This window comes from Cucumis melo, chromosome 9, assembly GCF_025177605.1.
Source record: "Cucumis melo cultivar AY chromosome 9, USDA_Cmelo_AY_1.0, whole genome shotgun sequence".
Classification (NCBI taxonomy): Eukaryota; Viridiplantae; Streptophyta; class Magnoliopsida; order Cucurbitales; family Cucurbitaceae; genus Cucumis; species Cucumis melo.
In genome coordinates this window covers 16,555,677-16,614,896 of record NC_066865.1, presented here as the reverse complement: position 1 = coordinate 16,614,896, position 59,220 = coordinate 16,555,677, and the positions used below count along the sequence as shown (strand labels likewise).

The window sequence follows — 59,220 nt, the reverse complement described above, 5'->3', positions numbered from 1 at the left end:
TTCGACGTTGAAGGTGCATTTTCAGGGCCACGCCATTCTTGTAAGTGATAAAGTTGGCCTCTGTATGGTGCCAGGAAACCCTCCGCATTTGGGTACCCGGCATCAACTAAGTAGTAATAGCCTGTAAGCACAATGCACGATTAAAATGTCGCAGTTGTTACTTCTAAAATTCCATTCATAGGTACAATGCCCTTGTTACTTACCCTTGGGCACCTTAAGCCTATTAGGTCTTGAAAGGGCATCACTGAGGATGCGTGAGTTCGCAGCTGATCCTTCCCAACCGGCAAGTACGTAAACAAAATCTCCTTTCGTGTCACACACGCCAAGTACATTTGTGGCCACCTCCCCCTTGCGTGTTCTATACCTAGCCCGGTCACTTGCTGGAACGTTGACTTTTATGTACGTGCCATCTAATGCACCTAGGCAATTCTGCACCGCATAACTAAAAATTATTGAGAAGAACTAACGTCGTTGTGTTGGAAGTACGTAGTTCGAGACAAATGTGTACCTCAAACCACCTCCATCTTTGATCTGTGCATTCATTAGGCACTGGTTGTGGTTTTTTCAACAGCTCCTCATGAAGTCGAATGACAGCCAACAAGACCATGTTGAAATGGCGGGAAATTGTCTCACCCGACCGCATGAACTCTCGTTGAATGACACGATTTTTCACATCGTGCGCAAGAATGTGGAGGAACATTGCTACCATCTCCTCAACATCGACGACTTCCGTCGACGTTAGTCCAGCAATGGTCCTCAGTAGGTGACACAGAATGGCGAAACATCTTCGGTCCATTCTCGTACTTTGGCGACAGACAAGGTCTGACCCATGAATCATGCGAAAGTAAGCTAACTGTCTAATCCTATGCCTAGTTTCATACGGGATGTGCGTTATCCTCTTCGTATCATTCTTCAAGAGCTCCAACATTAGTAACAACTGTCGTTGGGATGCTATGAACGCATTTACAATAGACGCCAACTCGTGTTCGTCCATTCTAAATTATAGATTGACACCCTGTTGTTAACCTAATCACATAATACCAATGTTGGTTTTGAAATGTTGGAAATATCTTCAAAGGTAAACTAAGTTAATATGTTTACAAATTAAGTAATTGACTTCTACTACTTTTTTGAAAATACGTTTTTGTGCAAACTTCATTTATGTTTATGTTTTGATTTATGTATATATGGAAGTATACGTATTTAAATTTCCGAAATAAAACATATTGCTAATTATCAATTGAAATCTATCGTGATAATTAGTTTACGAAATAAAACATATTGCTAAATAGTATCATCCATATAATTTTTCTTACGTGACATTTATATAAAAAAATTTCCACCTAATATAAATTATATTGCTCGTAGGAAACAGACTTCTAAAATTAATATAAATAGTAGCATTCAAGAAATCAATTCTTTTTTCTTTTTATACTTTCCCTTATTCTCGTTATTATGCATCATCCACTCATATGTCTCCAATTTGACCACTCAATTTGTATTTTATAGCGTCTCATTGTTGGAACGTTTCTATATTCTTTAATGTACTCTAAATAATTCAAAATTACAAAAGTAATTAAATAACATTTTTTTTATAAAAATTCACAAAATTGAAAACTAGTCAAATTAAGCAACTTTTAATCTACCTCAAAATTAGATGTGACTACAACTAGTACAAATAATAGTTTTTTTCTTTGCAAAAGTAAACTAATATTTTATTTCGAAAATAATAAAGTTTCAAGTTATGGTTGGAAAAAAACAAACAGATTACAAAGAAATGGAAATTACTTAGGTGGTTGGTTTCTTATTTTTTTTAGAAGAATTGTTAATGGTCGAAACATACCCTAAATAAAATGAATTTGTTACCTATTGCTTCATCATTTATGAAGAAGAGGCACGTTCATTGTGATTTAAAAAATTTTTAAAAAGACTCGAGCAATGCTTTTTAATTAGTTAAAAACAATTTTATTTATAGTATTTAAAATGTATTTTATTTGTAGTACAAATTTCAAAAGTATTGATTTTGAAGACATGAGAAATGATTTTAAACTTCCAAACATGCAGTGGTTGGAAGACATACATGATCACTCACCAACACAACAAAAAAGGAAATAGAGGACTATTTGAAAATCTAGAAATGACACATTCCGTATGATGGTTTATTGGAGATATATATATAGACAGCGAGAGAGAGATAGAGAGAGAGTTAAACAAATGTAAACGTCTGAGGATTTATAATTGAAACAAAAATGTAATAAAACAACTAAGTACAGGAATATATAGATGGACTTCGTCAAAGAAGGAGTTTTATAACCGTAGTACCTCGTTTACGAATGCTTCAACCTTTACAACCTGAAGATATAGACAAAAAAATAGTTTGTTATTACATATGCGTGCCGGTAAGAATAACGTATTGTAAAAAAATGAATGACAAAACGAAAATGAAACATACCTTAACCGAAACGAAACTTCACAAATCCATGGAACGGGTCAAAAAATCAAACAAGGTGTGAGTACATAATGTATGTAAAAGAACATAGCCTTAGAGTTAATTTGATTACCGCAAAGACGTTCAAGAAGAACGCAGTTACGGTACCATTTTTTGCGGTGGAGTTCATAACATCATATGTAAAACAGAAGCAACCAAATACAGACATAAAATACAGCAACCATTACTTGTGACAGTGCAGAAGGAAACAAAGCATTACTTGTCACAGTGCAGCAGGAAACAAATTTACAAAAACACTCTTTTGTAAAATACAGACAAAGGCAAAGAAGGCGAAACACAGAGTTAATTTGATTACCGCAAAGACGTTCAAGAAGAACGCAGTTACGGTACCATTTTTTGCGGTCGAGTTCATAACATCATATGTAAAACAGAAGCAACCAAATACAGACATAAAATACAGCAACCATTACTTGTGACAGTGCAGAAGGAAACAAAGCATTACTTGTCACAGTGCAGCAGGAAACAAATTTACAAAAGCACTCTTTTGTAAAATACAGACAAAGGCAAAGAAGGTGAAACACAGGGGCTGAATTGAAAAAAAAAATTAGCATAGTTGAAAAAATATCAATTGTCGTTGGAAACATGATAAACATACCATATAACAAAGAATGGAATGCAAGTATAACAATGGAATTTGAATAACATACCAAATACAAATGCAAGTATACCAAAAAGGATAGTTAGTTGAATATGGAATGGAAGGAGGAAGGGTCCATTATATAGTAAAGGGAGTATAAACCAGCAGTAAAGAAACCCAACAAGAATCCCATAAAAAAGGGGATTTCACAAATTCAGTCAAACTTGAAGGAAGTAGGTAATCTTTTTCAACAGAAGCACACAGTATCCATGACATTATGACATTTTTTTGAACAGTAGGCAAAACAAATAAAAACATGTTCAACAGCATGGATATTACCACAAAATTTAGCTCATTAGGAGGCAGAAGAACATATGAATTACAACATATGAAATACATGTGAATAACAGAGAGTGCGGATGATAGAAGAAATTCGGAATTCATATGAAAAACAGAGAGCGCGGATGATTAATGAACTTCACAGACGAGGCAGTAAACAAAATTTCAACATAAGGCCTAAATTAAACTCAGCACCGCGAAGAGGAATAAATATTAGACTGATAATAAGAAAAAAAATTGCATAATGTAATCAGATTGACCACCACAATGCTCATCATCGGCTGACCATACCTTTGGTGCACACCGAAGACCCCTGCCGTGCTCCGCCATGCCCGTACTCGAATTCCTTTCACGATTTAGTGTAGCATCTACCATAAATGGTTGTTCGGTATGAAAAAAGTGTAGTAAACTCGTTCTAGGACTGGCAAGAGTGGGGAGCGGCAAGGGTTTGTTCGGCATACGAAGGGTATGGAAATATGGAGAGAGGATGAGAAATGTTTCGGAGGTCACACACGTTGGTGGCAACCGATCAACGAAACAGAGAGATTAAGAAGGGTTTCGGGAAGAGTAGGGCAAAAAATGGAGGACGAAGAACACGAACATCTCCTTCGAATTCAACGAAGGAGATGTAAATTAATTTCAAGACGGAAAGAGAAGAGATCGGTAAAAGGGAAGTAATCAGAGAAAAAAAGGGAAGATAATGAAGGGAAAACGTTAGGAAAATCGCGAGAAGATGTACGGCATCAGATCGGAAAATGGTAGGGTTAGGAGACGCGTACGACGGCTAAGGAAGTAGAGAAGATAGGTTAAAAGGGGGATTAGGATAACCATAATCCCCTTTCAACAAAATACTTGGGCCAAACAAGGTTTGGCCCAAAATCTTTTTCCTTTTCCCTCTAAACCCGAGGCCCAAACACACCCTAAATATATTCGGAGCAACTCAGAGCCTTCAAGGAACAGACTGACATGGAAGTCAATCTCCTTCACGACAGCCTTAACAACATTCGCACAGCCACTTCTCGCCTCGACATTGCCTCCGCTGCACTCCACGATCTCTCGCTCCGTCCTCAAGGTTGGTTCCTTTCTCTTTTTTTCATTTCTTCTTCATAATTTAATCTTTTTTTTTATGTGGCTATTTGGTGATTTTTTTTTCTGTTTTCTTAGGCAAGAGGATGTTTGTGCCTCTTACTGCGTCGCTTTATGTTCCTGGGACGCTTGATGAGGCCGATAAGGTCTTGGTGGATGTAGGCACTGGATACTTCATTGAGGTCAGTTTTGTTGGAATTTTGTACTTGATTCTTGATTCACTTTTTTTTCTCACAAAAAAAGCTTGAAATTCTATTCGGTGTTTATTTGTTTTTATTTACTAAACGAGCTTGATTTTCACAATTTATTGTAGCGCCCTTTGTCGAGTGATGCCGATACCCCATTTGATAACCATTTAGTTTTTGAAAATAGATCTTTTTTCTCACCATTTCTTTAAAATTGTCTTCAATTTTCTCAATATAAGATTTCAATCTTACCCAAATATAAAAACCGAAAACAACTTTTTAAAATTTGAGATTTTAGTTTTCAGAACTTGACTTCAGTTTTGTTAGACAGTAGATAATAAAGCAAAGAAACCTATAGGTAGAAGTAATGTTTATAAGCTTAATATTCAGGAAACAAAATTTAAAAATAGAATACAAATGGTTTTCAAACAGGATCCAAATGACTTACTTAAAGATTTACCTTCTAAATAGAGCACTTTATCTAGATAAATCTTTCCTACCTATCAGAATTTGTTCTGATTAATTAGCATTGGTTGATGCTGGTTGTTATTATCGATTAGGAACTTACTACTCAATGAGTAAGAGTTATGATCCATCTTTGTCAAAATAATATCAGTTTATCATGTATTGATGTTGGTAATGTGTTCTCATGATCGGATGGTTGAATCAGAAAACAATGGCTGATGGAAAAGATTACTGTGAGCGAAAGATCAAATTGCTGAGGTCGAATTTTGACCAACTAATCGAGGTATTTTTACTACTTTGGAGTTGAATTTGGAACAAAAAGTTCTCATGTTAGCATGATAGCAAAAGAAGTGTTGATATCTGAACGACTGAACCATGTATTGTAGTTGCATGATGTTAATTCTGCAACTTTATTTGTGAATGAAATATAGCATAAAAACGTTGGTAGTTGCTATGATCATAACAAATTTTTCAAACCAAAAAATGAGAAGTTTATTTCAAAACGTTTTAAAACATGAAAAACTAAATTGATTGAACGCGCATAGTATTTTTTAAAACAGGAAAGAACAGATGAAATTGCTGTTAAATGAGGTCTTAAATATTTGAGTTTTCGTATAAAATTGTCTTTATTTCTAATGTTTTTTTTTTTTTTTACGTTTATCCAATATTCTTCTTTAGAGATGCAAAAATACCCTATGATATTCCATGTGGGAAGTCAGGTTCTAATATGTTGACTTTGTGCTATGTCTATGATTGGAGGTGAATGTTCTTCTGTCATTTAATTTTGAAGCAGTCCTCACTAGCACTTTAGGTACTGGACATGATCGTCGGTAAGGAATCTAGAGCTAGGGAAGACTAACCCATGAGTAGGTTTATTTCTGAGTCATTTGATTTTTGGTAGACTTTATTTAGCAAAGTAAAGTTTAGTTGTCTGAGGAGTGTGACTTGTGAGGCCTTCAGAGATCCCAAAAATAGTACGTCATATCACATCTACTTAGCTCTTTGAAAGAGACGCTGTGAGACGAGAGCTCTTCCCAGAAGCTCATGATATAACCTTAAAGATTCTCTTGAAATATCCTTATTAATAATTTTCTGAGTTTCTCACAATAGTATTCACAATGTTATTTTTGAGAAAATTAACGACTTTCATTGAAAAAAAATGAAAGATTACAAGGTCATCCAAAAGAACCAAGCCCACAAAAACACCCCACCCAATATAAGGGGTTCCAACTAAGTAAAATGTTACTAAAGGAATAGTTGCAAAAGGTCTTCGATACCAAAGCCCAAAGTGACACATGAAATCTCACTAAAGACTAGACCTCATGAGGATTCCTTTCCCTACCTCTAAACACCCGATCATTCCTCTCATCCCAAATATCCCAAATTACAATACCCACCCTTGCAAACCACAGAAAACGGCCTTTCTCTTTGAAAGGCAGATGGGGGAGAAACTCCTCGATTGTTGTCCGAACACTTCTTTGGCCAGCAAAATTGAACTCCCGCAAGAAAAAGCTTCACATAAACCGCTCATACTGACACTCTGAAAAGAGGTGATCAAGGTTTTCCTTTGCCTTCCGACAAAGAATATAACAGAAAGGCCCAACAAGCAAGGTTCTCCTACTAACAAGCCTATCAATAGTGTTCACACATCCAAGCTAAACTTGCCAGAGAAAGAGGCTCAGTTTCTTCGGAACCTTATTGTTAGACCTCCAACATTGTTTCAATATAGCAGAAAAAATAAAAGAAAGAATTAGAAACAGAGGGGCATCAGGGTAATAAGATGATCACCGTTAAGAAAGTTGTTAGAATTAGTTGAAGTTGTTAGTTAGTTGAGCAGTTAGAAGAAGAAGAGTCTATATAAAGGGTCTTAGGCATAAGAGAAAGGCAGACTTTGAGTGTAGAAGTTAGGCTTGCATTTCTTGAGAGAAGAAAGCAAGAGAGATTGTAGCATTGTAATTGAATTGAGACCTCCTCAATTCAATCCTTTCATCAAATCAATTAGTAAAAGGTTACTGGAATTTCACTTTGAATTTCGGCTCCTATCAAATTGGTATCCGAGCCAAAACGATCCATAAAACAGAGGAAGAATGGTGCAGACCAGAATTGAAGAAAGAATGGAATCCTTCGAACAAGAAATAGTCGGAATCAAGAAAGAATTGATGAAGATGCCGGTGATCGAATCGACGCTGATCGAAATAACGAAAAACATGGAGATGATGCGTTTACAGTCCGAAAAACAACAGCAAGCAATTCTGTCATACATGGAAGCGAATGCGAAAGAGAGGGCGATGGCCGGAGAACGAATGAACGAATCGGATATTCAGAACTCGCCGGCGACGAAATCGAAGGATGGCAAGGCGTCTTCCAGTCACGATATCAGGGAGACCAGTGCGGAAAGAAAAGCCGATTCGGACGTAAACACTAGTGATCGAAGTAAATTCAAGAAAGTAGAGATGCCGGTATTCACCGGAGAAGATCCGGAGTCGTGGTTATTCCGAGCAGAGAGATGACCTGGTAGGTTGGGATTTTGTTGGTGCTTTGTTCTTGAATTTCTTTAGAAGTTTTGAAGTTTCTATCAGCATTGGTTTTCAGTATTTGTTGGGTTTTCAGTGTTTGATGGAGGCCTTTATATTGGTTTCAGCTTTTGCTCGCAAAAGCCACAAGTCATCCAGGCATTGATCATAGGAATGTTCTATGTTTTTCAATCGTTTCTTTATGTTTATGACTACTCCCTGGGGGAGTTTGTATACCTTGAACATCTATTCCTTTCCAGTATATCGCGATATGTGGTTTCTTGTTAAGAAAAAATATCCATGATAGAAAACCCCATCTTCAAGAATCTAGGCAGGTCAAATCGTCAAAGTTTGTTTGGCCAACAAAGAGAAGACAACCAGTTCTTACATTAATAATTTATTGATGAGTTGATTAGATTTGGGTGGGTATGGATAAAAGGATTGGAAGCACCGGTGCATTTAGTATAGGCCTAGGAGGAGCTCAAGCTCTCCCTCAAGTTTATGCTTTTTATATAATATACATAAGAAAACTGAAATAATACAAATATTAGTAGCTAGCCTAATGGTAAAACTGTCCTCCAGTCTCCTCTAGACCCAAGTCCAAACCCCACTTTTTACATTTTTTCCATATTATTTTTACTGAATTATAAATTACGGTTAATAAAATTTATGGATCCACCACTGATTGGAAGGGTGGAGAGTCGTTGTTTGTTTGTCTCAATAATTTGTAATTTGTTTGCACCTCCCACTTTGTTGCCTTTTTTAAAAACCTTTTTTTTTGACTCTGTGTACTATCATTCGTCTTAATGTAACCATTAAAGCAGATAATATTGATAATTTATCAAAACAAAGAAAATCTTGAGACTTCCTCTATTAGTTTGTCTGAAGATCTCCAGATTTGTTTAAAAAATTGGACAAGGTCTTTTGAGCCCTGGGGTCCAGAAAGAATTGAGGGGGAATCCCACTGAAATTTTTTTGACCACAAACCTTTTGTTGCCATCTGTCTAGTAAATAATTTGTAGAAAATGTTCATCACATGACCTTCAGTTTTAGATTGTCTTCAGGAATTTGTACCATTGTCATCAATCAGAGATCTCTAGTTTTTCTTTTGTCCTCAAGGACATCCTAAGTGTGGAAAAAATTGGTGTTCCCTTCCCCCTCTTTGAATTGAGAAGCCATGAATCTTTGAGCCACATCCTTTGTCCATTAGTAAATAAAGCCGTGATCCTTCCTAGTCCCATAAATAGCTTAATCTTTTTGCTAGCAGGCAAGCAAGGAATATGAATCTTCTAAGCTGGATCTCCCTCTTTCTCTCTCCTTTTTTTTGCGATTTTTTTCTAATACTTTGGCCTTTAGGTCTGTAATTGTTTCCATAGCCTTTTTGTATTTTGGTTAACAGAAACTTTTCACTACAACAAATCTGGCCTTTAATGTCGGGTGGAAAAAATGAAAAATGGGCTTTAATGTCGGTTTTCAAAAAGCGGATGTTTAATGTCGGTTTTAAACCGACATTAAAGCTTTATCTTTAATGTCGGTTTAAAACCGACATTAAACATCATGTTTTTTAGAACCGACATTAAAAGTCTTTTTTATTTTTCTAATTTTGTAAAAAGTTGAATTTTTCTCTCTCTTACTTTACTCTTTTCTCCTTTCTTCTCTACCAAACCCTCTCTTTTCTCTTTTCTTCTCTACCAAACCCTACGAAAGAAAGGTTTTCTCTCAACTTTCTTCCCTTTCTTCCTTTCTCAATCTCATCACTTTCTTCTCTGATCAATCTCATCACTTTCTCATCACTTTCTTCCTTTCTCAAGCTTCTTCCGTTACCGCATCGCGCTCGTGCCTCACGTGGAACACTCACCCTCCTCACCACCGGTACGTTACCGGCTCGGGATGTCCGTTGTTGAGCGATTTTGGTTGCAATATCCCGGCACCGGAGGCTCATCCAGCAAGTCAGTTTTTAGCGAAATGGTTCGAGGCACGTGGGGGGTCGCCCGGGAATGGGCTTAGGCTGTGTTCGCACGTGGGGTGTGGACATCAACACAGTATTGTTGATGACGATGATCAGCTGGCCGCCTCCTCCTCCTCGGTGTTGCAGAGGACAGTGAAGAGCCTTCACTTCGGCGACGGAGATGAGAAAGAGAGAGTCGCGAAGGAAATTGAGAGGTTGATTAAAAAAGAGAGCGGTAACTCGAAGGTTAGAAAGCTAATTGTGGATCTTGGAGTTATTCCTGCTTTGGTCGCCATGGCGGACTCCGATCACTTCGCGGTGAAGGCCTTGATTCAACTTGCTAATCATACTTTCTTGTAAGTTCTAATTAACAATATAACTATTTTGATCCAGTAGGCTATAATTCTAATGAATTTTCAAAGGTAATTAATACTAACTTAAAAGTCCAAATAAGTTAGTTTATAAAAAATTAGAAGTTTAGTTTGTAGCGTTAGCTTTTCAGTCAATGGAGTTCTTTAATGTTTTGCCCAATGTTCTTGTGCAATAAATAGCTTAAACTCCATTTGATGATGATTTGGTTTTTAGTTTTCTGAATTTGAAATTCATGCTTGTTTCCTCTCATGTTCCAAGCTGGACTATCAACTTTATTAAAGAAACACTTGAATTCTTAATCAAATTCTAAAAATGAAGTTATCTAGGGGGATTTAAATAAATATTTACCTTTTTTTCTTCTTCTTTTTTTCCTATCTCTCGTGCTCACTTTTTTTACTTTTTCCTCTTCTGTCACTTTCTTAGGTCGGATGTTCTGGGTCAATTCATGCCCTTTGTTGGAATGGATTGGTCACAAACAGGTGTCACAAATTTATTTTCTGCTATTAAGGTATGTTTTCATCTCGTCCTCATCAGTTGGACGATCGAATGTAATGAACTATGATGCAATGAACTCTCCCAGTTTAATTTAATTTAATTTAGTTTACTTTATTTTATATATTTTTAGGAAAATGGGTACCAATTGCTTTTTCTCAGTGCACGATCAATTTCTCAGGCGTATCACACCCGCCAATTTCTTTTCAACCTTAAGCAAGTAATGTATTCACTATTTAGAGCTTAAATTCTTGACTTAGTATCCACGATTGATCTTTCCTGGTTTTTACCAATGCAGGATGGGAAGGCTTTACCAGAGGGGCCTGTGGTTAATGGAAGTGCTGTAGTTGCGATGGTGGGGAAGAATTGCTTTGCCATTGCCAGTGATCGTAGACTTGGTGTTTAGTTGCAGACTATTGCCACAGATTTCCAGAAAATTTACAGGATTCATGATAAGCTATTTCTTGGCCTTTCGGGGCTTGGTACCGATGCTCAGACACTGTATGTTTCTGTTGGTGGATTTGTTTGTTTTGGTCTAATTTGTCATTGCTTACCTCCTGCCCTTGAAATGAAGGTATCAACGGCTTGTTTATCAGCACAAACTGTACCAACTTCGTGAAGAGAGGGACATGAAGCCTGAGACTTTTGCTAGCCTTGTCTCAACTCGTCTTTATGAGAAAAGGTTGGACAACTACTTAGTTATTACTTTCCTCTTTTTCATCACCCATATTCTCTATTTCTCGTTATCAATGAAAAAATATGGATGGGATTTCTATAGGATTTCCGCGGCTTCCTTTGTGTGTCTATTGATTCTTCTACCAATGTAATTCTTGTCCGTTGGTGTGAGAGTTTAAGCTAACTTGAGAGTTTATTGCTTGTGAACCTTTCAATGCCATACAGTACATGCATGTAGACAGACCATGTTATGGAATTGGTATATGTTTGTCTGAATAATAAGATATTCTATACTTAGTTTAAAATAGGATTGCAAGTTGAATTTCTGGATAGTTGAAATGTGAATAAAGTTAGGAACTGTATTGGATCAAGTGTCCATCTCAAGATTGTTCCTAGTATCTAGCCTAACATTGGGAGGCAACAAGAATGAACCTTTACTCTCAGTAGGATGCTAGTTAGTTTTTCACATATGCCATGAATATACCAAAAGGTTAGTGATAGGAATGCAATTAGAGATATTATAAGTGTATATTAATAATTAGGTAGGCGGTGGTTATGGGGTTTGGTTATAAATAGAGGGATTGTGGAAGGAGGAAGTTAGCATTGGGTGAGTGAATAGGTTGTTTTCCCTGGAAAAATCTTAAAATTAAGCTTTCTGGTAAAAAAAAAACCCATCTCCTAATTCTAGCTTTGGGGTGCTGAAGTTTTCCTAGCTAATTGTGGAGAATGGGTTGTAAGCATAATTTGAAGAATACTGCGATAAACATATAAATAGGCTAGGCATGCTTGGATTTGTGAATAATACCTTTGAGCTCAATTCCTCCTTCACAGTTATTCGGCGGGCTCCTCATGAGTTCAAGATTGCCTACTTGGAGGTTAGTTTTCCTTCTATCTTTGTTGATATTTTTCTTTGATATTGAAATTTATACAAATTTTACATTCTTCATTCTCACAAGTATACTTTGATGAGTTGCAGTTTCGATGCATGACTGTTAAAAATGTATTTTTACTTGGATATTAAGCATTTTTCAGGATACAATTCCTCAACTTAGAAATTTTGAATATCATACGTTTACATGTGTTCTGACTTCTGAATAAGATGGCTCATAGTCTGCTTTTGTAACTTCTAGAGGATTCGAGAACTATTTCCTCCAGATTACAATCCATTTTATGCTGGGTTTGGAAACAGGGACACGGATGAATTTAGCTACCTTAAAGTTGGAATTCCAAAAGGAAAAATCTTCATTATTAATCCCAAGGTATTTGGGGGGGTTGTTGTAAACCGCCGTGTCGACACGAAATCTTATACTTCTCTTCAAAGGTCAGTATTGTTTGTGTTCTTTTCTCTAATTCTCATTAAACAGAAAAATGATTTATGACGTTCTTTATCAGTAATGAACTTTGAGCTTAGAAGTTTGTTAGTTTCCTTTGCTTCAAATACTATTTTATTAACTCTTGAGTGAAAATTTGGCAAATATTCTCTAGAAGAAAATAATATATCTATAATGCTTGGGTCCTTAAAAGCCATTTCAAGTTGTTTCATGCTTACAGTCTCATTGATCGCTTTACTTTTCAACTTATTGTGTTGATGTTGCTTATTTCTTTATAGATTGATATTGGTTTTCATAATAATGTTATGTAAAAAAATGTTGATTATTCATTTGGCGGGCAATATTATGAGCTAATCAATTACAAGACTTCATAGGTTGCCACATAAAATGTTTTTTTTTATTTGGGAAAAGGATTGTATATGATTGCATCTATGGAATATTTCTAATAATAGATTGAAGAGATTTAGGAAAGCCTGATGGCTGAGGTAGACTAAAGAGAGTTATGTGGATTGGGGTGGATATAAAATCTTAAAAACTTTTCATCCTTCTCTGCAATTTTAGTACTTCAAACAACTTTGTTATTCTATATAAATGGTTTATTTGGATATTGTTTATAGATAATTGAAGTCATATCGGGTTGAAAGCTAAGCGATTGTGCAGAGATTGCCAAACGACCGTTGAAAATTGAAGACTGAGAAGGCATTTAGGATTTTTAATTATTTAATTCTTGTATTAGAATATTTTTTCATGTACTATTGTAGAAGGTAAAGAACTCTACAATATATAGAATATATTAAATAACACCGAAAAAATACATAATATTAAGATTTTATTTTGTGTATAAAAGACAAATATTATAGTTTCTAACATAATATGAATTTCATTGATTTGTTGGCGTGTGAAAAACATATTTATCTACATTGATCCAATGTCGGTCTATAGGACAATAATGTGACAATTAAATAAAAATAAATTTGTAAAAATGAATCCAAAAACTAGGCTTTAATGTCGGTTTTAAACCGACATCAAAGTTCAACCGACATTAAAGGGCTTCAATAACACTATCAAAGATGTCGGTTGAAAACTGACAAACCGACATTAAAGAGGCCTTTAATGTCGTTTTTAAACTGACATTAAAGCCCAACCGACATTAAAGGGCATCAATAACACCATCAAAGATGTCGGTTGAAAACTGACATTAAAGGCCTTTAATGTCGTTTTTAACCCGACATTAAAGAGGCCTTTAATGTCGTTTTTAAACCGACATTAAAGCCCACCCGACATTAAAGGCCTTTAATAACGCTCACAAAGATGTCGGTTGCCAAGTGACATTAAAGGCCTTTAATGTCGGTTTTAAACCGACATTAAAGGCCAAAATTCTTCTAGTGTTTGGTCTTGATATTTTCACTGAAACAGTTAAAATTGTTGGTATTTGGACTGTCATAATCCTTTAGAACAAAGTGGAAAGTTTAAATATCTGAAAATTTTCTAGCATGAAACTGTTAGACCCGCGATACGTATTAAGTTTTCCCTTCCCCAGGTGTTTAGGTGTTGAGGCCAAGCAAGAAGGGTAAAATGAGTTGCTTCGCGTGAAAGCTAAGCGAGCAAGCAATGCTCCTTTTGTGTTTCCTTATAGTGAGGGAGAGATTATACTTCTAAATACCTTGAAAGTCGAGGACTGCATCAAAGTTATATGAAGGATAAGATAGACATTCAAGATTTAAGATTTACCTCTGTACTAGGTCAAAGAGAACTGTAATGTAAAGCATTGGTTTAAGTAATAAAAGACGTGTTAATTTATTTCCGCTGCGTTGTTATGTATATTTTTGGTTAAAGAAAAGTTAAGCGAGTTTCTAAGCTAATTGCTTAAGTTTTTTAATTTCGCTGCACTAAGTTGAGAAGGTCTCTAAAGTTCAAAAGTTGGAGCTCTGTGTTGAGACCGAAAGAGAAGTTATTTTGCGGTGTGATAGTCGCTAAGTGTCTAGGCGATACGCCTTCATCTGGTCGCATGAAGTGATCTTTGGGGCGGGACATAACACCTAAGATACTTGAGAACAATTTTAACTATCGTCCAGTGGTCTAACCCTGGGTTGGACTGATACCTACTAAGTATTCTCACTACATAACAAATGTCTGACCTAGTGCAAAACATAACATACATTAAGCTGCCCACAACTGAGGCATAGGGAATACGTCTCATATCCTCAACTTCTTGAGGTGTCTTAGGACACTGTTCCTTAGACAAGTTAACCTCGTGCCTAAAAGATTATAAACCTTTCTTAGAGTTTAGCATCGAATATCAAACTAACATTTTGTCGATATAGGATGCTTGAGACAATGCTATCGTTTTGTTCTTACGATCCTTTATGATTTGGATCCCTAGAACATATTGTGCCTCTCCTGAATCAAGTATCCAAACATTTTGGTCATTTTCCACTAAACAAGTAAATCTTATTTATCTTCCTTTTCTTTCTTCTTCTCAGCAAGGTACTTAGGGCAACTTCTCTTCTAATGTCCATCCACATTGCAGTGGAAGCATTTATCCTTGTCGGCTACCTTAGCCTTCCTTTTGCCCTTGGCAGTAGCAACAACAGAACCCTTTCCCTTCCCTAATTTCTTCTTTTGGATTTTCTTAGTCCTAGAAGATAAAGTTGTAAGGCCCTGATCCGAAAAAGACGTATCGATAAGAAAAACCTTGTTGAAAAGTTGTTCAAGTTAGTATTGAGACATCTCGTAGGGAAGGATGTAAAACACTACAAGAAGAAGGGGTTATGCTAACGCAAGGATGTGTCGGCAGATGTTAGATCCATATCGGGAAAGGCTACGCCTACGTAGAAATTTTCGTCGACAAGAGTGCCGTGAGAGATGCATCGTTAAAGGCACTCTCGACACATAAACGGGACGACTCGACAAAGGGTTATTACCGGCGCACTGTTGGCCGACATGGTCAACACATCGGCAGTAGGGAACTATCGACTTTTGTTAACGGCGTCGTAAATACCTTACTACCAACATCATCAAGTACGTTGGTGTCGTCTAGTACGCGATGTCGGTAGTGTTATCTGATTTAAATTCATTCTAAAAACACAATTAACGTAAAATTAGTAAAAAATTATTAAAGTTTCAAATTGAATTATAATTAACGTAAAATTAAAAAGAAATTATTAAAATACCAAATAGAATTTATATTAATATTAATTCAAATATTAAAAAAGTTCACGTTCGTAAGTTATGAAATCACATGAATAATAAAAAGTAAAAATGAAAACTTGAAACATAGTTTTAAGCATCGACGACAATTTCTCAACTTCTGTGCATTGCCTCAGCATGACTGTAGCTAGTATGATCATAGGGACATGTGCAGAATGTGCAAAGAGGAAAGTTGAACATTATTATGAGATGTGTCGAGAGAAATACGAGGTTGCTTCAAACAGAAACAACACTTACTCTGGTTGTTCCAGAAAATTGATTGGGAAGAGAGGAGCAGTAAATGACAAGATCGATAAAAGAACAGTAATCCATAGAAAGTTTCCTACTTTCATATTAAGTAAATATGATTGATAGCTTTTTTTAACAATCAATCATATTTAATCAATATGAAAGTGAGGAACTTTCTATGGCTTACCTGTTTGGTTCTCGATATTGTCATTTTCTGCTCCTCTCTTTCGAATCAATTTTTTGAACCATTAGAGTAGGGTTGTTTTTGTTTGAAGCAAGCTTGTATTTTTCTCGACGCAACTCGTAATAATGGTCAACTTTCCTCTTTGCACATTTTGCTCATGTCTCTATGATCATACTACGTCAAGTTCATGTTGAACTCTTGACTGCTACTATTTGAATTTTTTTAAGCTCCTCCATTGCACGTAAGCTCCTTTATAGACTTCTTACACTATTTCTTTTATTTCTTTGCTGCTTCAATATAGCAGATTGTAATTCTAAAATACGCAATGAATTTGATATCAAACATACATACAATATACATTCATCCATCAGCAAAAGTATATCACACTGCAAAGGTAATTTTTTCTTCTTTACAATCAGTAACTTTATCGTTATCACCTAAGCATACAATCATATTAGTATTATGTATGTGGCTTTCACTTTATCACTATTAGATGTAAAGCTAAATCAAAATCTAAATATATGACTGGCAGAATGTGGTATTGGCAACTTCAATCTTACATCCTAACAACACTAAATTCGAATGCAATACTAAAACCTACAACTAAGTCAAAATCTAAAACCTAAAACTAATTTAAAAGCTAAAACCTAAAACTACTTTGAAATCTGAATACTAAAACTATTTAACTAAAATAAAAGTAAAACAAAGTAAACCACTTACTGGAATGAAGAGCGACGACGGCAGATGACGACGAACGGAATGGAGCGCGTGACAGTGATTGCTCTCATTCTCGGCCTTTCTCAACTCTTCTCGGCCTTCTCCTTCTCATTTTTTGTGAATTGCAGAATGTGAAGTTAGTCTTTTTATATAGAGGAACTCCCGACGTTTCACTTATGATGTCGACATAAGATCCCCAACTCGCGACGTAGTCACCTATGTGATAGAAAAACAGAACTCATGAACAACGGAAAACAGAATCAAATATTACTCTATATGCATCTAAATAGATTTAAAATTTAACATGCTTTAAACTAATTTAAACCATGCGATAAAGGTAGATGATAAGCTTACCTTTGTAGTTCCAGATCTTCTTCTCTTCTGAAGATCACGAGCACAGGACAACCACTAATATTGACCTACTAATCTCAAGACTTAGAATCGAGTTGTGAAACTCGTTCAATGAAGGAGAATTGAGAGATTGAGGGAGGTATATCGTTGAAAGCTTTTTCGAAAAAGTTGCAAAAGCTCCTCTTCTTCTGTAAATTGAAGCTTAAAAAAGAGAATTACATGCAAAATGCATGTAATTAGTTTTATGAAATCTCAACACCTAATTAATCCATTAACTATTAATGGAATTAGTGGCTAAGTTATTTCATCATATGTTGCCACCTTTCCCACTAACATTTAGTGAATTTACTTAAAATTAGTCCAAGGGAAATTTGGTCATTTGACCAAATAAGTCAAAATCAAACTTTGAATTTTCCTAGTCAAAAGTAAACTTTTTGACTTTTTACTATTTTTTCCATCTTGACTAATTACAACCTTCCGCGCATGAATCTACATCCACTTTTCTAAAATTAAAATCATATTTGAATATAAATCTGGTCAAAGTTTAGTATTTCAAAGTCAAAAGTAACATGTTGACTTTTACAACTTTGACCGTTTCAAATCATTCCAAGCTTCTAAATATGAATCCATATTCATATTTTTAGTATTTAAATCATATTTAAACATAAAGCTCAAAGTTTATAATTACTGACTTATATCATATATACTTATCGGTTTCTCTCTCTTTACGTATACCTAATTCGAACAATTTGAATTATTCCAACATGTTGTTCTAAGTTAATCCCTTATGAGCTAGTAGGGGCCATATTAACTGGCTAAACCCTTTTAGACCGAGCTAATCAACATTTATTAACTAATGGGTGATTCCACTAAAGTCTCGTTGTTGCACTCATCTCACTATTGATATATTTTTGTCCATCTGATATAACCATGATAAGTAAGTTGACACTTCACAGGTTGTAAGTAATCTTGGCTGGTTCAAAATACCGTTTTAACCCCGAGATTACATCTTGTTCCTTAAAATCTGTACATGAACGATTTAGGATTACATCGTTCATATTAACTACGGAGAGGGCCACATCCATAATGTTTCTCTAGAATAAGGTGCCCAGCCTTATTCATACACAATAAACTATTTGGGCTATTAACTCGAAATTAATCCATGTTTATGTCTCTACATAAAGTTCAAGTATACTGACAAACTTACTAAAATAGCCTCGAGACCTTTGTTTATTGGTTTTAAGATTATAGCATTCAACAACAAACTTATTTAAAAAGTAATTACAAAGTGCGAGTTTTAGGACATAAATTCTAACATTATGGTGTCGGGAGAATCCTATTAAAAGCCGAAATGTCACACATCTCACGATGTTATCTATCCTACTTAGGCAGAGTTTCAATCTCTCACGATGCCATGTAATTTGACGTCATGATATGGTTGTCATAATTTTTTAAATGTTCAACCTTTACCGAAGTAGTCAAAGAAATGTCGACAAAAAGGTCGACCTCTTGCGACGTCTTGCATGTAACATTGGCAGTAATTAGGACAACGACGACGCGTACATGCATGATGTCATGAAAGTCTATATTATTATTTAAATTAAATGTTTTCACGATGTCTCCTCGTGCAACGTCGTGGAAGCCTCACCCTTTGTCAACGTTATTTGTGCGACGTCGCCAGAGCTCCATATTGCCAAGGCTTTCTTCATGATGTCGCAAAAAGATTCTTCTTACAACATCCCTTTTCCCGATGCCTTTTTTTCGCATTGGTAGACTTCTTATTTTTGTAGTGAAAGAAAGTATGTGACGTGAAGAGAAAAGCGTTAGACTAAGGACTCTATCGCATGAAGGTGAGTAACGTGATAGGAATAAATGGCAAGAAAGGCAATGCACTGAGTGAGGCATTGGAAGAATACCGCGAGAAGTATCGGTACCCGAGAGATTGAGGCGAGGAAGTAAACGTCTTGTTAAGCGACATAACAACTCGCTATGGGAAAATAAATGACAGCTTCTTTGGAAGAGAACAGGAATAATCAGACAATTAAAAGTTTGGCTTCCCAATGAGATAAGGTGTGCATCACAAGGAAAAGTCAAATCACCACTGACAGAAAAGCAACGTGTCAAGTCCAGATTGATAGCATAACGCAGTGCATGCTAAGACGATACATGTAAGGCACATAAGTGACCCTTGGATGTGAAAGGTCTCTATAAATAGGCCACAAAGCCAAAGAAAAGGATGGTTTTTCCAAAGAGAAAAATGTAGATTTTCCTGATGAGGGAGAAAGGAGACGGTTTCGAATGTTGAACGGACGGATCCTTCAGGTGTCAGACTAAAAGGGAAAGCTAGAAGATGGGAAGGAAGAAGCCAAGGCTAAGTATTTTGCGTGAGTGAGACCTTGTCTTTAAAAGCTGTTATTTAAGTGACAAGGCTAAGTATTTTGTGTGAGGAGACACTGTTGGATATCCTAGGTAACTTGCATGATAATCGTGGAAGCAAATCCTAGGTTAGCGAGGGGAGAATTTTAGGTCTCAGAATGACCTTGCTATTTTAAACGTTGTATAGTTGGTAACTCGTAGTGTGGTAATTGAATGGTTGTGGTTATGCAAGATATGTTAATTGTTCGCTACGACGAACTTCATCTGTTACGACTTACTTCTTATTTTGTTATGGATTCCTTGTGATTTTCCCAAAAATGTTTTCTTAAAACCTGTCGCTCACTAAGTCCGTCTAACTTACGTTTTTAGTGTTTCCCTCCCCAGATTTTTAGGCGTTGAGGCGTACGAAGGTAGTTTTGAAGCTGCATAACCAAACTAAGGAGGGAAGGCAGAGTGTTTCCGTAGTCTTACATGACGCGTTAGCCATGAAAATTTCTATTATGCCTAAGGGGTCAATTGGTAAGCGAATTGCTCTTTAGTGCAATACCTCATTTGGTGAAGGCCTAACCCGGTGAGCTAGAGAGTCAAGGAGCTGAGTTAGGGGAAGAGTAGCCCTAACACAGTTTGTTAAGAGAGGTAGTTGGGCAACCTAGGTGGAGTAGGAAGTGCCATCTTTACACCTCTAGGTACCCTCTACAAGGAGCAGTGATAGTGGCAAAAAGCAAGAAAGAAAACTCTGGAGGATGCCCTTGGGGTGAATTGTTGAGGACTAGAGGACAAAGGGTTGAGATTAGAAGTCTTATACTCATGAACATCTTGGCACAAAAGAGGCACCTTGGTGGAAGAATAAGGACTCGAAAAGACTAGAGGGCTTAGTTTGTGCAGGTAAATGGTAATTTGTATATGTAATTTATAAGTCTTAAGTTAATAAAGAAAGGAGTTCAAGTTTTTCGCCGTGTTACATATGTGTATTGTTTTCTTTAAGTTGTTTCCACTTTAAAAGAAGTGAAAGTCTCATGGCTGAAGGAGAAGAGCTTCATTAAGAGACAAGAGAAAAAGAGTTATTCCGCTTACTAGGCATTCAACGCGTTACCTCATGAGAAGTTTGCAATGAATGTCTAGGAAACACACCATCCATTTGGTTGGGATGCAGTATTTAGGGCGGGGAGTGACAGAAGGTGCAAACTTGATTTCAAAGGATGAACACTTCTGAAACCTCCTGCAATCGTCATCCTCTTGAATCGATAATGTTTGTCTTTCTGTCCCTTATTTTTCATAAGTGACTAAAAAGTCTGAAACTCTTTTAGGAGGGTAGCATGTTGTACTCTATCTTGTTCACGACCGCATTGCTGCAGAATTGAAGGAAGCTATTAGTAAGACATTCCAAGATAAAGGACACCTAGTTCTACTCGTCAACGACCGTTTAGTTCATTTCTGTCACATTGAAGTGGACCATCATGTCGCAAACATGTTCTTTAACAGATTGGTTCTCTTTCTTACGGGCATGTGAACGATTTAATTGCCTCGTATCGGATCTGAATGGACGGTTGCCTAAACATCTCCTGGAGGGAGTCCATAATTTGTTTTACAATGACCATGGACTCATGCTTCTTGCTCAATATGTCAGACATACTGGGCAAGATGTAGATGTGGGACTTGTCATTGGCCTTTGTCCAGTGGTCATATATGTCCCTGACAGTCTGAGATGCATTTCGAGTAGAGGAAGGAAAACATTCATCTATTAAGATAAAGAGTAGATCATCGATTACCAGAATCATATTCAAGTTCAATTTTCACGTCGCATAATTTTCACCGGTTAATATTTCATTTTTAAGAAGTAGCTGAAATAAAGGGGCGTTTGCAAAAATAGCAAAAAAAAAAAAAAAAAGAAAAGAAAAATTATGATAATGGGGCTCATGTCACTACATTTTCTAAATTGCAAAAGTAGCAAATTTTAAAACGGATAATCCTCTGATAGCCCTCTGATAACCCTATAATATATCGAATTGCTTATTATATTTATCATATTTGCTTTTTTCTAAATTTCATTGTCATCTGATTCAATTTTCCTAAAATAAATAACAAACAATTGACCATATTAGTTATCTTTGTCTTAGCCCATTACAAAAAAAAAAAAAATCCAATCAATTCATAAAAAACAAACAATCAAGGAACTCTAATCAAACAAAAGATTTAGTTATTGCAACGATACTTCAAAAGTTTAGAGCAACAGTCACCGAAGGGTGATCAACTACTTCTCTTCTAAATTGACACAATCTCAACTAATTAATAATCTTAGAATCATCATCATCCTCTTCTCATTCTGAAATGAGAAATTTATATAGAAAAATTACATGCAAAATGCATGCAATCTATTTCATATAAACTCAACACCTAATTAATCCATTAACTATTAATGGAATTAATGGCTTCTAATTCATTATAATCTGCCACATTTCCTACTAACATTTAGTTAATAAGGAAATTAATCAAAGGAGTAATTTGGTCATTTGACCAATTAAGTCAAAGTCAAACTTTGACTTTTCTTAGTCAAAAGTCAACATTTTGATTTTTTGCTATTTTACCCGTCCTGACTAATTGTAACCTCTCGAGTATGAATCCGCATTCATTTTTCTAAAATTCAAATCATATTTGAATATAAATCCACTCAAAGTTTTTATTTTTCAAAGTCAAAAGTCAACAAGTTGACTTTTACAACTTTAACCGTTGCAAAAACTTTCCAAGCTTCTAAATATGAATTTATATTCATATTTATTTAAATCATATTTAAATACAAAGCTTAAAATTTATATCTAACGACTTATATCATATATACTTGTCGGTTTCTCTCTCTTTTCCTAATTCGAACAATTCGAGTTACTTCAACATATTGTTCTTAATTGAATCCATATGAGTTAGTAGAGGAACCTAATGGACCTATAGATCATGGGCCCCAAAGATTCAAGATTAACTGGCTAAACTTTTAAACCAAGCTTAATCAACATTCGTTAACTAATGAGTCATTTCACTAAAGACTCATGTTGCACTCCCCTCACTATATATATATTTCTGTCCACCTGATATAACCATGATGAGTAAGTCAATCCTTCACAGGTTGTTCATAATCTTGGCTGGGTTAAAATACCATTTTACCCTCGAGATTACATCTTGCTCCTTAAGACCCACTGATCCACTATTAAACAATTGGTTTAAGGTTCAACCTATAAACCTGAATCCTTCTCGGGCCAATGAGAAGGTGGGGTCCCTTGTTCAAGACTTGGATTCAGTCCTTAAGGGAACAACTTATCTACTATCCCAGAAGTGGGTAGGAGTGAATTCCATCTTGCACCCTGTGTTCTTAGCTATCCACTTGGTCTTATCCCTGAAATGGGAGGCTTATTGGGCCAGCGATGATGAGCTGCCCTCACCTATGCAGATCTAAAGATACTATCGAATGAATAGAAGTTCATAGTTAGCTCAGGATTAAGATCAAGTTACTTAGGTCATCATAATTGAAATAGTCAATTTATAGTTTACGGTGTTATAACTAAAAGTGACTTTTTCGTGGTTCTAGTCTTATGCAAACCATTTACATAGGATGCCCCCACTCCCATGTCTTTACATGAATGATTTAGGATTACATCGTTTGTACTAATTACGGAGCGGACCGCATCCATGGTGTTTTTCCAGAATAAGGCGCCCAACCTTATTTATACACTATAGACTATTTGGGCTATTAACTCGAACTTAATTCATGTTTATGTCTCTACATAAAGTTCAAGTATATTGACAAACTCAGTAAAATAGCCTTGGGACCTTAATACTTATTGGTTTTAAGATTATAACATTCAATAATAAACTTTATTGAATCAAATAACAAAATACAAGTTTTAGAACATAAATTCCAACAATTACGACATTCGTCAACAGATTTAGGTTCATAATCCTCATTTTTTTTATTGATATTATGTGCAACATTATACGCAAAAATGTTGTCCACAACTACATCAGTTCTATTTCACATTTTTCCTGTCATGGTATAGTTTATCGAGATCTCATTGTTATCTTCATATACTTGAGTCTCTTCAATATTTTTACCATTAGTCGTGTCTAGGACTTTTTCTTGAATGGTTCTATTGTCAATCAAGTCATTTCGACTATTGATGACTTTTATTTTTTGAGGATTTTTATCCTTTGAACCTGTTGGTCTACCACGCTTTTGGCGCAACGCTGATTCATTAATTGTATCAACTTGTTAAGTTGGGATTTCAATTCTAGATGGAGCATTTGCAGCTGGAATATATGACTTGATCACTTTCTTAGTATCTGTAAATGCATCTGGCATTTGGTTTGCTACACTTTGTAAATGAATTATCTTTTGAACTTCTAGTTCACATTGCTTTGTACGAAGATCTAAATGAGACAATAACTATATATTCCAGGCAATTTTATTTTCCAACTTCTTAATTCCTCCCTCTAATGTTGGAAAGATTCAAATCCGACATATATTCCTAACCTTCTTTGAGGTCTTATTTTAGTACATTGTAGTGGAGCAATTGGAACATATACTGCATAGCCAAAAATTTGCAAATGAGAAATATTTGGCTCATGGCCATAAGCTAATTGTACCGGGGAATATTTATGATAAGTGACGCTGCATGCAGAATAGCATGACCCTATATAGATAATGGAAGTTTTGCTCTTATAAGTAATGGTCTGGCAATCAATTGTAAACGCTTGATGAATGATTCTGCCAAACCATTTTAAGTATGAACATGGGCTACAGAATGTTCAATATTTATCTCAATTGACATGAAATAATTATTAAATGTTTGAGATGTAAATTCACCAACATTATCAAGTCGAATGTTTTTTATTGTATAATCAGGAAACTGTGCTCTTAATTTGACTATTTAAGCATGTAATCTTGCAAATGCAAGGTTTCGACTTGATAATAAACAAAAATGTGACCATCAACTTGATGTGTCAATTAAAACCATGAAGTATCTAAATGGTCCACTTGGTGGATTAATTGGTCCACATATGTCATCATGAATCTGTTCCAAAAATGTACGTGACTCAACTCCCACTTTGGCTGGTGATTGCCTAATAATCAATTTTCCTTGAGAGCAAGCAATACATGATAATTCATTGGATTGAAGAATCTTCTGATTCTTTAGTAGATGTCCATGAGAGTTTTCAATAATTATTCTCATAATTATTGACCCAAGATAATCCAATCGATCGTGCCAAACAGTAAATATATTTATGTTCATGAACTTTGTGTTCATAGTTGCATATGTTTCAATTACTCATATATGAGTATAATATAATCCAGAAGAAAAGTACGAGTGCTTGGATGTACGATAAGTACGAGTCAAATGACCATTTATACTACAATGGAAGCATTGATTTTCACCACTTTTAAGTTTCTTATTTTGTAGAGTCTTCCTTCTATGACCATCTTTTGTAGTTTTCCTGAAATCTGAATGATTATTACCACAGTTACGACCTCGAATTATTATTTGAAAATACAGCATTCGCTTTAAGGAATGGTGTTGCTCCAGTTGGTCGAGATTCATGGTTTTTCATTAATAACTCATTATTTTGTTCAGCCACAAGAAGGCATGATATGAGTTCAGAATATTTTTTTAAAACCTCTTTCTCGATATTGCTGCGCAGGAGCATATTTGAGACATGAAATGTTGAAAAAGTTTTCTCTAACATATCTTCATCAGTAACTTTTTCTCCGCATAACAATGATTTTGAACAAATTTTAAATAATGCGGAATTATAAGTACTTACTAATTTAAAATCTTGCAACCTTAAGTGCATCCAATCATATAGAGCTTTAGGAAGAATCACACTTTTTTTTTTTTTTTATGATCATACCTTTCTTATAAACTTTGCCATAGTTTGTAAGGATCTTTTACCGTAAGATATTCAATCTTTAGTCCCTCATGAAGATGATGTCGAAGGAAAATCATGGCTTTTGCCTTTTCTTGACTTGAAGTCGTGCTTCCTTCTTTAATCGTTTCTCCAAAATTCGTAGCATCCAAATGAATTTCAGCATCAAGCACCCATGATAGATAATTATCACCATTGATATCAAGAGCTAGAAATTCTAATTTGGTAAGACTTAGACATGCTAAAACTATAAGAAAGAAATTTACTTATATTAGAAATTTAATAAACATATCAAACATGCACTCTAAGACAACTTAGATAATTAAATATCATACTATGCAAATGATACAAAAATCAATGGGACCAAGATATAATAATTCAAAACAAGCATGTTAATGTACAATTACAAATAAAAATTACATATTATGAAAATTAACAACAATCACACCAAAAACATTAATTTTACAACATACTTATACATAACATGTTAAAACAACATACTTAGGTAAATTGATAAAAGCATTTAAATCATAAAAACAATTGCAAAACTTATACTAATAGAAAGTAAATAACTAAATTATAGACACAAATCATAAAGAACCCATAAACTATACATAAATTTTCAAATAATTGAATTACGAATCAAACATAAAAAAATCACATAAACCATAAACATATCTATGAACTAAACCATAATCTTATCATGAACTAAAAATATTTTTTAACAAACAATTAGTCATGTAAACATAATATGTAAAATTACAACATGCAATAAGTATAATTACATTCTCAAACATTTAAACTATGCATGATATATACATGGATTATTTCATGCTATGTTTACAAATACCAAAAAGAAAAAAAAAACTAACTAATATTATAGCCTACCTTTGCAAATGAAAAATTATAGACTTGTGCTGATAACATATTATAAAATAAAGAATCAAAAAACTAAATAAGAACAATGCAACAACACAAAGAAGAAGAAAGGAATAAGAGAAGACAATTGAACTCAATTGTGGTGTGATTTACAAATACGCACCTCTATTTATAGGAGTATATGTTATATTATGGAATTCAATGGGATGGATGTTACAACATGAAATTGAATGAGAGTTATATGAAAATTGTAACATATGTAGGTTATGAATATTCTACATTTATAATATATAATTATATTTACAATATACACCACAATTGTTGCATAAAAGTCATGAATAATTTTATAAATGGCACATGTCTTCCAACTTTTAACATATTAGTTGTGCATTAAATTTATCTTTTAACAAATTATTTTATATAGGAAAATATTTACTAACAAAATATTACAATCTATTCGTTATGACCACGATAAACTAGAATGGATTACTATATGTTTCTATCATCTTATAATTAATATATAAAAGGGTAAGATATTGAAAAAATATTTTAGGACAACTTTATCCTTTAATTTTTTTTCAAAATTCCATCTACACTCTTTACAAATGGAATGTAATTACTTCAATTTAATTAAAATTCTTTTTACTTATTATCAATAAATTAAATAATGGTTGTTACAAATTTATTTACTACCCAAAATTCAATGCAATTAATTAAATAATAGTGGTTGTAAATTTACTTATTACTCATTAATATTAAAATGAAACTTACATACTCAATTTTTGAAATTCTATCCAAATATATTTGTATATATATTTGAAGGTTTAACATGCTTTCCAAGTATGCAAACTTTTAAATTAATTGAGGAAATGGAAATACAAGTAGGTTTTCGTCGTTTGAAAGATATTTATATTTATATTTATTTTTTTATATATAATTTGAAGGTTGATTTTTTATAGCAAGATGAACTTTGGTAGAGCCCTCATCTCTTACCAAATGATGAATTTGTACAACTAATTAGGCAAAATCAGTTATCGAAGTCTCGCGTTTGAGTAACATTTCTCTTGATTTTAGAGCTGAATTAATATTATCTTTTTGTGGTTTGTGAAATATATATTGATTAATTGTGAATCCTAATTTTGTTTCTTTCTATAATTTTGTGAGTTTTTTTTAATGAAAAATAATGAAGATGAGGGAGAGAAAATGTTATGAATATGTTGATGTATATATTGTATGACAAAGAAGAGAGGTAGAAGTGAAATTTTTTTGGAGAATATCGTATCATAAAACTTTTTAAAACATATTAGTTTCATTTACAAAATTTTCCTCAAATGTTAAACTTTATCAAAATCAACTTTATCCGAACTTTGATAATTAAATTTGTTTATATATATTTCGTAATTATTATGATATAATAAATAGTTTTTTTTTAATTAAAATACTATAATTTTGAGTTAGTTCAATTAAAATTATTTTATTATGATTTAGCAAATGACGATAAAAAAATCTTATTAAAGTTATTATTGTCGCTAAATAATTTCATCCAATATTTACGATACGTGAGTATATATATATTTCTAATTAATCGTACAAAGGATAATTGATAATTTGTTCAGTAATAACTTTCGATAAAAGTTTAAGATTTATTAAAATTACATAAATTAAAATTAGAAAAATGAAAACCACAACCTCACTTTTTACATGTTCTAAAATACTAAAATAGTTTTTAGAATTTCTATGAAAAAATTAGAAAAAGAAATATCAATCCAAAGTAATCTTTTTGGCTTTTAACATGTTTTCACAATTGTTTTTTTTATAGAAAACAAGGAGATGAATTAAACCCTAAAAAAATTATAAAAGACAATGTAATTTTAGTTAAATATTAATATTTTAAATTTTTTATCTCTAAAAAATACCTGAAAAATATAATTTCATTTAAAAATAAATGTTAAACAACAGAGGAAAGAAAAATTATTGTAAATGATAAAAAAATTTAAAAATATCTACAAAATACTACAAAATTTATATATTTTGGGAATGTTTTGACTTATTTTGCTATTTTAGAAAATACCGAAATATATAATATTAAAATCGTAGACATAGAACAAATTCAAAATTTTTGGCGATCTATTTGAATTAAATTTTGAAGTACCTTGGACAATATCTAATTATATTATCTGAATCTTCTTTATACAGTATATATACACATTTTAATCCCTAAAAAATTGCTAGAATTGAATTTGAAAAATTGTACAACTATGTTATAAATAAGAATGATGTTTTAAAACACAACAAAAATTGAAATGTTTAGAATCCAACTTTGGTCTAATACATTCATTGAAAACAAAGAAACAAAACAAAATATCTTAGATAGATAAAATGGTTTCCTCTAAAGAGAAATAAAACAAAATATCTTAGATAGATAAATTGCTTTCTTCTAAACTAAAACAAAAGGGGAAAAACGTATAAATGTCAAATAAGCTTACAAAATGAGTATTTTAATTCAATTGTAATTTAAAAATATAACTCAACACTTTATTGTGCAATATATATTTTAATGAACTAAGATTAACAAATTTACAAACTCCACAGAGTTTTATTTTGTTGACCAAAATTTTATAAGAACGAAAAGTTTGTATAAAAACATATAAAAAAGTCATCTTAACTGGTAAAAATTATAAATCATCATCATACAACTATTATACTACACTATATTTAATTAAACTTAAATAATAAAATTAAGTTTATAGAAAATAAATTATGTGAGATAAAAATATTCAAACCAACTAAGTAAAACAGTAGTAGAAGAAAATATCGTATTAGAATGCATGTATATTGTACTTGGTATTACAGCAGTGATACAAAAGAACATTAGATATAGTCTATCTTAATTTATCACGGTTCATCCTAGATAGACTATGATATTTTGTTATATTTTATAAATATTTTAGTTTGTTTTGCTATATTTGAAAATATCTTCTTAACAAAAATCTTTTAAATATATATTTTAAAAAATTTTAAATTTCAAGAATAAAAAGAAAATGCAAAGTTTAGAGACACGGTGATTAAAACATACCGCTCAAAGTTAAAGTATATATTACATTATTTATGTTTACCTTAATTCCTATTAGATAAAAAATTGAACCGTCAATCATCTAGTAATTAATAATATGTTACCTTATATTAAGTTACACTTAGATTAGAAATCAATGATAAACTTAAAAGGAGAATTCAATATAGACTCCTATCATATGATCATCTTATGATCAATGTCAAATGCAATTGACTATCACATTTTTATTTTTGTTTTCATTTTTCTTGAGACTACAACTTATAAGACCCCACATATGTACATATAGAAAATATTTGGGATATTTTAAATATAATAAAATGAATCGAAATGTCTAAAAAGAATATGATAAAAGTTTAAATTGGGTAACTTAATTATCTCCGGATCAATATGTAACTTAATTAATGAATCCATTTGATGTTACATATATAGAAAAAAAGGGTAATATAAATTTTTGTTTTTGGTAGAGAAAAAGAAAACACATGCATGAGTATATATATATATAGAAAGAGAGAGAGTAGATGAATAAGAAGCGTACGGTGAAGAAAAAAGGACAAATGAGTCAGTGGTCACCGTTTGTAAATGGAAGAAGATAACCCTAAACTTCCCCTACTTGCCCCCATTTGTATTGACCTCTCCGCTCTAAATCTAAACTCTGTACTTTTTCCAATACTAACACTAACGCTAAGTTGGTTATTTTAATTGGTTGGTTTGTTCATGTAAACTATTTTAATTTGAGTTATAGATAGAGTTGCGTGTGTTGATGTTAATAAATAGTAAATGCTTTAATCTAAAGGATCGTTTAGGATACCAAATTGGTGCATTGATGGTTCGTGTACAACTTATAACTTATGATTTAGTATAGTAAATACTTTTTTCTATAACATTCATTAATTTTTTCTCGCGTCCTCTATTTTCTTTTTTACTAGCTATGATGTTTATATTATTTCCTACTCAAACAAAAATATTTTTCATCACAAATATAAATTATATGATAATCCAGACTAAAATATATAGTCTGTCTCTAAACACTAATTATTATAACTTGTTGATTATAATAATTATGAACTGGTCTCAAATTACACTAAAAGGATTTAAATAGTTTTATTATAGCAAAGTGTATGTTATAATAATCGGAAACAACTTCAACTACGGTGAGAAACACAAACATTGAATGGGTACCCACTCCATAGAAGGCAAGTGGAGAAACATCCTTTAAAGTGTTCAAGTTTCAATTTTAGGACAAAATCAATAAAATGCTAATATCATAGGATATTTTTGAATGAATTATAAAAGTTAAAAAAATTGTATTATATTTAAGAAAATTATTATAAATAATATTTTTATTAATTTTTCTATATTTAAAAATATCTTCATTTATTCTTACTTTAGTGATAATTTTTTAACATTTTTATAAGTGATATAAGGAAGATTTTGATATGAAATCAAATAAATTTTAAGATACGAAGAAAAACACATCTTTCACACTTTACATAAACTAATCCTAAAGGAATAAAAAAACAAAAACAAAATAATAATAAAATGTTCGAAACGAAGTGTTTATTAGAATTTTTTTTCAAATATAACAAAATTATTAAAAATATTTATAAATATATTAAAAGCTTACTTTCTATATAGCAGTACGTTAGATCTAACACATAAGTATTTTTAATTGAACACTTTTTAGTCATTTAAAACAATCTTTATGTGGGTTATATAACAATAATCTTAATGTTTATGAAGACTTGGCTTCCATTCAATTTATAGACCAGTGAATGCAAAAATTTCCATTGAAAAGCTTATTAAGATATTTTATTTAATGGGGACTTAAATCGCTGTATATTTTAAAGAAAAGGGCTTAATTATTAAGTCATTACAAAATTTGAAAACACAAAAGTCTAATTATTATTTACCTTAAGTTTTTAGCGACAAAATTATAGTTTTTAACACAACTCTTTCAGATAACAAATATTGCAATGAAACTTTTGATCTAATAAAATAACAGAGTATTTTATTTATTGACTCAAATTGAATGACTTTAACCTGAAATTTATCATAATTATAATTAATTGTGCATGAATTTACAAAATATATTTATTTATCTCAAATTCTTATCATATAATTATCATAGGCAAACTTTGTAAAATATTGACGATATTTTACAATATTTATTTTGATAATTTCTCATATTAATTTTTTTTTTATCATTGACTATCAAATTATCCACAAATATTTTTGATATTTTTTCTAATATTCGCAATATTTTGAAACTTTGTTCACTCCTTAATCACCAACAAATAGGAATACCTCTTTTAGAGAAAGTTGTAGCATAATGTTTTCGTACTAGCTAGGCCAAAAATCATATTAAAAATGTCTGTCTTCGTCTCTTTATAAAAGGATTTGTTTAGAACTTTGGATAGGTTTTTTATTAGAATTTTTTATTAAGAAATACACACAAAATTTGAACAAATAACCATGATCTTGTTTCAAAATATTTGTCAAATATATTTGTAAATTTGAGTTATTGAATCATTGATTGATATTTTCATTCTAAGTTAGAATATATATATATAGATAGATAGAGTGTTCTTTTAGTAATTTTAGTCCAACTCAAATTGTGCAATTTTTTTCTAGAACAAAATTATGATATTATTCTAATGGCTCTCTTTTTAGCATATAACATATATGCTTCCAATTGTCCAATCTCTTTTAACTTCATCAAAACAGGAAAAAGAAAACAACAATTCATTAGGGATCTTGCTTCTTCCTTTTTTAAAATGGTATAAGATGCTTGACTAATATATATAAGAACAATCCAATAGATTTTTTTTCAAATGTTTCCTCCTACACCCTATCCAAATTCCTCTTAAGTCAATGTCAATGTCAATGGCTCCTACGCCCTATCCAAATTCATCTTTTAAGTCAATCTCAATAGCCCTACCCTTGAAGGCACCATCTAAATTTTGACTTGAAAAAAAAAAAAAAAACTTGTACTCTAATTTGTGGTGCTACACAATCTGATGTTTAAGTTAGAGAGTGGAATAATATTGAAGCTAGGGAGTTTGAAACTAGAATTCAAGTTACCTCTCTAACAAGGGGTTATAACCATGTATACTAATTGAGTTCCACTACTACAAAACTGGGTTTACTTGACACTTTTTACCTGTCAAGTATTAGTTTATTTGACACTTTTCAATGTGTCAAGTAATCCAGTGTCAAGAATAAGATCGATTTACTTGACAGTTTTTAAGCGTCAAGTATAATTTCCTTTACTTTGGAGCTTGAGACATATCGATGAATAGGAATAAAGACCCAACTCCCTTTCCTTGGATCAAATTATCTTGTCTCGTTCTTGACACAAATTTCCTTTTCCTAAAATTTAAATTTATTTATTTGGTCCAAAATCATTTCTAACATAAAATAAAAATGAGTAGAATAATTTGAAACATCTATAAATTTGACTACAAGTAATTCTAGCTAATATTCACAAACATAAAACAAAATAAATAATCAATTACAAAAAGTCTAATATTATCCAATATTGTTAATATTTTAAAACAAAAATGTAATCAATTTTGCTCACTACAAGAAAAGGTATCTACTATGACAGTTCATTCCATCCAAAATTAAAAAGAGGGAAGAAAAAACTGTCACAAAAGGTCAAAATGCGCGTTTTTGGCGGGAAAATGCGGAATTTTTCGGATTTGAAGAATTTATGATAGTTTTTAACTGTCATAAATCTATGACAAATTTTAACTGTCATTGAATATAAATAATAAAATAATTTATTAATTATATATTTTCTTATCTACTTTCTCTTTACATCTCCACGAAAGGCTCCAAAAATCCTAATCTCAATCCTCTCCATCTCCACCTCTATTGACTGGCTATACTTCTCATCGACAACAAACCACGAAGCCCCAAAAAAAAGCACATCTCGATCACACTACTCGGTTTCTGATCGATGTCGCTCCACGACATTTTGGCCAGTCCTACTCGATTTCTCAATTAGACGGCGACCTACGGAGCTGATGACCCACAAAGCTGATGTATATATGATGAAGGCTCTAATCTGGTAAGGTCTAATCTGGTAAGCTTGATTCCCTTCAACTTCTCTCAAAATCCAAACACCAACATTCACAATCTGAAGATCCTCCACATCAATTCGTTGTTGTTGACATTTCCGCCGCCGACAAAAAATCTCAGTTTCGTCTCATCCCATCAGTTGCTACATAGCTGTTGCTGGCGGTGGCGGAGAAGGAAAACATAAGAGACTGTTGAATTCTTAACATGTTGCTCAGTTAAAAAGGTATTCTTGTGTTGGTTTTCTTTTTATTCGTCTTTTAAATGCTCATCACCGAGTAATATTTTTACTTGATCAGTTATCAATGGTGGCTAGTAGTGAAGATGGGTCGATGGTTGAACAAGATGCAATAGCACTAAAGCACCCGAGTCTCGTCTATGTCCTCGATGGCTCGTTATATAGAGATGATGAAGCATCTCCTATGAAAAAAAATTACGATTTCACTTCTTAGTAAACTCTTGTTATTCAACCATTTGTGGTAGCTGCTTTGTCAAAAGTTATTAGTCCAATTAAACTGACTTAGTAATTTTATTTGTCTGATTTTACTCTATGATAGTTCAAGGAATGATAATCCATTTGTCTAAACCTTCAAATTTTCAAGGATATAAAAATTGTAGTTATAGTTGTTTGTTTCTTGACTGGTTGTCATGCTATGCTATGTCCATTTCTAATTTTGTAATGGGTTCTAAGTTCAATAACAGGTTCTCTCAGTACAACTGTATGATCTAAAACTCTGGAATCATTGCATCTGGAATTAAATCTGGTGATCAGGATGGGTTGCGAGTGATAGAAGTTCTCAGATTGTGTTGCTTCAGAGGAAACCAAGTCAGTTGCTCGTGTTCCAAATAATGGTAATAATTTTGTGTTTGTTATAGCTTCTTGGGAATTCTAATGCTTATGTCTCGTGTTCTTTTTTCCTATGTAGAAAGTATAGGGAAGAGTGAGTGTGATCTACCTGCATTTCGCGAGTTCCATCTTCCATATAATCATCTCTTCCATTTTTCGAGCCTTTCTTCTCCACTTGTGCCATTATAGTAAACAATAGAGAGATAGAGTACTAACAAATGAACTTTCTACAAGGAAATCGTTGAAATTCATGTGTGTTCTATTACCTTTTTTTATATAATCTTAAGGTAGCTATGCATCTTTACACAACCTCCCTCTTCTCCCAATAAAGATAAATAAATAAATGAAATCACCACCACAAACTTATTTAATGTGAAAGTTTAATAACATTAATTTAAAGCAAGTAAATTAGGCATGCTCATGCTGACTGTGAATTAGTCTTCGTTTTGTATTGTCATTGTCTGAATGTGAGGCCTTAAGCTTATTGATCGATATACTGAATGATGATTCAGTTTCTGTCCGCTTGCAAGCTTTCGAAATATTACATCATATGGCAATCTAAGGTATAAATGATCGTATATGTATATAACTTTTGTATCTGTAGTAGTTTACTGTTGAAAGTTTCAAATGTACGATATCATACTAAGCTATTCACCAAACCACACGTTAAGTCATCCAATGAATCAATTTATTTTGTGTGAATACTTAAGATGAGAGTATAAAGAACAATATCTATATTCGGTTGACATTATTCTTATCATTGTTGGGGTTTGCTTTGCAGTTTCTTAATGCTTTAAAAGACAATGATGGTCACATAAGATCTGCTTTAAGGAAATTGAATTCTGTTTATAGACCTTTTCATTCGTTAATTTAGAAAATGAATTTTGACATATACTTCTCATATGTGTCATACTTATGATTTTTTTTGTTTGGATCACTAATCATGTGATGCTTGTAGTTTTCATAAAAGCTTCTCTATTCTCATCGGCTTGTTCTTCATCGACATTTTACCGAAAATGGGATTACTGGAAATAAAACATGGTTTGCTTCAACTAGCAGAGTCTTTAAACTTTCTTCATAGCAATGCACATCTCATTCACCGTGCTATATCTCCGGAGGTATAAATTTTATTTCAACAATTTTTTTCTTTTTCTGGTAGTTTAAAACTTTTTATTAAGTTTCTTGGGAGTATTTGGAATTTTTTCTAGTGCTTCATTTGAGAATTGAAGTGTTGAATGATACAAACACCATATAAATGGAAAGAGAAATTACCCCCACCCTCTACTCTAAAATAACAAAGAAGATTGATCAGTATCAATTGAGCAATAGTTGTTACTACACCGTGAGTTCATTATCTACTGGTTGCTTGTTAATTTTAAACATCGTAAAATGACAATAAGGGATGATAGAAAATGAGATGAAATCTTCTCTATATAATCTTCTACTTCTTGTTGCATTTTTTTGGTAGTTTAATCTGGTTGTATTTGTTGTTTAACTTGGTTAATTAACGATATAGATCTATTGTTTGTTTGGTTCTAAGTTTCTTCTCCTGAATTTAACTTGCTTTGTTTTCTATTCGTAATTTGGAATCCAATTACGTGTTTATGGTTTGGAATTTTGCTCTGTTATGCTTCCGTGTGAAAACATTACTTAAATTGCTACCTGTGACTGATGCTTGAGTTGTTACAGTAAAGGAGTGTGTTATCATGAATTAGGTAGAATACCGAGTTGAAATATATGTCATCTACCTTCTTTTGCCGATATGGAGATGGATAGGTAGTGGATTAGTAGGATTTGGACTTTCTTGTTTGAGATACACGATCATTGTTTATGATTTTCTTTACTAGTGCTTATACTTATTCTTATTATTTAGATTTTTAGACTCTATGTTGAAAATTACACTATATCTACATATGAAAATTAATTGGTTTTTTTTTTCTTGTGTCCAAAGCCTCTTAGACTCACAATCAAGGTACACTTTACGAACTATTTTAATTAATCAGGTTTGTTATTGGATTTATATGTTGATTATGATTTAATTCCTTTATTTATTTTTTCTTTTTAATAAAATATGTTATGTTGAGTAAAGTCCGCGGACTTGCCAAATAGGCTAAAGCTCTATTGTTTGTTTAGCTCAAAGGTAAAAAAGAGTAAAGTCTGTGGACTTGCATCAAACAGAGCCATGGTAAATTTTATTTTCTAGATATATTACACCCTTTAAAGTGTCTAGTATTTCAGAAACTACTTGGAAGGGTTAGTAAAATATGTTGTGGAAAGGGAACTGCTTCAATTGGATTGAGTACATAAGTTTTAGCACTTTAATTGAAGATAATAGTCATGATGTTTGATTATAGAAGCGCAAGGTGTTTTGCTACATGAGTCTCGTGCTCTTTCAAGAATTTTAGTAGATGAAGTTGAATGAGAAGTTTGATTGTAACTAATCTCTCTCTGTCTCTTTGTAATTGTTTTTTAGAAAAAAGGAGCATACTTCTGGTAACAGTCAGCTATTGTGAATTTGTGTTATTTTCATTCTTCAAAAGGTTTAAAAGGTTTTCTGGATGGAGAAGCACTATGTGAGTTAATTGTTTCATCTACTGTGAACATTTTTGTTTGTTCGTTTCATTTCAATTTCAATACTGGCACTTTACTAGTTTACTTCTCTTCTATCTATAGAAGACTTGTGTTTACTTTTATAAAATCTAATAATCATTGCCGTTCTTTTGTACTTGTCTACAAATTTGGTGTGTTTTATCATTTGGTAGTAATGCCAACATGTTCTCTTCATTGAAATTAGTATATGTGTTTGTTTTGGTAGGGAAATTTGGATTCTTTCATCTATCATTCAGAATATATTTTCTTTAGTATAATTGTATACCCTTTCTTTCATTTTGTGGTTTACTGTTTGTTATTCTAGTTGTTATAAATGTGGTCAACCGTAAACGACTATGTTTATAAACTCAAAAGATCCAGACGTCTCTTTTCCTTTTTATCATTTAAATGACTAAATGTAGGGATGTATATTATCGTTTCTTTGTCTTGTATACTTCTGTCCTGTTGATTACATTTACTTGCAAGGTGTGTTAGCTTATTATTAGAGATGTTATATATCACTTCTTAGGCACCCTACCAATTATGAAGTTGAATAGATGATTTTGTGGCCTACCTCTCGTATAAGGTTGAAATTATGTGAACTGTAAATTATGAAATAAAAATAAAATAAAATTAAATTAAGACATCAAGAACTGTTATTTTCCACTTTTTGTATCTCCTGGCTTCTTACAAAGAGAGAAAGATCATATTGAAGGTTTTGCTCCTGAGATGATTTTTTTAATTTATATATAAGCAACAGTAGAGAAACTTTCCATTTGAATTTGAAATGCTTATTATCTTTTTGTTTGTTTTAATTATTATTTATTATTTACCTATGAGATATGATTGTTTCATTTATATGATGAACTTTGATATGCTTACATCTTTGTTGTTGGCCAAATATACTAGTAAAGTGATAGTATAGTTGTCATGGTCGTTGGCTTATGAATGTTGTCTCAATCTTCGTTATGTTTAGAATGTTCAGTTGCTTTAGATCAAGCCATGAACTTCTATTGCTTTAGATGTATTTTTTTTTATAAAATTTTGAAGACCCCCCTCTTCCCTCTTTTAGCAGTTCATTAAGAATTTATGTAATGATGAGTAATCTTTCTTATATTCTTATTTTTGTTTCTAAGAAGTCTTTTCATTTCTTATGTTCTGTTCATTCATTTTTAATTTTTATGTTGATAAAGGTGCCATTGTGGTTTGCAAATGTACGTACCTCTCACTATGTTATAGTTTTATTGCCTCCTAATGTAGTTTAGTTTTATTGCCTCAAAATGTAAAGGTTGTTGAGAAAGAAGACTTTGAAGAAGCTATAAAACTAAAACTATTTGTGTTATAGTTTCAACTTGAAGTGGCTAGCAAGGAATGAATGACACTTTTGTTTTGACTTTTTTAAATTTATTGCTATTTTTAGTTTATTTTTAGGTTTACTCTTGATGATTAGAAAACCTAGGTCTCTGTTGCATAATACTTTTGTGAAAATTGTGCATTGTGTACTTAAACAGTAGCATAATTTTGTGACTCGTATATGTAAGGCTTTCCATTTTAATACCCTCTACATTTCCAATACCAAGCTTAGAAGTTATAGAAAAGAATAATTTACTGCCAAGCTTAAAAGTTATTATTGTCAAAGTGTGTATGTGCTGTGTTGTTGAAGTGAATGTGTTGTATTGTTGATTGAATTTTGTTTCCTTTTATTTTCTTACTAGGTTTTGCCAGAATCCATTGGAGCAGCGAAGCCATATTTGCGGCAATTCATTGATGTACAAGCATTTGTAGGTTTGGTAGGAAAATTTCTGGTTTAAATGTAGTTATTTAAATAGCTTGTTCGTAACAAACCATATACGTACCAACACTTAAAGCGATATTATAAAGTGTATGTTTCTTTATATTAAAGCGTCCACCGTTTCTTTCCATATGTGATTGTATTGGTCTATGTAATGGTATGTGTAATGGCAGGGCAATATGAAAAACAAGATTCAATAAAAAATAGTGCAAGAAAAACAATGACTAAAAACAAACTTATGACTGAAAAACAGTAAAATATAATCAAGGACCCTTAGTTACGACTACAGTTAATAATGTTTGTAATAACAAGTGAGACATCAGAAGAGAGTAACACATGAGACTTTGTTAATCCAGTTCGGCCAATATTGTCTACGTCTGGGGAGCTGTTCACAGCTCAGATGAGTAATCTTATTAATAGTCATCGTAAACATCAAAACATCAATATAGCTTATGTATACTTCTCAATACTATAACTATATGACATATGTATTAGCATCATACTCTAGGCTCCCCTTGGAATAAGGAAGACTCCCGTCAACAACGTCTAATGGTCAGGCTCCCCCTGAGTGTATGAGTGACTTTATTAATCAAACCATCAACAAATTCATTCTGTATATTACTCATCTGTAGAACGCTACTTTAGGTAGTCATGTTGCTCCAGAAGTTATAACCTACCTTTTGTTTCAGTCGCAGCCGCTTCAACGATCAATCAGAAGTTACGTCTTCGTATTCAGCACCTAAAACATCAGGCTTCAGTTCTTAGTGAGACAACGATCAATTGTTTAAAAGAATTTTTTTTGGTTCAACAGTAGCAGTACCACAAAGTCATTTCAATCATCCACATGCTTCAGTTCTTAGTGAGGCTTCAGTTCTTAGTGAGACAGAAGACATTTCATTCAGGAGTCAAAAGAAATTATCACACTACATCTGTCACAAAACAAGAACTACAATCATCAAAAGAAAAGAGCCAGAACAACGTTAGCCTTCTACTAAAGAAAAACATAAAAAAAAGAAAATCTCAGAACTCCACAACCCACAAAACATCTTTACTTCATTCATAACCCACAAAATATCTTCACAACTCCACATTTCCACTCTCCCTTTGAACCGAAAAAGACATTAATCGGATGATGGTTACTGTCGATCAGTGGATGGTGCCAAAGACTCCAAATGTCAAAGGAGAGCATCAACCTCAAATCGACGTTCAGTTAACAGAGTGATAGAGGTAGTCAGTGCATGAGATTCAACAGTTAAGGAATTTACAATGCGAGTAGCCAACTCTCGATCCACAAAAAAGCCTTCAGCAGACTCATCCCAGTCAGTAGTGTCAAAAATACGTGGGCCCCGAGTTGGATGCACATCATGGTCAATATCAGGCACATGACTGCCTTGAAAGAGTCTGTAGCTAAGAGCAATTGTCTTAGGTTCAGGTCCAAGAGCATCAGTTGCAGTGAGCACCACATTTAGGTGAAGTAGCAGACTGGAGAACAACTGCGGAAGAGCAATGGGAACCTTGACCCCAAACGACCCAACATGCCTCAATATTTGATTGTAAATAAAGGTACCCATATCTACTTTATCATCATTGCAAATTTGATACAAAAATGTACCTAAGGCAACAAATATGCTTAAGGCATGTGAGGAAAGGAACCAATTGGCAATGTCAATCTTGTGCAGAATGGCATACTTGACGCTGAGAGCAGCCGCAGGAATTTCATTCACAAGCCATGTGGACAAGGTCCTTCCAGATAAGACAGTAGCTAGAACCTCAGTAGTAGGACATGATGGAGAGCAGTCAATATCAACAGTATTTCCAAGAAAACCATTTATCACAGCAGGTGAAATCATAAATTTAAATCCTCTAATGTGCACCGTCTGATAATCAGCACTACTCGGATCATTAAAGTCATCAGGCAGATTGACGATAAATTTTCTAATTAACTGGGGATAAAAAGGGCCAACATTCGAGATAGTTTTTCCAAACCAGCCATATGGATAAGGTCTATGATACTCATGCAGGATTGGTGTTTGTCAGATATATTTACCTCCTCGGCAATTCTCCTCTGCATCACAAACTTCCAGCGTTGAACGCTTTTCTCGTGGTGAAAAGAAATTTCCATCAATGGGAACAAATGGAATATTCGCAGGAATTTTCTTTCTGCCTGTTTTCGTGGTAACATTTCTCCTGGCCTGTTAAGTTTTTCTTTTTGGGGGGTTTAGAACCTTTAGGAGATTCTGGCCTTCCTTCAGAAGATGGTGCAATGGGATCATCAGTAGGAGGAGGAATGTCTTCAAGAGGTATCTCATCCTGGTTAAAAGAAGCACACCGATCATCATTTTGAGAACCATCAGTCTGTTCCTCACGTGCAGCAGTAGCGATTCCAGGAATGTGTGTAGGCACTGCATCCGGTTGTGAAGTAGGTAGTTTCGATCAAGGAGGGTGAACAGAGGGAGAATGACTTGAAGGTATAGCTGGTGAGCGTCGAGGGCCTCCTGGAGTTGGAATGAATACCCCTTCGATTGATGAGCTCTCTTGAGAGTGAATGGAACCCGAGGGATCAGAAGGGAGCCTCTCGGTTATAACTGGCTCTGAGGGTTTCTTTAACAATCAGATTAACGGAACATCATCCTGATCATCTGAATCCATATCCGATACAATGGCTTTAGAAGCTTGTTGTGCATGCACAACAGAAGTAACAGGAGCAGCAGACTCACCGACTTCAGGCACCGCCTCAGAACGTAAAGACTCCTGCAACCTACTAGAGGCCTCTCCCTGCACTTTCTCAGATGGAAGCCGGTAGGTTCTCCGGGGAGGAGTGCTTTTGAATTGACGACTTCTGACCCTTGCATGTTGTATTGAAGGAGGCGAAGAGGTGATGACATTAGGTGCACCTTCAGACTGCTTATGTACATAAGACCCCTTGCGAGTATTCACCATGACGAATAAGATTCGAGTAACCAGAAATTAAACATCCATCAATGAAAAGAAGAACCCCATCAGCCAAAAAGACCTCAATTTACTCCGAAAACGGCGTTGACAACTCTAAAGATTTGAAACGTGGAGACATGCACCATCTTTATAGCTAATCACGAAGTTAAGTGTGACACACACCTAAACCAGCACGTAAGTATTCGAATGAGCTGGCATCCAGGGGTTTAGTGAAGATATCAGCTAATTGTAAATTTGAACAAATATGATCAAGCTTGATTACTTTGTCTTCAACTAGTTCTCGAATAAAGTGGTGTCTTATATCAATATGCTTAGTTTGACTATGTTGAACGGGATTCTTAGATATACCAATTGCACTCATATTGTCACAATACAACATTATAGTGTCCTGATTAAAGCCATATTCAAGCAGCATATTTTTCATCCAAATCAATTGTGTACAACCACTACCAGCAGCTATATATTTAGCTTCAGCTGTAGATAAAGAAACACAGTTTTTCTTCTTACTTAACCAAGAGATTAAATTGTTCCAAAAAAGAAGCAACCTCCAGACGTACTTTTACAATCATCAGTTGAACCTGCCCATTCAGCATCACAATATCCAACTAAAGTGGGAGTGGTATCATAGGAATACATCATTCCAAAGTCACTGGTCCCATGAACGTATTTAAGAATTCGTTTAACAGCTTCTAGGTGAGTGATGCGGGGATCCGCCTGATAACGAGCACATATTCCCATAGCATAAGCTATGTCAGGTCAACTTGCTGTTATGTATAATAGACTGCCTACTATACTCCTGTAAAGTTTGTGATCAACTTCAGAACTTTCAGTGTCTTTTGTAAGTTTAACATGTGTCGCAACTGGAGTCCGCTTATTTCGAGCCTGTTCTAAACCAAACTTTTTGACCATATTCCTGGCATACTTTTCTTGAGATATGAAAATGTCATCATTCTTTTGCTTAATTTGAAGTCCCAGAAAGCATGAAAGCTCTCCAACCATGCTCATTTCGAATTCAATGAAATTATTTACTAGATCATGAGGAAATCCTCGAAAAATGATGTCATCAACATAAATTTGAGCCACCAATAGTTGGTCAGATTTCCTTTGTATGAACAAAGTCTTGTCAATTTCTCCTCTGGAATATCCTTTACCTCTCAAGTATACAGTTAGCTGGTCATACCAAGCTCTCGACGCTTGCTTTAGTCCATATAAGGCTTTGTTGAGCTTATACATATGCTTCGGGTGCTCGGAATCAACAAAACCTTTTGGTTGAGCAACATAAACCTCCTCATTCAAGTACCCATCTAAGAAGGCACTCTTGACATCCATCTGATACAATTTAAATTTCTGTATGCATGATATACCAAGTAATAGTCGAATGGCTTCAAGTCGAGCAACAGAAGCAAACGTTTCATCAAAGTCAATACCTTCAACTTGAGTATACCCTTGAGCCACTAATTTGGCTTTATTTTTCGTCACACATCCGGCTTCATCAGTTTTATTTTTGAACACCCATTTAGTACCGATAACGTTTACACCTTCTGGTTTTGACACTAATGTCCAGACATTGTTTTGTCTGAATTGAAGTAACTCCTCTTGCATAGCATTTAACCAGTACTCATCCCTGAGCGCAGAGTCAACAGTAGAAGGTTCAACGGTGGAAATATAGCATAAATCAGCAACCATCTTCATGTAATCAATCTTTTCTTTCCTTCTGGTCTGCATCCCAGTTGACGGATCACCTATAATAGAGCTTGCTGGATGATTTTTCTTCACATGAGCAGACGAAATTAGTTCTAATTTCTTAGTAATACTTTCCTTTGATGATTTTTCCAAACTTTTCCTGGAATCATCAGATGGTTTACCAGCTTTAGGAAATTCTACACTGCTAGTAGTTCTAGCTTCAGACATATTTGAAGTCTCATCTTCCTCATCATTTATCTGTTTGATAGCTGGTTCGAGGTCATTTATAACTACATTGATTGTTTCCATAACACACCCAGATCTGTTATTGAAGACTCTATAGGCACGGCTGTTCTGAGAGTACCCGAGAAAAATTCCTTGTTCTGACTTAGCATCCCATTTCTTGTGGTATTCCCTGTCAGCTAAGATATAACACGTACTTCCAAACACATGAAAGTATTTAACATTTGACTTTCTATCTTTCCAAAGTTCATAAAGTGTGACAGTTGTTTCCGATCTTATAGTTACCCGGTTATGAATGTGACAGGCAATATTTACAGATTCTGCCCAAAAACATAGAGGTAAATTTTTGGCATGTATCATAACACGTGCCATTTCTTGTAACATCCCATTCTTTCATTCTACTACACCATTTTGTTGAGGAGTTATAGGTGCAGAAAATTCATGATGTATTTCTTCTAGTAGACAAAAGCTGTCAAAGCTTTCATTATCAAATTCTTTACCATGATCACTTCGAATCCTTATTATTTCCCTCCCCTTTTCATGTTGTAGCTTTAAACACAGATTTTTACATATTTCAACAGTATCTTTTTTGCCTTTGAGAAAGCAGACCCAAGTATATCTTGAGTAGTCATCAACTACTACCAGCACATACCTCTTTCCTTCTAAACTTTCTATTTGCATTGGACCCATGAGATCCATATGTAGCAATTCCAAGACTCTGTTAGTATAACATTCTTTCAGACTTTTATGAGTAGACTTCGTCTGCTTACCGATTTGACAATGTCCACAGAAAAAGTTTCCCTTTACGTCTAGATTATGAATTCCTACAATAGCTTCATTTTTAATAATCTTTTCCAAGCCTCTCATACTGACATGCCCTAGCTTTTTATGTCATAGCCATGTTTGATCTGATCTTGTCAACTGGCAGGTGTCTGACATATTTGAATTCTAGTGATAGCAGTTATCAGTTTGTCGTTTACCACTCATACAAATCTGATTTTCTTTATTCATCACAACACAACCAACATCATCAAAACTAAATTTGTAGCCTTGATCACACAGTTGACTTATACTGATCAAGTTTGCTTTTAGTCCATCCACATACCTAATATCGTTTAGGCGAGGTAAGTTATTATTGTTTATGTTTCCTTTAGCTATCATTTTTCCTTTTGCACCATTGTCAAAGGTAACATGTCCGGTGACACAATCTTTTAGGTTCGTAAAGTAGGATCTGTTTCCAGTCATGTGTCTGGAGCACCCACTATCAAAATACCACGCATCATCTGTGGTCTGAACGGACGTAAAGGCAATTTTACATCTTTCAGCAGTTTTAATTCTCCAAACCATGCAAGGTTGTGCATGACTCCTATTCCAGTATGTTTGTTGTCGCAGCTGATCTCGTCTTAATTTATAACAAATTGACTGATATGACCTTTTTGACCACAATAGTAACACGTTCTCCCAAGAGTTTTAACAGTAGTCCTGATGCCAGTCTTAGTATGAGTCGTTTCACGTTCAACTCCCATTGAGGCAGGGACAAATTTGATTTCTGATGTAGTTTTAAATCTGCCTGCAGAAGCCACAAATCCCAACCCATGTCTCTATGAACCATTATGTCCAGACTTAAGTATTAATTCTAGATTCTCCGTTGCTGAGTTCAACATTTTAACTGATTTCAGGATTTGATCATTCTCATTTTGAACTTCTCTCATTTTTAACTTTAGAGAGGATATTACTGACATCAAATGTTCGTTTTCTTCTATAAGATCTTGTATCCTTTCTTTTTGTATCACCCTTGCTTCACAATTTTCTTTCCATAAAGCTTCAAGTTTCTCAATTGTCAGTTCATCGCTTTTGCTTTCTTCAGAACAATCACTTTCCTCATCCGTGTTCTCATCAGTAATTCGTATTGTGAAGGCATTTATGTTGTCGTCATCATCTTTGCTATCACCAGATTCTTCATCTGACAGTGTGACACAAAAGTTATTCTTCTGTTTTCTCAGGAAAGTAGGGCTTCTGCCTGATAATGACCAATACCTCCACATTCTCTACACCTGAAAATCCTTTTGTCACCTTCCTTTTTCTTGATATAACCATCACTTCTTCAATATGAATTTTCATAGTTCTTTCTGGTAAGACTATCATCATTTCTTCTTCGATACTGATTGGAGGTTTAAGCATTCATACCTGTGGCATTTGTATTTTTTAATTTTCGAAGGGCGTTTGTAAATTGTTTTTTTAATAAGGCTATTGACTCATCCATGTTTGTTTCAGTATCACTTACAGCCTCTTCATCTACTTTTATGGATTTGAAAGCGATTCCCTTGCCTTTTTTACTTTCTCTATCGGTAGTGGCCATTTCAAACGTAAGCAACGAACCAAATAATTCATCAAGTTTCAATGTCGTAATGTCATGGGCTTCTTCAATGGCAGTAACTTTCATATCAAATTTTCTGGGTAAAGATCGAAGTACTTTCTGCACAATTTTAGAGTCAGGTATCTTCTCACCAAGCAACAAGGATTCATTTGCGATTTCAAGCACTCTCTTATTTTAGTAAGACATTGATGCATCCTCAGTCATTCTTAATGCCTCAAACTTAGATGTGAACAACTGTAGTCTTGAAATCTTTACTTTTGAAGTGCTTTCTTACGCAACCATCAAGGTTTTCCAAGCTTCTTTGGCTGTACTACACGAATTTATTAGCTTGAAAACGTTCAGGTTAACACCATTAAATATCGCGTTAAGTGCTCTGGCATTCCAAACAGATGCTTGTTCTTCAGCATTTGTCCAATCAACTTCAGGTTTAGGAACTGAAACACCATTCACTGTAATCATCGGAGGATTATAACCCGCCACAAGAGCTCTCCAAGCCTTTCCATCTAACGTCTTAATGAAGAAGATCATTTGAGGTTTCCAATATGAGTAGTTTTTACCATCTAGAATAGGAGGACATGATACAAATGGTCCTTCCCTGATTATCTTCATGATTTCTCAACCCGCTCTGATACCAAATGAAAAACAGTAACGTATAATTAAGGACCCTTTAGTTACGACTGCAGTTAATAATGTTTGTAATAACAAGTGAGACATCAGAAGAGAGTAACACATGAGACGTTGTTAACCCAGTTCGACCAATATTGTTTACGTCTGGAGAGCTGTTTCCAGCTCAGATGAGTAATTTTATAAGTAGTCATCGTAAACATCAAAACTTAAATATAGCTTATGTATACTTCTCAATACTATAACTATATGACATATGTATTAACATCATACTCCAGGCTCCTCCTGGAATAAGGAAGACTCCCGTTAACAGCGTCTAATGGTCAGGCTTCCCCTAAGTGTATGAGTGACTCTATTAATCAAACCATCCACATATTAATTCTGTATATTACTCATCCGTAGAACTCTACTTTAGGTAGTCATGTTGCTCAAGAAGTTATAACCTACCTTTTGTTTCAGCCGCAGCCGCTTCAACGATCAATCGGAAGTTACATTTTTCTATTCAACACCCAAAACTTTTTCTCTCTATTTTTTCGCAACTGTTTCAAACCTCTTCAGACAACATATATAACCTGACTTGTATCTTCTAGAAAATCAGATCCCTAAAGAATAGGAACTTATTTTATATCTTGGAGATAGTTGGAGTGATTCCCTAAATATAGGAGAATCAAATATTCACTGATTATCTTCTCTTTTAAATAAAACTTTTCTTTTAATTTTAAATATATTCTTTTAGACAAAGAACACTTCAACAATAACATTTAAATGTAAAAAAAAAACTATCATCGAAAAATTTTTATTGACAGTTAACTAATGTCATGGAAAGTGAAATGAGGACAGTTAATAAGTGTCATAAAAGATAAATAATGACATTTAATATCTGTCATACAATATTAACAATGACAGTTATTCGCTGTCATAAAATGTAAACAATGACAGTTATTCGATGTCATAAAATATAAACAATGATAGTTATTAACTATCATCGAAAATAAACAATGACAGTTATACTTTGTCATAAGATATTAAATTCGTGACATTTATTCTATGTCATGAAAAACCACATTTCGTGACAGTTTTGGAGAACTGTCATAAAATATTTTCCATGACTGCCGCATCAATGACTGTAAAAAACTATCACGAAAGTCTTTAATGACAACATTTGACTGTCCTCGTAGGCCATTTTCTACTAGTGGCTCAATATAGACAAAAGGGTCAAGATCATTTTTTAGTACAACGTAGTTGTGTGATCATGTGTAACGAATTTAGCTTTAGACCCTAAAATGAGGAAGTCTATGTAGTTACCCTTTCTTCCATTTTTACTTTCTCTAAAGTTCAATAATGGGGGATTTTTTATTTGTTTGAGTGGTTAAAGTTTGTTGCATATATAAATCATTTGAATATTTAATGAGAAGTTGGTTTGCATTAGATGCTCTTAATTACTAAAATTCTATCTTAACTATGTATGATTAATTAAACAAATGAGAAATGACAATTGTGTGAGACAAATGATTAATTCCCGTTTAATCAAGAGTTTGAAAAGATGAAGTTTCCCACTATGTAAGTAATCGATGGTTGTGATTAAATCAAAATTTCCCCTAATTAAGATTATCATAGCTTGGTGCCAATTACGCCTTTCCATAATTTAATTACAAAGTTTGGATGGATTAATTCCAACAAATGTATGAATCAAGTTGTTTAGTCTCTTCAAATTGAAATTTTATGCGCCGGTTTGGTTTGTGACTTTATTAGTTAACATAATAGTATAAAACAGAAGATTAGATACTTTGACGATTATCTAACTATTGATCTAATGAGGCCTACTTCAGTAACTCAAATACGAATTTGATATATCAAATAGGATTATACCAACCTAAAAAGATTAGTTTTATTGAAACTTATTTGTATATATACAATCAAACTAAATCCTAACTTATTGTTATATTTTATGTAAAATAGGTTATATTTACAATACTTCTTAAAAGAAAAAAAAATCAATTCCCCTAGAGAAACTAGACTAAGACTTCAGGAATATGAATTCAAGAACAAGGGGATGGAATTTGTAATTTCCTTTCCTAATAATGTTATCTTTTTATAAATATTCAATAATTCTATATTAAAAAATTGATGATACAAATGATTAAAGGAAAAATGAGGATATTAAAGAGAGGATTGTTCATAATTATTATACTTGTTTAATGAAATCAATCATAAAAGATATAATTGATAAATATTAGGTCGGTCGGCCAAAATCCTTTGGTAGTCTTGTCTCAAATCTTGTAATGATGATTCATGAAATAATAGTATATTACAAAATTAAACCTTTATTGTAATATTTCATGAAAAAGGAACCATTGCAATGATTTTTAATCATTAGATAATCAATTGTCTTAGAAGTATACTTCATTGTTATTGCCACCTTAGCTCCTTGGATTTATTGTGATCATAATTATTATATTATTAGATTTAAAATTGTTTAAAATAAAGAAATCTTTAGTATAAGCTCGAGGGTTCGAGTCTCTCTCAACTTTATCGTCTTTGTATAATATATATATATATAAAAGTATAAATAAATTTTTAAAAATTACCTTTCTAAAATTTCAATATTTGGATGAAGAGAGTTAAAAGAGACATTTTTGCAAACCAGGGCTACAACACTGTAGAACTTAATTTAAAATTTAACCAATATGGTTATTAACCAAATCTTTTGTTGACACTTTTCAAAATAAAAATAAATTTTCATTGTTTACTAATTTCTAGTGTGTCAACCATTGTCAAAATAATAATTAATTTCTAACCTTAAATTTTTTCAAATTTCAATTTTATTAAGTAAAAAGTCAAATTGTTGGTCAAATTTTAAACATAACAATGGGTTTCTAAAATAATTTTTTACAAGAAATTTAGGTATAAAATCGTAACAACTCAACTTTTCGTACTAAGCTAAGGTCATTATTTATAGAAAATAAGATTTAAAATTTAAGATAATAATAAACTTCTTGTAAAAATCGAAAAATGATAAAAGCTGAGACAATGAATAAAACTAAGACTTAAATCTGGAAAACTCCCAAGATTTAAAAGCTAAGACTGATAAAATTTCATTTATTTACTTTAAGAACATTTTATAGAGAAAATCGAAAAATAAACCTCATACATGGATAGAATTTAAAAATAGGAAAATTTCATCGAATGATAAAAAAATTTAGAAAAAAATAACCCATAGCACATCTTTTTTGCATATTGCGAGTATGCAAATATGACAAGTAATTAATGATATCAGACGGCTAATCACACGACAATCAGAAGACTATTAGAGAGTTATCCGCTTTTAAATTTGCTACTTTTGCAATTTGGAAAATGTCGTTGTTCACACGAGATTTCTGAAGAAATGGGTTCATAACTACTCCTCTTACTACAGGACGCTTACCTAGCCAACATTTAGATCCGGCTCTACCCAAACTTTTCTGGTTTACCCCAGCATTCCCCACTTGTCCGACTGTTGCTGAGCAATTTTTGGATATCAAACGGACCTCCCCAGAAGGTAATTTTAATGTGGCCGATTTCCCCTCTTTTGCAATCAGTTTCGCTACAGCACCTGCTGCTCTAGCTAATTGTCCCCCCTTCCCAAGTGTGATTTCTATGTTATGTATGGCCGTGCCTAAGGGCATATCGGTTGAAGTAGATTCTTCTTTTTGATCAATCAAAACCCCTTCCCAAACTGTACAAGCTTCTTCCAAAGCATACGGCTTTCTGGATGTAGATGATGATATCTATACATATGGATCTTATATATATGGTACAATGAAGTACCACATGAGTGGATATATAGGAATCCAAATCTGCCAAATCACTCATGTTACGTAATTTGTGGAATTGAACTTTATATATTGATTTATAATGTTGTGGATACAATCTCTCGTATTTACTCATTTGATTCTTTCTCTCAAATACAAATGAAACTTAGAACTTCTTTATTTCGATCTTCAGGAAGTTGTGGTTGCAAATCTATTTGTGCTTTAGTCTTCTGAAATTTAAGGAAAATTTAATCTTCCAAGTCTTCAATCTTTCAGAAGATGATAATCTCGAGGTTGAAAAGAACTTACACGTCTTGAGAGCTTTTAGAAGTTAAAACTTTAATTTTTCAAATCTTCAATTCTTCAAATCTTCAATTCTTCCTCCAACCAAATATCTTCAAAACAAATGGGAAAGTCTCTATTTATAGAGAATTTCCATGGGCTTTAGATGAGTTTGGGTTTGGGTCCATTTGACTATTGAGCTTGGGCTTGAACCCATTTGACTGTTGGGCTTGGACTTGGATCCATGTGTCTGGTGGGCTCGGGCTTGGACCCACTTGTTTGACGGGTTCGTGCCCATTATTTCTTTGCCCAAAATTTTCATTAGGGGCTTGAATTGGATTAAATGTGAGAAAATTTGATTACCCAAATCCAATCAAATTATAATCATCATAATTTTGCTTTGATGACGTTGCGCGATTTAATTGACAAAAATTTCTTGTTCAACAAATGCCTCTTTTTCAAGATTCATGCACGTGTATGGGTGGGTGAATATCGAAAACAATAGGCTGAAACAAAAAATACAAGTGAACTTGTTCTTGACTTTGACTCTAGTTAATATTTCAAATTGATCACACTATGCATTTGACATAAGTTTGATTAAAATGTTATGCGAAGAAGTTTGGAATCCAAAGTCAATTTTGTAGAGAATTTTGAATTTAATTCAATTTAATTTAAATCATTTGGAATATTGTTAAGAAATAAACTTGAATGAAATTGAATTTTTATTTGATTTACTTTGAGAATTGAGACTTAAAATTGATAAAATTGAAATATTGCAACTTATCAAAGTATGAATTTAAGTTTTTTTTTTTTTTGCATAATCTCCTAATTTAAATTTTTAGTGAAACTTCTACTCAAATTGTCCCAAACTTAAAATTTGAAAAGTTTGCCATTTTTTTTCACAAACAAATAAAAAGATATACAGAAGGAAGTTATTTATGAGAGGAAGATGTAAAAAAATAAAAATAATATTAGAGTTAGAGGGAAAATTTTCTTCAACAAAAAAACAGTGATTTGAGGATTTTTTTTTCAATTTAATTAGGAAAATGAGTTGAGATTTGCCTAATCAAACTCAATCTAAACAAGTTTGTTGAGAGGTTTAGTTGAGATTTGCCACCTTCCATGCTCTATAAATAGAGAAGAGTGAGCGAAAACAAAATAAGAATACTTCCTCCTCTACTATCTTTTATGATTCTTATCTTCCATTTTTTTTGTCTTTTTGCTTCATATATGGGAGAGCAGGGGTTGTTGGTGAAGCAAAGATGATGAAGTTAATTAGTTTTCTTTCTTTCATTTTTTTTCGTTTACTGTTTTCTTTTATATCATAGAAAAAAAACTCTTTTATTATAGGTTTATTTTGATCAATGTAACAAAACACTAAATTATTTACGGTCTATGTAACAAAACCCATAAAAGTAGCCATTTTTTAAATATCTCAGATTTGCCCTTCCGTCTTTCTTCTCCTTCTCTCTGTAATTTCTTTTTCCTCCTTGCTGCAGTTTTTTTTCATCGGCTTTCTTCTTTTCCTCTTCTTCTTTTCCGCTGTGATTTCTTTTCATCACGTTTCTTCTTTTCCTATTCTTTTTTTACATCGTTTAATCTTTCCATCATCTTTCTTCTTTTCTTTTTTTTTTCGGCTGTGATTCATTTTCTTCATCTTTCTTCTTTTCCTCTTCTTTTTTTACATCGTTTAAATTTGGGTTTTCCTCTTTTTTTTCTACGTCGTTTAAATTTGGGTTTTCCTCTTCTGTTTTTACATCTTTTAAATTTACGAGCGTGTACAAAAAATAGCAAATTCTAAAAGATCGTGCATAAAGAATCTTAAAAAAATCATTTAGATTGGAGTAGCCAAATGTAAACGATTATGTAAAAAAAGTAAACGATCGTGTAAAAAAACCACCATATATATAGACAAATATGAACGATCGTGTACCAAAAGAATTAAAAAAATCATTTAGCCAAATCTAAATAATCGTGTACTAAAGAATCTTGAAAAAATAAAAAATCGTGTAAAGAAAACTAAACGATCGTGTACCAAAAAAATTAAAAAAAAAAAAACCGTTTAGCCAAATCTAAACGATCGTGTACTAAAGTATCATGAAGAAATAAATAATTGTGTAAAAAAACGATCGTGTACTAAAAGAAATAAAAAAAATCGTTTAGCCAAATCTAAATGATCGGGTACTAAAGAATCTTGAAAAAATAAACAATCGTGTAAAGAAAACTAAACGATCGTGTACCAAATTTTTTTTTTAAAAAAAATCGTTTAGCCAAATTTAAACGATTGTGTACTAAAGAATCATGAAGAAATAAACAATCGTGTAAAAAAAACGATCGTGTAACAAAAGAAATAAAAAAAAACGTTTAGCCAAATCTAAATGATCATGTACTAAAGAATCTTGAAAAATAAACGATTGTAAATCTAAACGATCGTGTAAAAAAAATAAACGATCATGTACCGAAAGAATTAAAAAAAATTGTTTAACCAAATTTAAACGATCGTGTACCAAAAGAATCTTGAAAATTCGTTCAGCCAAATCTGATCGTGTACCAAATTTTGAAAAGAAAAAATCAATTAGATTTAGCTACCCAAATCTAAACGATCAAATCTAAATGATCGTTTAACCAAATTTAAATGTAACTAAATTAAATGTTTGTGTAACAAAATTAAACGATAGAATTGAAAAAATAAATTGTAGCAAAATCTAAACGACCAAATCTAAATGCTCGTGAACTAAACAATAGCCGAATCTAAACGATCGTGTATCAAACATATTGCGCGCGTTGTTGACGGAGTGGTTCACGAGACATTTTTGGTATTTTCAACGGTGAGCCTGTAGGCTTTTTTCGTTTTCGAAATTGTTCTATACAGTGTAAATATTTTGCCGCTTTGTTATATTTTTGAAAAGACCCCTCTATTATTTTATTTTTTTTTTAGTTTTTTTTATATATATTTCTAAAACTGTTGTAATGTGTGTATATATATATTTCTTTCTTTCTTTGTTTTGTTTTTCTTTTAAGTCTAAAAGATTTTTTTTTTTTCTTTTCCTTTTGTTTTTTTCACGTTTTTTTCTATTTCTTTTCAATTTATTTCCTTCCTTCTTTCCTTCTTTTCTTCATCTTTTCCATTTCCAAATTTCTTTTCCTTTTCTATACTTTTTTCTTCTTCTTTTTTTGTCTTTTTAAATACTTTTCTTTTTCTAACTCTTTTTTTTTTTTTTTTTTTATTTTCTTATTTGTCTTTTTTTTAACTCATTTTTTCTTTTTAACGCTTTTTTATTTCTTTTTCTTTTTAACAAGTTTTTTCATCCTTTTTTCTTATTTTCTTTTTAATTCCTTTTCTTTTTCTAACTCTTCTTTTTTCTTTCTGATTTTTATTTTTCACTTATTTTTTTCTACTAACTTATCCCTTTTTTTTTCCAATAGGAGTGACCCTACCCAAGGTGGTTAGCAAATATTAGTAAGGTGTTAAAAGCAAACATGAGCAAGTGCTTGAACAAACTTGAAGATGGAGGAGGATGATCTTATAAATGAAGATGATGATTCTATCGACTGCGACCGTGTTGAAGATGAAGATGATGTTCCTATCGGCTGTGACTATTTTAAAGATGAAGATGATGATCGTCTCGGCTGCGTCACCTTGAAGATAAGTATGATGATCGTCTCGGCTGTGCCGCCTTGAAGATGGAAATGATGATCATCTTAGCTGACTGCATTGAAGATGAAAATGATGATTCTATCCACTACGATCGCATTTAAGATGAAGATGGAAATGATGATCGTCTCGGCTATGCCACCTTGAAGATGGAGATGATGATCATCTTGACCACTCCGCCTTGAAGATAGGAATGATGATCGTCTCGTCTCGGTTGCGTCGCCTTAAAGATGGAGATGATGATGGTCTTGATTGATCGCATTGAAGATGAAGATGATAATTCTATCTACTACAACAACATTGAAGATGAAGATGGAGATGATGATCGTCTCAACCGCCGTCTTCAAGATGGGGATGATGATCGTCTCGGTTGCACCACGTTGAAGATGGAGATGATGATCGTCTTGGCTGTGCTACATTAAAGATGGAGATGATGATCGTCTTGACTGTAACCACATCGAAGATAGAGATGATGATCGTTTTGGCTGCGCCGTCTTGAAGATGAAGATAATGATCGATGAAAATGATGATCGTCTCTGCTGCACCGCATTGAAAATGAAGATGAAGATCGTCTCGGCTGTAACACATGTGAGAAGATAAAGATGAAGATCCTCTTGGCTACAACATGTGAGAAGATGAAGATGAAGATCCTCTCAGCTGCAACACATGTGAGAAGATGAAGATGAATATCCTTTTGGCTGCAACACATGTGAGAAGATGAAGATGTAAATCCTCCTGGCTGCAACATACGTGAGAAGATGAAGATGTAGATCCTCTTGAATGCAACACATGTGAGAAAATGAAGGTGTAGATCCTCCCAATTGCAACACATGTGAGAAGATGAAGATATCGATACTCCCGACTGCAACATATGTGAGAAGATGAAGATGTAAATCCTCCTGGATGCAAACACGTGTGAGAAGATGAAGATGAAGATGATGATCCTCTCGATTGCAACATATGTGAGAAGATGAAGATGATGATCCTTTCAATTGCAACACATGTGAGAAAATGAAGATGATGATCCTCTCGGCTGCAACACATTGGAGAGGAGTAGAGTTTGTTAGTTGACATTTTGGAGAGGAGGCGAAGCCGCACCTGCATCGATGAAGTTTAAAGCTTTTTAACTTGTACTTGAAGAAGCAAGACGAAGTTTCTTAAGAAAGACGAAGCTAGCTATCTTAAGAAGGTAGACAATTAAACATCTCTGTTGTCACCAAAGAAGCCACCGAGGTCCTAACTACGGTTGATAAGAGTCTGAAGGTTGCACACAAAGAATTTAAGAACTTCAAGAGGAAGCTTTGACTTCGCCCCCTTTGCCCCCATTCTTTTTTTCTTTCGTTGTATTTTTGTTAATGCAAAATTTTTGTTGAATGGTAATGGAAATGTTCTTATTTTGGTGTGACTACTCTTGAATTTCATTTTGTATTGCTTGCATATTCTATACTATGAGATTACAATGAATCATAATACTTTTTTTCTTTTCCTTGCAACTGAACTTAAAGTAAACTTTAAGCTGCCTACGTACCCTTTTTATAACATAGAGATCAAGTCATAACGTAGTTCAACCTTTTTTTTTTCATGCCATTCATCTTTTTTATCTCTTGTGAGGTAAGAGCACTATGCAATTTGGGAGCTTTGCATATTTAACAACAATTATTTTTATCAAGGATTTGTTAATCTCTTTCGTTTGTAGGATTGGCGAATATAATAAGTCTTGGCTTCATGGGCAAGGAACCTTCTGTATTTATGTCAACCAACTTTCTCTTCATGTGTGATGGGACACGATTGTTAATCTTATTGTCATTGTTTTCTTCATGAAATGGTTTTGCCTTCAAAGTTTTCATCTCTCTCTGTTGTTGGTCGTTTGTCATCTTTAGACGATCAAAATCAGATGTTAAAGGTCGATCTCTCTTCGATGTGGAGATACTTAGTCTTTTGAAAGCTGAAGTTTGAGTGAAAGTAGACATTGGACATTGGTTTTTTTCTTCTTTCGTAGCCATACTCCATCTTTGAAAGATTGATGATCGAGTAATTGAAGGCTTGATACGATCAAAGACATAAGTCCTTTGCTTAACTTCATTTGAATTATCGACTTCTTCAGAAGATGCATAATTGTTGTCGACTTCTACTATGCCGACAGCATGACATGCAGTAACTTCTGATACTTCTTCTAGATGATCATTAAGGAAGCTTCTTAGGAGAAATTTTGTTAAAGTGATCAACCATAGAGGTCGGAGGAAGTACTTGTCTTTTTCTTTGATAGACTGACTTCCACATCTTCTTGTTCTTTTTTCTCTTCTTTTTATGGGAGATGCTTCCTTTTGCATGTTTTTAATTGGATGAAAACTCCTTTTTAATGGAATCTGGTTGTCTTCCTTTTCGACGAGTCATGACTACCCATCCTTCGCCATCATCCTTAATAAGCTCTTCTTTGTTTTGAGAGTTTGTCGTCATGGTCTTTTGATGGAATCAAATAAATATAGGTTCGAAAGTCCCAAATTGAATCAAGCTTTTCTTTTGATCATGAAACTGTGTTGATGGTGGAACACTTAAAGTCATCTCGACCGCAACATGATTTGTTTGAGCTACTTCATAAATATCAAGCTCGATCTTCTTTTCACGAGCCAACTTTAGAATCATCTCCTTCAACAAGAAACACTTTTCAACAGGGTGACTAATGACTCGATGATACTTGCAGTAGTTAGGATCATCTACTTTTCTTGCTTGTTTTGGTCGTTTGCATTTTGGCAGTTGAATAAGTTGGTTCTCTAGCAGCTGCTCTAACATGTCTGCAACATCAGAGTTAAGAAATGGATAAACTTTTTCCTGTCTTTCTCTTAGAGTTGCTCATTGCTTTTTGTCACCATCATGCTTTCCTTTGATTTTTGTTTCTTTTCTCTTAGAAAAAGATTTCAATGTAGTTGCATGAACAACCATAGACTCTTTTATGACACCATTTGCGATCTTTTCAGTGTCATCAATTTCATTCTTGTTACTCCTCATTTTTGGAACCAAAAAATCTTGCTCCTCTGTTGACAATACTTATATTCATATCTTAGGCACGAGTCGCCAACTTTTCAAACATGCGAGGTTTTATTTCCTGCAGAATATTGAGAAGTTTCCAATGCATGCCTTGGGTACACATCTCCACTCTAGACAATTTGGTGAGTCGATCCTTACAGTCAAGACTCAGAGCCCTCCATCGATTGATGTAGTCAATGACTTGCTTTTCCTTTGGTTGTCTTATGTTTGTAAGCTCCATCATACTGACGATATGTCGTGTGCTGTAGAAGCAGTTGAGAAAGTCCCTTTGAAGCTGCTCCCAACTATAAATGGATTCAGGCTCTAGGTCGGTGTACCAGCCGAAGGAATTTTCTTTTAGACTTCGAACGAACTGTTTTACCAATAAATCCCCTCGTGTACCAGTAGTTTCACATGTTGCAATGAAATGAGCAACGTATTGTTTTGGGTTGCCCTTTCCATCAAACTATTGGAACTTGGGTGGTTGATATCCATTCGGCATTTTGAGATTGTTGATTCTCTTTGTATATGGCTTGGAATACAAAGAGAAAGTTTGAGCACGTACATTGAGTTTTGATGGAGTTTGCTATCATTTCCTGCAACTGCAGAACAGACAACAATGCATTGAGGTCGAATTTTGTTGTTGACTTCTTGCATAATTACCTTCCCTTTGTCATCATTGTTGATAGTATGTTTGTGACTTGATTCTGCAGCATCACGACTCTCGATGTAATTCTTGAGAGATGTAATCTCATAGTCCCTTTCTTCAACGACCTTCATGAGCATGTTGATCTTCTTTTCAATCTCTACTATTCTATCTTCACTTGTATCCACGTCAGTCGCCATAACTGACATTATATTTGCGTGAGGACTCTCCTCACTTGAGTGTTCCGAGGATGAATTATGTTCGTCAATCACAAGATTTTCTTTGATTACAATTTCACCTTTTTGTGTCCTTGAAAATTGTTCTCAAATATTCTTTGTGACCTCAAAGGGTGGCATATCCTCATATGATTCAGTCTCCCTTAGGCGGCTGCGAGTATTTGGCCACTTGCTCATGTCTCTTAGAGTCTTGGAAGTGTTGCCTTGATATGTCATAATTTCTTTAGATGTTTTTCAAAAAGAGAAAAAGATGAAAGGTAGAGACTATCCCACTAGGCGTGCCGAAATGTTCACACGAGATTTCTAAGGAAATGTAATTCGTGGAATTGAACTTTGTATATTGATTAATAATGTTGTGGATACAATCTCTCGTATTTACTCATTTGATTTTTTCTCTGGTATACAAATGAAACTTAGAACTTCTTGATCTTCGATCTTTAGGAAGTTGTGGTTGCAAGTCTATTTGAGCTTTAATCTTCTGTAGTTCAAGGAAAGTTTAATCTTTCAAGTCTTCAATCTTTCAGAAGATGATGATCTCGAGGTTGATAAGAACTTGCACGTGTTGAGAGCTTTTAAAAGTTGAAACTTCAATTCTTCAGAACTTTAATTCTTCAGAGCTTCAATTCTTCCTCCAACCAAAGATCTTCGAAATGAATGGGAAGGTATCTATTTATAGAGAATTTCAATGGGCTTTAGGTGGGTTTGGGCTTGGGCTCATCTGACCGCTGGACTTGGGCTTGGGCCCATTTGATTGTTGAGCTTGGGCTTGGACCCATTTGCTTGTTTGGCTTGGGCTTGCGCCAATGTGTCGGTGGCTCGAACTTGGGCCCACTTGTTTGGCAGGTTCGGACTCATTATTTCTTTGGTCCAATTTTTCATTAGGGACTTGAACTTGGTTGAATGTGAGAAAATTTAACTATCTAAATGCAATCAAATTATAATCATCATAATATTACTGTGGACATGACGCGATTTAATTGGC

At 33.5% G+C, this 59,220-nt stretch overlaps 2 protein-coding genes and 1 long non-coding RNA gene across 3 annotated transcripts; 2 read left to right on the top strand and 1 right to left on the bottom strand.

Moving 5' to 3' along the window:
• The first annotated feature begins 4,348 nt into the window (after positions 1–4,348).
• LOC103504416 (prefoldin subunit 5-like) lies at positions 4,349–27,427 on the top strand. Its single transcript, XM_051090283.1, has 5 exons — positions 4,349–4,497; positions 4,590–4,693; positions 5,367–5,444; positions 16,416–16,508; positions 27,289–27,427. Exons 1-5 carry the CDS (start codon positions 4,392–4,394, stop codon positions 27,301–27,303), a joined length of 396 nt encoding a protein of 131 aa, XP_050946240.1. The 5' UTR covers positions 4,349–4,391; the 3' UTR covers positions 27,304–27,427.
• Positions 10,138–10,820, top strand: LOC103504224 (uncharacterized). Its single transcript, XR_540982.3, has 3 exons — positions 10,138–10,502; positions 10,620–10,706; positions 10,785–10,820. It is a non-coding gene; the product is annotated as an uncharacterized LOC103504224 (long non-coding RNA).
• A 12,473-nt stretch (positions 27,428–39,900) lies between the features above and the next one.
• On the bottom strand, positions 39,901–40,847 carry LOC103501393 (uncharacterized). Its single transcript, XM_008464962.1, has 2 exons — positions 40,773–40,847; positions 39,901–40,668 (listed from the first exon to the last, which is right to left on the bottom strand). Exons 1-2 carry the CDS (start codon positions 40,845–40,847, stop codon positions 39,901–39,903), a joined length of 843 nt encoding a protein of 280 aa, XP_008463184.1.
• Positions 40,848–59,220: the final 18,373 nt, after the last annotated feature.

Coding starts and splice junctions, on each gene's coding strand:
- LOC103504416 (XM_051090283.1), top strand. CDS start 4,392: ATGGAAGTCAATCTCCTTCACGACAGCCTTAACAACATTCGCACAGCC. Junction 4,498..4,589: donor TCTCTCGCTCCGTCCTCAAG/GTTGGTTCCTTT, acceptor CTGTTTTCTTAG/GCAAGAGGATGTTTGTGCCT. Junction 4,694..5,366: donor GCACTGGATACTTCATTGAG/GTCAGTTTTGTT, acceptor TGGTTGAATCAG/AAAACAATGGCTGATGGAAA.
- LOC103501393 (XM_008464962.1), bottom strand. CDS start 40,847: ATGGAAATTTCTTTTCACCACGAGAAAAGCGTTCAACGCTGGAAGTTT. Junction 40,669..40,772: donor AGAGGAGAATTGCCGAGGAG/GTAAATATATCT, acceptor TTTTATCCCCAG/TTAATTAGAAAATTTATCGT.